The 72,089-nt window shown below is 31.1% G+C and overlaps 3 protein-coding genes and 2 long non-coding RNA genes across 6 annotated transcripts; 2 read left to right on the top strand and 3 right to left on the bottom strand.

Moving 5' to 3' along the window:
* The first annotated feature begins 17,876 nt into the window (after positions 1-17,876).
* LOC127902611 (uncharacterized) lies at positions 17,877-20,845 on the top strand. Its single transcript, XR_008055035.1, has 2 exons — positions 17,877-18,028; positions 20,384-20,845. It is a non-coding gene; the product is annotated as an uncharacterized LOC127902611 (long non-coding RNA).
* A 2,869-nt stretch (positions 20,846-23,714) lies between these two features.
* Positions 23,715-26,236, top strand: LOC127902623 (uncharacterized). The gene is made up of 3 exons (XR_008055052.1): positions 23,715-23,971; positions 24,146-24,210; positions 25,149-26,236. It is a non-coding gene; the product is annotated as an uncharacterized LOC127902623 (long non-coding RNA).
* A 1,807-nt stretch (positions 26,237-28,043) lies between these two features.
* LOC102624383 (copper transport protein ATX1-like) lies at positions 28,044-28,538 on the bottom strand. The gene has a single exon (XM_006491800.4). It carries the CDS (start codon positions 28,460-28,462, stop codon positions 28,196-28,198), a length of 267 nt encoding a protein of 88 aa, XP_006491863.2. The 5' UTR covers positions 28,463-28,538; the 3' UTR covers positions 28,044-28,195.
* Positions 28,539-52,323: 23,785 nt separating this feature from the next.
* LOC102624664 (uncharacterized) lies at positions 52,324-56,258 on the bottom strand. Of its 2 annotated transcripts, none has more exons than XM_006491802.4 (9): positions 56,025-56,258; positions 55,671-55,807; positions 55,471-55,551; positions 55,293-55,381; positions 55,106-55,180; positions 54,522-54,583; positions 54,376-54,423; positions 53,651-53,845; positions 52,324-52,713 (listed from the first exon to the last, which is right to left on the bottom strand). In XM_006491802.4, exons 2-9 carry the CDS (start codon positions 55,791-55,793, stop codon positions 52,628-52,630), a joined length of 759 nt encoding a protein of 252 aa, XP_006491865.2. In that variant the 5' UTR covers positions 55,794-55,807; positions 56,025-56,258; the 3' UTR covers positions 52,324-52,627. The 2 variants fall into 2 exon arrangements, with proteins under 2 accessions (XP_006491865.2, XP_006491864.2); XM_006491801.3 differs by having other exon boundaries at positions 55,671-55,812; positions 56,025-56,257.
* Positions 56,259-64,341: 8,083 nt separating this feature from the next.
* LOC102625126 (uncharacterized) lies at positions 64,342-67,198 on the bottom strand. Its single transcript, XM_006491803.4, has 2 exons — positions 66,340-67,198; positions 64,342-64,886 (listed from the first exon to the last, which is right to left on the bottom strand). The coding sequence occupies exons 1-2, from the start codon at positions 67,078-67,080 to the stop codon at positions 64,800-64,802; spliced, it is 828 nt and encodes a 275-aa protein (XP_006491866.2). The 5' UTR covers positions 67,081-67,198; the 3' UTR covers positions 64,342-64,799.
* Positions 67,199-72,089: the final 4,891 nt, after the last annotated feature.

The following is a 72,089-nucleotide window of genomic DNA, read 5'->3' as shown; positions in this document are numbered from 1 at the left end:
TGGAAATGGATTTTGATTGAATTGATTCACTCACATACTATAAGAATCAAAAGTGATATGGAATTGACAACTGAATTAAAGTTTGAACTTCAATAATATTTGAAATTTTCTTTGAGCTATATAACTTATGCTATCTTTTGAGGCTAGTTTTGTTTTAAAATCTCTTGTTCTTTTTATGCTATGAAAAAAAATGAAATGATGTTTGTGGGTATCATCGCTGAAGCCCTCATGAGATTATAACTCATCCACTAGGGCTGCCTAATGGTTTAAAGCCTTGTTGCATATGCTAAATGCAATCATGATTTCTTACGAAAGTGGACTAATTTAGACTTTCTTTCTATTTTATTTTTCTTCTACGTTTTCTCAAGGATGAGCAAAGGGTAAGTGTGGGGGAATTTGATAAGTGCATATTTTCTTTATATTTTGCTATTAATTTCTCCATCTTTTTTTTTGTTTTGGTCTTAAATATTCTAATTATCTTAGTTAATTTTTAGTTTAGTAAATTATATTTTATTGTGTTAACTTTTATCTTAATTTTTTTTATTTTGTTATTTTAAGTATATTCTGGGATTAAAGAGAAACTAAATCAGAGCATTTAAGAAGAAATCTACTTGAAGGAATTATAAAAGGGAATAACTGAAGATTTTTGGAAGCCAATTAATTAATTGATACACATTGAGAAACATATGGGATTTCATGGAGATTAATAAAGACTTTGGGAACAAGCATGCATAAAATGGAAACTTATTTAATGTGCATGGCTTTATAAGTTGCATGCAAGATTCACATTACCCATTTAAAAAAATTTCATGCATAAGGCTTGCCTGAACTAAATCGCACATGCATGGCATTATTTATGGAAAGCAAATTAAAGAAAAAGGAAATTGTTAAAGTGGACGGCATGTTCGTGGCAATTAAGGGAAACAAATCAATTGATTTAAATTAGAAATAAAATCCAATAGGAATTTGGCCAACCATATGCATTATAAAAAGCCAAACCTTTGGCATTAGACAAGAGGATAGTCAGCAGCCAAGAGGAATTGAAGAGAAGAAAAGAAAAGGAGAAGCCGGAAGGAAGTAAAGCAGAGTCAGCCTTTGAATTATTCTCCATGACTGGTTTTATCAATTCTCTTATTCTCAATTCAATTATGTTAGGCTAGATTTTCTATTTGGTTAAGGGTGAATTCAAAACCCCAAACATGTCATATGATTAATGTTCAATTTCTATAATTCAATTTATTTAATTGAGATTGTTTATGTTCTTATATAATTAATGTTTATAATTTTATTCTTGTCTTATTTGTGTGGCCAATTAGATAGGATATAAATAAATTCTATTGCTAAATTAAAATTCTTGATCCATAATTGTCTTGATATTTTAATCACTAGTGGCAAGTTAGAATTAGTGATTTCAATTGGAGACATAACCTAGGTTAAATAATCCGAGCTTGTGTGTTTATACCTAGATCAACCTAATATCTTTCTCTGCTTAATGCTTCCATTATCTTAAATTTAAAGAGCTTGTTTTAAATTATTTAATGGTTAGAGATTAGGTGAAGAGCTTGTTTTGCCTAACAACACACTAAGGAAAGATTGAGATTCACAGAGCTTATTGTTGTCTACGGTTAACAGTTTCAATAGAAATTGGTGATAGAATTGATATATTATGTGCATGTTTGGTAGTGGCGAATGATCCTTTAACCAAAGTTTTCATCATTATTTTTTTTCTCCTTTAATTATAGCTTTTATTAAATTAGTGTTTTTGTAGTTTTAATTTCTTTATTTCTTGCTATTTATTTAAAAATTTATAAAAACCCCCTTTTTATTTATAATCGGCATTTTCTTTAGTTAGATTAATTTATATCATTACAAATATTATTATTACTACTATTATTTTGTTTTAAATCCTGATTTAGAGTGATAATAAATATAACTAGTATAGTCTTTGTGAGATCGATCCTTACTTACTCTGTATAGTTATTTATACTAGTAGTAAGGTTTTAAATTTAGTGCACCCTAACGATACTAGTAGTAAGGCTTCCAAAGTAATCCCTGACCTTTTTTGCGGCTTGAGTGAGATCAAGTACTAACTTTTATGCACTCGCGTAATGGGTTTTTGCGTCCAGCAGAGTTTTACTTGTGAAGAAAACCGAGTGCTATTATTGCTCCATTTCACAGAGTAAACCTACTCTTACTTGATACCATTAATGCTGCCAAATATATAAATCCTTAGGGATATTATCAATTGTATACCTTTAGTTTACCCCGTTATCAAATTTACTACAACACTTTCAGGGTATATCAGTCATCCATCCTAAGTTGACAAAATATTTATATCGTCCACCAAACCATTAGTTGTTGTTTAAATATGATGACGTCAAAGGGGTCTGGTCTTTTTATATGATGCAAGTGATATTTAAATGTATATAAATGATAATACAAGATTTTAAGGGTATACAAGTGATAATTTTCAAGTGTAAAATCGTCAATTCAATAGAGTTCTATTAGCTTTCAAACGACAGCTAACAGTTTAGTTGTCGGTGGATAACTTTTGTCAATTTGAGGTGGACGATTGATACACCCTTAAAGTGTTGTAGTATTTTTTATAAAAACACAAATTTAAGGTATACAAATGATAATTTTCCAAATCCTTATGGCAAATATATTGTTGATACTTCATTACTACCATAAACCCATAAATTACCTCCATGACAGAACCATTACAAGCAAGGTTGCATTTTAAAATTAAAAGCAATAAAGCCAACCACAAATAATAATAATAATAAGCTTAAGAAAAGACAATTAGGCATAGTTGAGTCACTAAAAGGATGATGGAAACAAACAAGAAGCCAAGCAACAAACGACCCGTATAGAAATTAAGTCTCAATATGAAAGCACAACTGGAAAACAGAGCAAGCCCCACTATTGAAAGAAATGTAAAGTAGAAGTGTTTGGCTGCTAAGAAAATTAGAGAAAGTTCTAGAGAATAGCAATATTGTATTAATCTCAATTTTTCTCTTAGCAAATGTAACTAATTACAACACCATATATATATATATATATATATATACAATTTTAATCATGATTCTGTTGTAACTAATTAACATGAAAATTAACTATTGCTAAAGTTAACTTATTTTAACCACAGCACACAATACTCATGTAAAAAACTTTAACTAATTAAGCTGAGCTCTTACAGTGCCATGATTTCTTCTTTTGCTTCCGTTTTTCATTCCTTTGTTTTTCCTTCTTCTTTTCTACATAATGAGCTACTTTAACAATCCCCCTCAAACTTAAGGGACAAAGATGGACATTGAGTTTGGCTCTCAAGTAATTGAACTTTACAAATGAGAGATGTTTATTCATTATATCAGCAATTTGTTCCTCACCTGGCACATAACAAATGTTGAGTTCTCCAGTAGTTACTTTGTTTCGAATGAAGTGCATATAAATTTCAATGTGCTTTGCTCTTTAATGATAAATGAGATTTCTTACCAATTCAGTGGCACTAACATTGTCGCACCAGATTATTGGTTTCTCGGTGCAACAAATTCCTAATTAAAAGAACAATGATTGTAACCAAGTTAGTTCTGCACTTGCTGATACCAAAGCTCTATACTCACTCTCTGCAGTGGATCTAGTTATCACAGATTGTTGCCTAAGTAAATACAATAAGCTCCAACTAGTTTCATGTTATCTAAGTCACATTCCCAATCTGCATTAGTAAAACTAGCGAGCTTCATGATTTCTTCCTTAATAAACTTTAGACCATAATCTTGAGTAGCTCTTAGATATCGTAGAACTTTCTTACATGCCATTAGATGTTGTACAATAAGTGCAGACACATATTGATTGAGTTTATTTACAGCAAAAGTAATTTTAGGTCTAGTTAGTGTTAAATTTTTCATTCCTCCAACTATACTCCTGTAGTGTGTTGGATCTTTAAGATAATATCCAAGTTCTCTATGAACGACCTTCTATAGCTTTATACCAGTGCTCATACGTGTATCAATCTCTTTACAATCACTCATTTCAACTTTGGCTAACAAGTCCCTGACATATTTTCTTTGTGATAGGTACACACAGTTTGTATCATATAATACTTCAATTCCAAGGAAATAGGATAGTATTCCAAGACCCTTCAAAGCAAATGTTGTGCTGAATTTGGCTATAAAACTCTTCAACTCTGTAGTGCTTGAGCCTATGAACAATATATTATCAACATATATCAGTACTATGATAAGGGATGTTGCATTTCTTTCGATAAATAATGATGTGTCTGAACTAGTGTTGACAAAACCCTACTGTATCAGGCATTATTTAAGCTTGTCATACCAAGCTATAAGTGATTGTTTTAATCTATACATAGATTTGTGGAACTTACACAAAATCAAATTTCTGAACATCAACAAAACCTTATGGTTGATGCATGTAAACTTCCTCCGTCAATTCTCCATTAAGAAAAGGCATTGTTGACATCAACTTGCCTTATTTTCTATTGATTCGTCACTGCAAGACTTAGCACTACTCTAACAATTGCTAGTTTTATCACTAGACTAAAATTTTTAAAATAATTCACCTTAGCTACTTGCTGAAAACCTTGGCAACCAGCCTAGCTTTATACTTTGCCACACTCCCATTAGTGTTGTACTTAATTCTACACACCCATTTGTTACCAATAATTTGATGACCAGCTTGTCTTGGAACTAATGTCCATGTATTATTTCTTATCAAAACATCATATTCTTCCTTTATAGCTTGCAGGCATCTAGGATCACTTAAGGCTTCTTAGACAATATCTGGTTCTTTATAAAGGAGAGCAGCAATGTAAACTTTTGGCTTAAAGATTCATGCCTTGCTCCTGGTTATCATTTAGTGTGTGTTTGGCTGCGAGTGAAAATGGTTGGATGAGTTTATTAAAGATTGATTGGATAAAGAATATTACTGAGGAAGTTGAAGATTATCTATCAGTTCAGTAGGTGGGACATGATTAGTTAAGGAATGATGTTGAGGAAGTAGAAGATTGTGTTGAGGTTCAGTGGTTGGTGTATGTGTGTTTGAGGATAAGGTATTATTGGTAATGACTTGTCTTGATTCTCGGTTAGATTGTGTCTGATTAGAATATTATGAACAACTTGAACTACTGTTTTCAAAGCTTCCAAAAATTGGATTACTAATGCTGCTAGATGAAGATATTGACATGGTAGGCAAAATTGCAAGATGATAAACTTGTTGAGGAGTAAATGAATTTGAAGGATGAGAATTAGATTTTGTGTGACTATGAAGAACAAATTTAGAAGCATATAAAAATGTGAATTCATCAAAGATGACATGTCTGGCTACATAAACCTGTCTTGAAGAATGTAAACACTTGTATCATTTGTGACATGGACTATAACCAATGAATATGCACTTACTAGAATGGTAAGCAAATTTATATTTGTTATAGTCTCTCAAATATGGATAACAAGTGCAACCAAAACACTTGAGCATTTCACAATCTGGTTTGTGTTTAAAAACCTTTTTAAATAGAGTTAAGAATTTAATAACAGGAGATGATAATCTTTTAATGTGATATACTATTGTATGGAAAGCATCCCACCAGAGCTTGAAAGGTAGTTGAGCTTGAGCTAGAAGAGTTAAACCCAATTCAACAATATGTCTATGTTTTTTCTGAACTAACCCATTTTGATGATGTGTATATAGACAAGAATGAAATATGATGCCTGAATGGTTTTAGAATTCAATGAAAGGCCTATATTCTGCCCCTAGTAAGATTGCAACATCTTAATGGTGGTGCTAAACTTATTTTCAACTTGAGTTTAAAGAGTTTAAAAATTTCTAATGCATCTGACTTCATTTTCAAGGGATATATCCAAGTATACCTAGTGAAGTCATCTACAAAGCTGATATATTACTGGTAACCATCTCTGGAAAGAATTTGAGAGGGATCCCATAAGTCTGTATGGATAAGTTCAAGAACTTTAGAGGTTATGGTATCTGTAAAAAGAAAATGCAACTTGTGAATTTTGCCCATTTGACAAGCTTCACAGGTATGATTATGTAATTACTGTAGATGATGTTTAAAAATATGAATTGACTTGTCATTTTTTAGTATTTGCATTAATGCTTGATAGTTAGGATGACCAAACCTTCTATGAAACAAAATTGCTTTATTAACTGATGTATTACAAGAAGACATAGCAACTTGGTAACAAGATTTCAAAGCTGCAACATTATTATTAACATCAATCTGAATACCATAATTGAAAGAACAAAATGACAACATCGACAATGGTTTATGAGATGAAATTTAAAAGGGAAAGCATGAATGAAATGACTGAAAAGGTGAATTAAAGTTTAATGATAGCCTGCATAATCCTTTTTCAGCAAAGCCCTTCAGCAAAACTTGTCCCTTCAGAGTATCCTTTACAAAATAGATATTACCAAGAAATTCAATAGACAAGTTATTATCGGCAATGAGTTTTTAAATATTCAATAAGTTTCTGGTAATTGAAGAAACTAGTAAGATATATTTAAGTGCTATAGGTGGGTGTTTGTGTTTGGTATTTGAACTTTTAAAAGTAAAGAATGCATCGCCAATATGTGTTATGGACCATTACCAATGATGAGTTTTATCTAGTCCATGAAATTGTTCCCTGACATGCATATTAGCCGTGTTGTTAGTTAGGTGATGAGTGGCTCCACTATCAAGATACCATTCCTGATCTGTTGGCCCTTTATAGTTTGCAATATAAGCAGCTTCAGGTGTAGAGAAAGAGCTAGAAGAATTCATATCAGACATAAGATAGCAGGAATAATCCACACTATATGAATTTTCTTAAAGTGCAACAAAATTTGTTTGTGGCTCATAACAAGCCATATATGCTAATCTATGTCCTCTGCCTCTACCAAAATGCCTATGTTAAGGTACATAATTTTCAACATATCTATACCAACAAGCATCAGCAATGTGTCTAGATTTGTGACAAATCTGACATATAGGCACATTTTCACCAGATCCATCTTCAATGGTGAATGATTTCTGACCATAAGTTGGATTGAAATTACTTTTATTGTGTGATGTTGGTCTGTACATTTGCATTGAATTTCCTCGACCAAGTATATGACCATTTGCAAAGTCTCTAAGATATGAATTTATGAAAATTCCTCTACCAGCACTGTGATTTATAGATCCTGTATTGAAAGTTCCTTGAATTCCACCATAGCCACCTCTTTTGTTCTAACCTCTAACTTTTGAGTAGTTGACATTCATCATTTCATAATTTCTATTGAACATAGCTTTTACATTTTGGTTTTGTTCTAGTCTAACTACATGTGTTAATAGCAGTGCATATACATCACCATAAGACATTTTATTTACAGTGATAATTGAAGTAAGATCTATCCAGGTCCTAGGCCATTCAAGATTTGTATCAATAAATCTTTTTCAGAAACTGGACTACCAGCACAAGCAAGCTTATCAACAAGAGCTTTCACTTTTAAGCAATACTCTTCAACAGTCATATTATCCTTTCTAAGTATATTCATTCCATAACGTAGTTGCATGATCTTAACTTCAAACTGAACTCCAAACTGTTTCTCAATTGATTTCCATGCTTCAAATGAATTATCACAATTAAGAATAGAACTCAGAATACCTTCACTGATAGATGATAGAATCCAGTCAAGAAGAGTTTAATCATGTGCTCTCCAGTTAATAAAAGCTGAAGTTTCAATCTTCTCCACTGATCCATCCATTCTTGTTTAAGAAATGTACTGATCTGATATGATTTGTTTACCAGAAATAAAATCTTCAAGACCATTCCCTCTTATTGAAGTGAGCATTTGTTTTCGCCAAAGCATAAAGTTTGATCAATCTAATTTGATTGGATTGCTAAACAAAAATGAGATCTGTGATGACTGATTTGTAACATTTTGATTTAGATTTGAAGTTCTGCTACTCGAGTTAGCTATTTTGGCTCTAATGCCATGAAAGAAATGTAGCGTAGAAGTGTTTGGCTACTAAAAAAAATTAGAGAAAGTTTCAAAGAATATCAATATTGTATTAATCTCAATTTCTCTCTCAGCAAATGTCACTAATTACAACACCATATATATATATATACAATTTTAATCATGATTCTGTTGTAACTAATTAACAATTGCTAAAGTTAACTGATTTTAACCACAGCACACAATACACATATAACAAACTTTAACTAATTAAGCTGAGCTCTTACAGTGCCCTGCTTTCTTCTTTCGCTTCTATTTTTCATTCCTCTACTTTTCCTTCTTCTTTTCTACATAATGAGCTACTTTAACAACTATGAGAATAGGAAGGAAGAAAATGGAAGGAAAACTCATTAATGGAGGACAGCGAAGCGCCAAAACGAGTCAAAAGTAAAAATTTTCAGAGGTTAGGGTTTCAAGCTTAAAAGAAAACTAAAAAAATTTGAGAAACAAGATGAAGGAAGAGAAGAGGGATCAATTTTGTACAAAGAAAACCATACACAAGCAGGGTCAGCCACGTGTAGGGGAGAGATCATCCCTTGCTCAGACAAGTTTCTATCTATCGATAATAAGACAATGACCATGGTAAAGATGGTTAGGAAAGTATGAAGTGGGAAAACAATTTGGTCTGTTAATAAAATCCAAAGATCCATGAGTTCACCGCTTGTCAGCAACTGTTTTGAAGGCAACTAGAAGTGGCAGATGTATACTTAAGGGAAGCAAACCATTAAAAACCAGCTAACTACTCTCCATACTGCATCGCCAAAATAGGAAAGTGGGGGGAGATTTCAATTGCACCGCCTAAAGTCCTTGAAAGTTCTAGGGGTGGGCATGGGTTGGTTTGGGTTGGATTTTAAGTCAACCCAAACCAAACCATAAAAATTTGGATTCAACCCAAATATTTTTAACCCAACCCATTTGGGTTTTGTTTGAATTTTATTATCAAAATAATTTTTATTTTAATAAAATTTAATTATATCAAAATTATAATAATTATTAATTATTAAATTGATATTAAAATATAAAAAAATATAGTGGATACAAATTATAAATTTTACAATAACTTAATCCTTAAATTAAAGAATACTAGAAAAACAAAATAAAGTTTAATCACAAAAATTATTATTTCTCAATAAATAAGAACATACACTTTAATAATAAACTTTCACAAACATGATATTAACAATCTAATAATAAATTTTTCCAATTGTTATTTATTTAATTATGCAATATTTGTTTTTATTTATCTTTTTAGTAGTTTTACGTTTTGTTGTCTACTTATATGCTTAATTTTATTTACATTCTGATATTATATAGTGTGTATGCTTTATGTTCTAATTTCATTATATGGTAAGCAAAGTTTTGTACAGGGCCTAATATGGGTATTACATTCAATTATTGACAAAAAATTAGCCGCCATATAGCATATCGGACCCAGTCCAAGTCGAGTTATTATTGATAACTAGTAGAGTCTCCTACTCTTTCTATGATGATCCTTCCGTATGGGAGGAATTATTTTTGTAAATAAGAAAAAAATTTATGTTATTTACAACAATATTTATTTAATTTAATTTATTTTTACATGTTATTTTTATTTTCTAACTGTTGACAACTGATCATGCCGTAAAAAATTTAATGGTGGCCTTTCACTTATTTTTGTTCATTTATTTTGTTTTCATTTATTTCATTTGAAAAATTTGAGTGTTGGGGTTTTGTCCATAACCTATGGGTAAACCATACCCAACCCATAATGAAATAATTTTCTATATAAAACCCACATCTAACCCATTTTCATGATTTACCCAACCCAAACCATTTAATTTGGTTTGGGTTTGGGTAAACCCATGGGTTGTGGGTTTATGTCCACCCCCACTTGAAACTATAATACTACCCTATTGCAAAATATCAAGAAGCCCCTCCATTACACTTCGTATTCAGAAGCCAAGGGAAGTCCCACCATGCGTCAGCACCATGCAATTTCTCCTGAAAACTTCTTGTGCTTTAAACTTTTCAATACTAAGATACCAGAAGGATCTTGTTTAGGGGGAAATTTACAATGTTGATATGGACTAATAAACTAAAGACACGTGGTGAAAAGAAGTAAATTAAAATGAAGTCAATTTATTTGACCGAATGATATGATAGCTCATAGAAGTCAAAAGATAAGTTCAAAGGAAAAAGGATAGTTTGGATAAAAACGTCAACACCGAAAGATATTATTAGGACTCAGATTTAGTAGTTAGAGTTAAACACGTGAGCAATGCATGCCATCTTTAATGTTGCTGACATAAGAATGGTGACACGACTTAAAATGTGTTTGATTTTCTCCCAAATATAAGAGTGTCTAGTTATAATATATTTCGGTGAGTCCGAGATCGATCTATAGAGAAATAATTTAATTTGTTTATTAAGTTTATCCAAATAAAAATAAAATTTATAAATATGTAATTTATTTATGTAAAAGTATAAGATTGAATTAGTTAAGGTTATAGATCCACTCTTAGTAATAAAGACAATTTAACAAATTCTTTTTATTTTTATTTTATTTCTCAAAAAGATTAATTGTATAAATTAAAATTATTTTCCCATTTATTTTATTGTACATTAAGAATTTAATGTGCCAAAACTTAATTTGTCTACACTAAATCAAAATTCCATTTTTCCATATTTTATACTAAAATATTAAGAATTCATTGTGCCAAATTCCTATTTTTGTCTACAATAAATCAAAATTTCAAAATATAAAATATGGATAAAATTAAATAGAAAACAATTTAATATATAAAATTAAAAGTAGAATATGATTAAACCATATTTTTACTAAGAGTTTCACCTGCCCATAACTACTAATATTTAGCTAAACATATTTAAAATAAAAGGAATTTTCTTTTAAAAAAAAGACATAATTAAAAAATGCTTGAAAATTGAAAATAAAACTAACTTTATTTATTGAAAATATATTACAAGGAGAGATGAGAAGAAGAATTTGGGGGAAAAAGAAGAGAAGAGAAAGTGTGGAGAGGTGTGTTAACCCCCCTCTATTTATACTAATACATGATAAATCTACACCACACAAATAAAAAAATCTAATTACATCTTAACCTTACATTTGTCCCACTAATAAAACATAAACCTAACTTATCCACTCAAACATATCCAACACATTCCACTAACAATTATCATACCTAATATGATAAAAACTTATAATTTTACAATTACCACATTTACCGTGGTAAAAACGTAAAAATTTACGACAAAAATCTTGGATCGTCCTCGACAATGACATAATTTCTCGGACTTCCGGAATTCATATTTGACATCTATACATTTGTTCAGAGCCTCAAATTGCATGAAATTATTATTTTTACCTAATAAACACACAAAAATACACAAAATCAAATATTTAGAAAAAATAATTAGAAATTCACAATATGTTACACAATTACAAATATAAATTACAATAATAAAACAAAATAATATTTTTATCCCTTAATAAATATACAATTTTTAACACTAATCAAATGATAAATCTATAGTAGGTCTCATTATACTCTAAATCAAGATTACCATCATATGAATTTTGAAATATCAAATATCACATGTAGATCGAAAATCACAATCTGACTAAAAGGATTAGGATATCCATTAGACAGAACATCATATCATAATTTGTCCAAAAAGAAGACCATCAAAGAAAAGCATAGTAAAAAGCTTATTGATTATAGCAACCAAGTTACTGATTTTGAGTTGGAACTGTTTTGACTTGTTTTAATTTTTTTAACTTCAATAGAAAGTACATTCTTTTGGTTGACTCCTCCTATATTTGCCAAGCCATTAACCATAATGATGAAGAACATTAATAAAGTAAGTTTGATTGAAACAAAAGTAATATTTCTTTGAATATAATTGCAAATATGGAAAATATATAATTCAGGATCGGGAATTGATGTGGTACACCATACAATTAAAAAAGGGGAGTAGTTGAATTAATTAATTATTTTTCAGCAACAACAAATTGAGATTAAAATATGCCTGCATAGAAGTCTATAAAATTATTTTCACTATTTTAGACAAGGCCAATTCTAGTTCTTTCTTATTAAATCATACTCTCATTTAAAAATGGTATCGAAATTATGCATGTCTAATCTGCATAATTTTTTTCCCCAAAGATTTCAAGTAAAATGAATTTTATAGCTTTCATGATTGTAAAAAAATAATTCATGAAAATAAATTTCGATAATGGATGTTGTTCTTGTCACTAGTTTTGGTACAAGGCCCCAAACCAAGCCTCGGCATCTGCCTTATGCCCTAAGGGTGTGTTTGGAAGACAACATTATATGGTATTAGAAAACTTTTCTCATTAAACTAATGCTATCCTTTGTTTGGTGGAAATTTGCAATGCATTAAGTGACTGTGCTAATGCGGCAGCTGCCGCATTAGATTATAGTCGGGTTTTAGCTAATGCAGCAACTTATGTTTCTTTTTTTTTTTACTTTTACTTTTACTTTATAATAATAATAAATAAATAAATTTAATTTTGTAATTGAATATAATATTAATATTTATTTTTTATTTTACATTATATTTATTAATATAAATTAATAATTTATTTATTTATTACTCAATAATATTATATCATATTTTAATTTATAATAAAATATTATTTTAATTTTTACATTATAATTTATTAATAAATTTATAAAATAATATGACTAATAATAAATACTTAAACATTATATAAAATATAATATAATATCATATTACATTGTTTAATTATACTACAATAATTAATATATAAAAATTAATTTAAATAATTTAATATAAAAATATTTAATATTTAAATACAAAATTTTTTGATAATATTAATTTAAAATTAATAATAATATTAAATATTATTACATATACTACATAACTCTTACTTGGATTATTTAATACAATTCATTTTGTTAGTAAATACATTATAACAATTATATCACTTTATTATTTTGTGATTATTTTATGGTGTATATAAATTTTTATTCTATCATCCTTAGATGACTTTTGAACTAAACTTATAGGTCTTAACTATTTATTTTTTTGTTATATTATTTAGAGGTTATTTGATTAAATTATTTGCTTCGATATTTAATAGGTTATACATTTAGAAAATACTGAAAATAAATGTTATGCTTCTAAAAATTAAAGGATATAAGCTTCGATCTTTACGAAGAATTATAATTTTTTTTAACATTTACAATAAAAAAATTTGTTAAACTTCCATTTTTAGTATTTTTCTAAGCACTAATAAATATTATTTTATGAATATATAATTTCTATTAATAAAAAAATAATACAACACCAATCACAATATAACTAAAAACTAATACAATACGGTGTGGTGCCAAACATTATATAGTATTGTTATAATACAGTGCTTATGCAATAAAATATAATACAATACATCTGCATTAAAATAATACAATATAACATAATACAATATAATGTGTCAAACGTACCCTAAGAGTCTTCATGGCCGAGGGCGGTGACAGTTTCTTTGAATTTCTGATGGCCTGCCTATACGGAAACCAATATTGCCAATCTATGAGAAAGAAGCATTTGATGACATTCAGCATGCATACTGCCTCTCCAGTAAGCTTTTGCACTGTAATCCTCAAAACTCCATTCAGTTTCCAACATCAGCTTTAACATGACCCAAAAATAAAGGATATTTAACTGAATTCTTGCGTATAAATAACTAAATACTTTTATGATTAGATTTAGACTTTAATTGAATTTATGGTTTATATATCACATCACAGGTAACCTCTTACTATTTATATTCATATTTCAATATGTAGTATTTTAATGTTAAACTTCAAATATTTGGCAACAGTGAAATTATTGGAGAATTAAGGATCCCAAGTGCAGAAAAGTGATCATCGCTATCGTTGAAATAGAGTGAAATCAAATCCTAAGGATTTAAAACCTCAAAAAATTTATTTCTTTTCCATACATTCATTGATTTTAAAACTCTTTCTATAGCTTCATTCTTCATTAGATGTTACGAAAAATTAAATATATTAATTGGCACAATTACTAAATATTAATATCTCAAGAACTTACGAAAACAGTAACTTAGGGAGACTCTAAGCGTAACTCATCCAATTACTTATCAATAACCTGCTATTGTTTTTTTTTACAAATCATTACATGTTTGTTCTGAAAACCAAAACAAGGACCTCACTCTGTTACAGCTTATGTTACTTACGCACCCAATGAGAAGGTCACGCGTATGCTGAGGAGAGAGAAAAAGCATGACTAACTGTTGAAGCTAGATATGTAAGTTACAGAATCTGCAACTTAACCAACTCCCCAAAACAAGTAGACCCCACCACCAATAATTTTGCAACAACTCAACCCCACTCTCTTTTTTTTAAGAAGAATAAAATAAAATAACTTCTTTTCTCTTTATTTCACTGTTACTTGATTCCATAAAATGTTTCAAAATAAAAAATATATATATTTTACATTGCTTTTGAAAATAAATGAATTTGGAAATGTCTGAAATTAATCCCATTTCCTGAACAATTACCCCCAAAAAAAAAAGAACATGTGAAGCTTGCTAAATTATTGGTGTTATGTACTGTCTTTTATTTCACTTTACTGTTAGAATCACACATTGTTTATTTTGCTAATTAATTTATTGAATATGTACCTTTTAACAAAAGAGTTGAATTATTGTTCATCCAAAATTTCGTCATGTGTTATTTTGACATGATACCAATATAATACGCTAATGCAAATCGTCATTGTGTTTATAGAACAATATACTGTATTTGTAGTAATAGAAAGAGAGATTAATTTTTTTTAAAATCTTAACTTGCTTTATAAGTAGAATAATTCTAAAGAGAAGGTAGATGCATTTCATTTTCCTCCTCATTCAACAATTTACTTTCTTTATTCAACGTTTGAAGAAAGCAAAATTGTTGATATTCTTAGGGCTAGTTTGGGAATGTTGTACCTTTTAATTGTTGCTAGCTGTGCTATAAAAATAATCAACTGTGAAAAGAATCAATTAAGTGTTTCGAAAATTTTGTCTTCAGAAGTATTGTGAGTTTTGAAAACGGTTTGGTAAATTTTATTGTTAAATTGCTTAGAGAAAATAAATGACTAAAATATACACAATGTAGGATAAAATTTATTTATACATATTAAAACATGCACATATAATATTTTTAATTGTGTATTATAACAATTTTTACTAAAGATAAAATTTATAATATATTGATTTTATTTTTTTATTTTTTTATTTTTTATCTTAAAACAATTGATAATTAAATTTATAATATAGTGAAACAAATTTAATGAAAATTCGACCAACAAAATGATATTAATAAATTTATATTGATGAATTATAATAAAAATTTATTAAAATATTAACTTTGTTTCTAATTTGAATAAGGATAATTTTAGGTTTAGGTAATAATTTTAAGGATATTTATAGAATTATATTAAATGATAAAATTGATTCTCAAAATCATATTTCAAAAGCTAATCCTTCCCTTCTTTTCAAAATCAACTGTAGGAGGGGTTGATTTTAACAAAAATAATTTTGATTTTTTTTTTACCAAACACTAAAATTAACTTTTAAATTTTCAAAATTATTTTCAAGCATCCCAAAAACAATCCCAAATGGGCCCTTAGTGCAAATGAATTGATACTTCAAACTTTTGAAATTGTAGACAAAAATTTGATAAAACGAAGAAATAATGAAATTTTTGTCACTTGTAGTGATTTGACAATGAACAGTAGTGACCGGCGTCGATAATAATGGAGGACAGATCAATGGTGTTGAATATAGAGGCAGTGGATGTCGTCGATACGATGCAATCAATGGCGGATTTTACATGAACTCAAAATTTTCTTAGACAGCCACTAGTACATAAACAAGAATTTTGTTTGATTTCGTCATTTTGTTTAGATAGCCATGATGAGAGAAATTTCATTTTTGATAAGATTTTTGAAATATAATTTTTATGTTTTTGGACTTTTTTATAATTTTAAAAGAAATAATTTCTAAGTTATTAATTTTCAAAAAATAATCTAAAAAAATCATTTAAATGGATAGTTGAGTTATGACATGACAAGTCATAATTTTCAACTTAATAAAGGAGAATGGAAATTAGTATTAGGGCATCAGATATGATTTAATCTTCTTTTAAGTGGATTTTAAGTGCAAGCAAAAGGGGCAAGCCTCATTGAAATAATGAATTTATTTTTTTGAATACAAGGTACTTCACTTAGTCGAAGTGTTTGGGTTGTTTTGGGCTTGAAAAGGGATGGAGCAGAGTGGAAGGATAGTGGTGATGGTGAGAGGTCAAATCTAGGGTGTGAGAACTTGAAAGGATGTTTTAGACCTGCAAACAAGAAAAGAAGATTAGAGGTGGAGCCGGCGGTGGCCGACGGCCACAATCCGACTCTTAAGTCGGCTGTTTGAATTTTTTGTGGTGTTCAGGGCTTGCAAGCTCTCTAAAATAGAGGTTGGAGGTTGAAAAAGACCTTAAGTCTTTTTGTGGAGTCTGTTTGTTTGTTGTGTGTGAGAGAATAAGTAGAACTATAATGCCTTTATATAGAGTACCCTAACTGCCTTACCAGTGGTACCTTTTTAGGGGTAATTTGGCTGTCTTTTTTAAGATTATTTCATCTTTTTACCTTTATCATAAGTTTTGGCCCGTTAGGAGCATGCTTGGGGAGCAAGAATGAAGGTATTTGACGTGGCTTGTTTTCTTGTACACGCGGTGCATGCTGCAGTGTGGTCCAGGACAACTTTGCAAAGGCTGTATAGACAACTTTTGGGCGTGATAGTTGAGGATCATTATCCTTGGAGTGTTGTCTTTTGTTTTTTTGCAGGTGATAGTCTTGTGGTCCCCTCTTTTCTAACAAGATATTCCCTATTTAATCTTGTAAAATTAAATATTCCTTGTGGGCAATGGAGATATTTCACTTGGTTGATATTTTGGAGATTTTTGTTACCACCTTTCTTCTGTCATGCCCTGCATATCAACTAAATTACCAGGTATAGGTGGCATAGGTTGGGTGCCCCACAAGGATCACTTATAATTACAAAGAGCATTAATGTTTGCCCCAGGTCAAATCCCGGGTCAAACCTTGAAAGAGATCTAAAATGACGTCGTTTCATCTATTATTTTGTTTTTGTTTTCTTTCTCAGTAAAACGACACCGTTTTTCAAAAGGCAAAATTCTCACGCTTAAGGCAAAAGCAATGCCAGAAGCCCAGAACCCATAAGCTTTCTCTTCCTCTTCATTTCACCATACTAGAATTTAGAGCTGGAGGAGGTGTCGGTGGTAGTCTTGGTGGTGGAGCTAGAGGAGGAGGTGGAGGCGGAGGTGGTGGTGGAGGTCTAGGTGGAGCGTTAGGCCATGGTGGGGGATTTGGTGCCGATGGAGGTGTAGGAGGTGGTGCCGGTGGAGGCATTGAAGGAGGAGGAGGAACTGGGGGAGGTGGTGGTGGTGGGATAGGAGGTGGGTCAAGTCATGGCGGTGGCTTTGGTGCTGGGCAGTGGCGAATCTAGCTTGGGACCAGTGGGGACTTAAGTCCCCACTGAAAAAAATATATATATATTTTACTAACTAATTTGATTTGCCAAAAATTTCTAATAAATTTTTCCTAAGCCCCTACTAATTTATATTCAAGCCCTTAATACATAATTATACTTAAATTCTCACACTCTAAGTTTTTAAAACAAATTAAAAGAGATGGGCTTTGTAAATTAAAATCAAGCCCATAAATATTAATATTAATCAAATTTTTAAACAGCCCACAAACCCATTAATAATATTTTATTACTCTTTACCTTCTCCAATTCCACTATGTCCTGCACCCATATGCAAATCCCTAAATCATCTTCTTGTTTCGGCATCTCCAAAAGCAAAACAGTAGTGATAGTGGAAAGTGATTTTCATTTATTCCTCCAAATTTCAAACAACCCTTCATCTCTTCATTCAATAAAATTAAGGTACAAGTTAACACTTTATTTGCTTTTTATTTTATTGTTTATAAATCATATATAATTATTTGTTGAATTGATGTTATAGTTGTTTCTCTTCCCCCTTAGTTAGTGTATCATCTGGCTATTGGTATATTTGAAAAATATAATGTGATTGAGTGTAGATTCCATGAAAAAGAACACATATTATTAGATTAAGAAAATAACAATTGCAATTAAGCATTTGCTTGTTTAGCTTTAATGTCTTGTACTGTTTGTTAATTAATTTATAGCATTAATATAATTATATAATAGGGGAATATGCTAAAAGTGCTACTAGCCTAAGTAAAGTACTCAATATTCATAATCTTTATTTATATTTTGAAATAGGTATGGAAAGGTTTTACAAAAGAAAGGAGCCACCACTTTTAGAAAAAAATGATGATGCTTCAAAACAAAAAGACAATAGTGGTTCAAAGAAAAATGATGATTGTGGTAAAAAACAAAAGAATGATGATGCTAGAACTATGAGAGAAAATGATGTGGAGGTGAATTTATTGAATCTTCCTCTGGATCTTGGGTTACGACATCCAATTTCTTACTACAATGTAAATATCCAAGATCAAGCTCGAAGACATTATTTGCAAAATGGCCCTTGTCAACCAAAAACTCACAATTTTCCTCTTAGGCATTTTGGAAAACAATCTCGGAGATTCAATTTAGCTTGGTTTGATAAATATGGAAATTGGTTAGAGTATAGCATTGCAAAGGATGCTACATTTTGTCTTTGTTGTTATCTTTTCAAGCCAGAAATTGGAGAACAAGCCGGTGGTGAATCTTTTACTAAACATGGGTTTACAAATTGGAAAAAACCAGAAAGATTGAGAGTTCATGTTGGTTGCTCTAATAGTGTCCACAATGATGCTTGGCGTTCTTGTCAAGATTTAATAAAGTAAGAGCAACATATTCAGACAATGTATTCTAGACATTCTAATCAAACTAGAAGTGAATATCGAGCTCTCTTAGAAGCATCAGTTGATTGTGTCAGATTTCTTTTACGACAAGGACTTGCATTTCGCGGCCATGATGAATCTGAAGAGTCAAGTAACCGAGGTAACTTTCTAGAACTTCTCAAATTTTTGGCTGATCATAATAAGGATATAAAAGCTGTTACATTAGAAAGTGCCCCATCATTTTTGAAAGTGACATGTCATGATACTCAAAAAGACATTGTTAGTGCTTGTGCAATTGAGACCACTAATGCCATTATAAGAGAGATGGGTGATGCATTTTTTTCTATTTTGGTTGATGAATCTCGCGACGTATCAATAAAAGAGCGAATGGTTATTGTCTTACGACACGTAAACATTAGTGGACAAGTGGTTGAACGTTTTATAGGCATTGAACAAGTTGTTAGTACTACTGCTCAATCACTTAAGGAAGCTATTGATAGACTTTTTTCTAGACATGGGTTGAGTGTGTCTAGGTTGCGAGGGCAAGGTTGTGATTGAGCAAGTAATATGCAGGGAGAATTTAATCGCCTTAACACCATAATTTTGAGAGAGAATGAGTGTGCTTATTACATTCATTGTTTTGCTCATCAACTTCAGTTAGCTCTTATTGTTGTTGCAAAAAATCATATTCAAATTGAATCTTTTTTTGCTATAATTGCCAATGTGGTGAATGTTGTTGGAGCCTCATAGAAACGTTGTGATGCTCTTAGAGAGAAACATGCTGAGGAAGTTGTTAAAACACTTAATCTTGGAGATCTCTCGAGTGGGCAAGGCCTAAACCAAGAGACTACTCTAAAACGTTGTGGTGATACACGCTGGGGTTCACATTGTAATACATTATTGAGCATAATTAACATGTTTTCAGCAGTAATTAGTGTATTGGAAATGATTATTGATGATGGACCAAAATCTGGGCAAAGAGGAGAAGTAAAGAATTTACTAGAGTTGATGTTGTCATTTAATTTTGTGTTCTGTTTACATTTGATGAGGAATATTTTAGGGGCTACAGATGAGTTATCACAAGCATTACAGAGGAAAGATCAAGATATTGTGAATGCTATGAACTTGGTTAGGTTATGTAAACTACAACTTCAAACAATGAGACAAAGTGGATGGAATTCTTTGATTGCTGAAGTTACTTTTTTTGGTGTGAAGCATGATATTGACGTGCCTATTATGGATGATATGTTTGTGGATAGAGGGCGATCACGACGTAAAGCTCAAGAGATCACAAATTTACATCGTTATCGTGTTGAATTGTATTATGTGGTCTTAGATATGCAACTTCAAGAGATTAATTCTCATTTTAATGAGACAAACACTGAGTTGCTTCTTTGCTTAACATGTTTATCTCCAAATGATTTATTTTCAGCTTTCAACAAGCAGAAACTATTACGGCTAGCCCAGTTGTATCCAAATGAGTTCTCTACAATTGATATCATGGTACTTGGGACTCAACTTGATACATATATTTTGGATATGCGCACTAGTGGTGAGTTTTCAAAATTAAAGGATATTGGTGATCATGCAAAGCGGATGGTCGAGACTAAGAGACATAATGTAGATCCATTAGTTTACTTGTTAATAACATTAGCATTGACTTTACCTGTTGCCACTGCGAGTGTAGAGAGAGCATTTTCAGCCATGAACATTTTGAAAAATCGGTTACGAAGCCGAATGGGAGAGTAATGGATGAATGATAGTTTAATTGTTTACATAGAAAAAGACTTATTTAATAATATTGATAATGAAGTTGTAATGCAACGTTATCAATGTATGAAAACTCGTAAAGGATAATTGTAAACATATATTGAAGTATGATAAATCTTTTAAATTTATATATTTATTACTTTTTAATTTTTTTTATCACCGTTGAGTAAGCCCCCAGTCAATCAATATGTTGTCTCCGCCCCTAGTGCTGGGGGCGGTGTAGGAGGTGGGTCAAGTCATGGCGGTGGCTTTAGTGCTGGGGGCGGTGTAGGCGGTGGTTCTGGTGGAGGTCTCAGCAGCCGTGGTGGCCATGGAGGAGGAGTTGGTATTGGAATTGGGATAGACATTGGTGTAGGAGGTGGTTCGGGCAAAGGTGTAGGAACCGGTTCCGGCAATGGAAGTGGTAGTGGTGGCGGCAAATAATGAAAAGCGTTTATGAATTTGAGTTTCAAAATCTAATGTTTTATAGCTTCGAAGTGTTAAAGATCTTTGTTTTAATGCGAGTTCTGATTGTCAGTTTCAAGTGTTTTGAGTTTTTGATGCAGTTTGTTGGCTGTTGCCTGTTGCTATGTATCATCATTACAATATCAATTATTTCCTGATTATTTCTGTATTTCATCTTCCGCAAATGGTTTAATTTGTCAATAAAAAAAATCACGTAGAAACAGTGCCGTTAAGAGAACGAATAAAAGGCAGAAGAAAGGGTTCAGCTGGGTTAAAGAAAGAGGAAGAAGAAGGCTGCCATTTGCAGACCAAAACGACTTCGTTGAAAGTAAATCAGAACAAATAAAAAAAATTAAAGCAGAAACGTCGTCGTTAAATAGTGCTTGAAAAAAAAAATTAAAGCTGAAACAACGTCGTTTGACGCAGTTTTGGAGTTTGACCTGAGATTTGACCCGAGACAAACATCATTTTTCAATTACAAAACCTTCGCATCGACACGGACACTTTATTTTCAATTTTTAATTTCTATTTATTCCTCAAACAATACCCCTTAATTTGTTTATGGCGAAGGTATTTGATGTTAAAGAAACTCATTGAAGAAGTGTGAATGACCCATGGCAGCATTTCGGCTCACTTTTACAGCTGATCGGGAAAAAAGTACACTGCTTTACCCTCTTTTTGCGCTGACCATAGACATTCCGAAGTTAGAAACTGTTGTTTCCTTCACTCCCTCTCTTTTTTTAATTGAAATTTCAAGACATGGCCCCTTTTTTATTTGGTAAATCTCAACCATTTTTTCCATCATTTTTCTATCTATTTTGAATTTTAAATGAGGATAACTATCTGACACATGACTATTGCTTGTACTTTGATCTTCAAAACTAAGCATTCTTTCACTATTCTGACTGGACACTGTTGGGAAAATATGCTCTTTAAAAGCATATGTGTTTATTTAATTGTAATAAATAATTTTTCTGATTAATAAAATAAATGAGGTATTTTATTCAAATATCTTAATTGCATTAATATTTGTATTAAAGTCCATTTAATCATATTATATGTATTTATGTGATCACCATGTGGATTCACAGAAGACATAAATACAAGTTATCTTATGATTAAATAAATTTAGTTCGCAGTTGATAAATAAAGTTGGGCACTTTATTTAGGTATAGACTGTAATAAATTCATTGAATGATTTGTCTTAATCATGTATGAATTTATTGATGTAGTACGACTACATTGAACAGGATCACATATGAGATTTAATTAACTTTGTAATAACTGTCAGACTTATTAAATCTCATAGGCGTTGATTTTACTGTAATCTTAATCTTGAGTTAATTATGATTTCATGATTGCGATTGTTATTTCATTTGAGTTACCAATGGGCACGACACATCCTTGTGGTCAAGATTACCCGGTATCTTGGTGGGAGCAATTATGAGTATTGGAGTTATGGATTAACAATATAGAATTTGTACAACACATCTCTTGATAGGTTTTCGGTACTTGATCATAGAATTCTCTGGCCAGAGTGTGTCAACATATTTAGTATGTTGAAAATGATCATTAGAGAAAACCAGTAAGGATCAAGGAATAAGATGTTATTAAATTGATTGGACAGTTGAGATATCAATTTAATTAACGATGTGGTACAAAGGATTGTGCAGTAAAGAAATCAATGTGGCTTGGGACGAATTATTATTCGAGCATACAATTATGGAAGTCAGTTCCAATCTTTTAGTGGAGTAGATTTGGAATTAAATAATTGGGCTAGTTTAATTACATGCCTAATTATTGTAGCCACTATTGTATGTTCCCAAATGATCCCCGGGTTAGCTCATTTAATTGACTGCACCACTACTGGACTAATAAGCAAGATAACTAGCTATTTGGGTCAAAAGCCTAAATATATCATTTAGTGGGAGGCTCCATTTAATAAGCTTATGTATAAGGGGCCTTATGTTATTTTACATGGTGGGTCCCCTATTAAATGAAAAGTAACGTGAGTTTTATTTTGGGCATTATTTGGAGCCTAGGGTTTTCACTAAAGGGAGATATATAAGGCTTATTTTTCTCAACAGAAAAAAAAACAAGCAGCCACTTTATACAGATCAGAGAATAAGATTTTTCTCTCCATTATTGAGAGAAAAATTTTCTCGTGCTAGTTGCTTTGGTAGTGATAAAGGCGCCCACACGTCAAGTGCAGATCGAACCTGAGTCATAACCTGGAAGATCATTGGTGACAGTTCGTGATCTAGCAAGCGTGGTGGCGACGGATCGTGATCTAACAGGAGTGGTGGTGGCAGATCGTGATCTAGGAGCCTAAATCACTTCAGCGGAAAAAGCCAACTCGGATTTTCAAGGTACGATTTCTAGAATACGAATTCTTATATATTATATGAGAGCGATCTTCAAAAGGTTTTATAAAAATTTTAAAAACCTAATTTTTCCCCAACAGACACATGGTATTCTCTAACGTTCACGCCTTGATATAATGAGACGGGATACTTTCCTAATACTCAACTTTCATTCATCTTTCCATCTCTCCTCCTCTCTCTTTCCTTTATTTTTCTTTGCATTTGAAACCCATAAAAATTTTTAGACTCAATTGTTCAACTGTTTCTCGTCTTCTTTATCTCCTTCATATTTGTCCTCTTTTTCCTTCAGTCTTCCTCCTGTCAAGAAAACCTTGGAAAATCCCCTTTCATCTACCCGTCATGGTGGTGGACTTAGTTTCATGTTCCTGATGCCGTGTTGGTTGCAAATCCATTTTCTCCGTCTGTGTTATCCCTCAGATACGGTAGCTACCACTGTTTTTTGCTTCCCTCTCTCTTCTTTTGCTGGAATCCTTAACATATCCACTTTTTTTTCTTCTCTTTCTTCTTTCTTTTTTTACTAAAATCCCTAACTGATTCATTTTTTTCTTCTTTTTTCTCTCTTTCTCTCTTTATTATTATTATTTTTTCTTTTGCAGTGGGTGGTTTCGGCTTTCCTTTATCACCCCCTTGGCTATTTCCCGCAATCATTAACTGTTGGCAGGTATGTCGGGTGCCCTGCTCTCCTTCCTTTTTTTTTTTGTATATTACACAAATACATATATTTATTTGTTTATCTTAGGGCAAAAAAATAGATTCATCACTCCCTGATCCATTCTCTATTAACTCAGATTTGTTAACATGGTGAATCTTACGTATCCCTTTCTTGTTCTTTTTCTTTTCTCTTAGCGCATGCGTGGTTGCATCAATTTTCAACTTCTCAAAAATCCTTCTTTTTTTACTTTTAATGTTTTTGGCTGTGGCTGGTTAGTGTATATGTGTTGATATGGTGGATATAGGTTGTGGGGTTATGGTGTTTGGCCCTTGATTTGCTAGTATTTTGAAAGAAAGAACGGGTAAAAAAACAATTGGGGTAAAGGGGCGTCATGTAACTAAACGTACCAGTGGGAATAAAACTTTGTTGAACCTCTTACTTATATTTCTATAAGCGAGGATAAATATTCTCCCTCTAATAGTCCCAATAGTGTTAACCATAATTCTAAATCCTCTCCTCCTGGTGGCGTCAGCCGTAGAATTCCTCGCCTTTCTCATACATATTCCACCTGGCAATCCCAAGAAAAAACCAAATCATGCACTCTCGAAACTAGAGTTCATTCTTCGGGTTGAGTTCCTAGGTCCCTTTCTGTTTCCACTTTAAAGTCTAGTAAGTCTCATCCCCTGGGTGTTAGGAGGACTACTTTGGGTGATGTATTGAATGAGAGTAGTTGGAGAAAGGAGGCTAATTGACAAAAGTTTTTTGTCTACTTCTAGTGGCGATACATTTATGGCTTACGGATGTTGTTGGGTCACCCTATTAAGACCCATATATTTGGGGTACCAAATCATCACCATATTTTACTTCTAGTCAAATTTTTCATACTTTTACTTCATTTCTTGTGGTGCTTTTTTGTTTATTAAGCTACTCTTTTTTGTTTGTTATAGTGCGCAGCTATGGAAGCACCAGGTGATGACTTTAATGCCTTCTTCCAAAAGACAAGCGACGGCCCATTTGGTATTCTTAATACTGCTCTACCCGTGGGGAATACTTGGCCTTTTCGAGCTCCTGTGATGAAAACAAGGTCACAGAGTACCTTTTATAGCAGATTAAGGGGAAACCCTCGTGCCCGTAAATGAAAATTTGGGTCTGTTTCCTCTTTCCCGGAAGACCTACTCGAGGGTGAGCTGGACCCAATAGCGAATGAAAAGGTCTCGCACCTGGCCCATTATGTATATTATTTTTCTGAAAACATCATACTTGAGGCTGTAGCTAAAACAGACAGGTTGGAGTTGAGTGAGCCTCATAGCTGTACACTTAAGGCCATTGAAGATTTGAGTGCTTCTAGGGTACTCCGTGTACCTTCAGTTTTTTTTTTAACATTTTGTACTGATCAAATATGGCTTTCCTCCTAATTCATTGTCTTCTAGACATTGAAGCTCTCGCTACTATTCCCTTAAAGGTTGGAAAATTGAGAGAAAAGCTTCAAAGTCAGAGATCCTAAGAGGAAAAGCTTGTTCAGGAGATTAAGATGTTGAAGAGGTGTCTTGATGACCTGTCTGGAGAGAGAACTTGGGTGAATAAGGACTTGGACGAGCTGAGGGCAAAATATGAGGACTTATTATTCTAACAAAAGAAGATACGGAGCGATGCTTTCACCCGCATTATGACTGAAGTGTGGAGTGTAGATTTAGGCGTGGTGGTGCCATGGGCGGATAAGTGGGTTAGCAATAAGGCAGTCGTAAACGCAAGTAAGGATAAGAGGAAGTCTTTTGTGCCTCCGTCTAGTAGTCCTCATAAGTCTTCTGGGGTACTCTATATACCCCAACAAAAGACCTCATTAGATGTCCCTACCTCCAAAGCTTTTTCTTTTAGTATTTCTGTATCGTTGACCCCCTACTTGAAAAAATGGTAGAGATGATGTCCCACCATATAGCTTTAGCTTATATTGTTGCTTGTTCTTTGAGGCTTCCCCAAAGTCTATATTGGAAACTTATTTTATTCTTTTAATTTTTTTATATATCTTATGTTATTAGGGTGCCTGTACCGTTGTAATGTTGTACTATCAAACTTGTTCCTTTTGCAATTGTAGATAGTTACATCCGCATATCTAACTAAGATGATTGGGAGATCTCTTGGGTACCTCATGCTAAATTGGAGGAACACTTCTCTAACATGGAGTACAAAAGGTGTCTAACAGTTTCATCTTATCAAATGGATAATGATTTATTCATATATGTTTGATGCATATCTCCTTAAAAGTTATGGCGAATTTAATAAATAATTCATGACATTTCGATTAAAAATGAATATGTATAATTAAACACAAAAAAATCATTTTTTCTCTCTAGTAGCATTCTTTGTGGGCCTTCTTGGTCTTTCCTTTTTGCAAAATGGTCAAAGTTCTCATGTTTTGCTATTTTCCATTTGCTTTAAGTTATCATTAATTTTTTATTTGCTTATTCTTACTGAAAGGGCTGGAATTTTAGCTTCACACTTATTTGTAGTTTGTGGAGAACTTGTTATGATCATTGACCTCGAACCCGGCAGGGTGAGTACCTGAAAATGGCACCCCAACACCTAAGTTAATGTTTAATTAAGATTAAAGAAAGAAGAAAGATGAAGAAGATGAGTCTCTTTCTTTAAGTATGAACAGTGTTTCTGGAGGCTAAAAACTCTTTTCTCTTAAAGATGGATATCTGTTTATATATAATGAATGATATGGATTTAGGATTTTACTTTAAACCCTTAACCTAAAACACAAGCACTAAAGGAAATAAATAAAGTAAGCAATAGAGGTAAAGGAAATAGATAAAGTAAGCAATAGAGGTTAAGACAATGTCCTCTTGCTAGTAATACTTCTATAGCATTATAATGTTGCAAGGGTGCTTTACAATCATTCCATCTATGTGAAGTAGCTTGTATGTACCAGATCCTAAAGGCATTTGGTAAAAGATTTACCAGATGTACTGATTTGGAAAAAAAAAAGTAAAAGATTTAGAGAAAGAAGTCAAGAAGTTGAAAAAAAATAGTAAGCTTGTGCTTGCAAAGTCAAGCACATAAGCATCATTTCAGAAGGTGTGGGTTGTTTATTTCATTTCATTAATAAATTATGTGAATGGTATGTAGTTTACTTTGAGTTCTCATGAAAAATAATTGGAGACTTGTCGTTGCTCTGTTCGTTGATGAATTATAGATGAGGAAATGATTTCAAGTTATTATGGACAAGCTTATAATATAGGTGGATGAGGGAATAATTATTAGATTTTTTGAAATGGAGACTATGCATCTATATATAGAGTTGTTTTTAATTATACTATTTTTAGTTTATTCTCATTAATCTCAGCATCTTTGTTATATAGTATAACAGTTTCTGTTTTGGTAATATAAAAAATATTTTCAACTATTTTGACGACAAACCCCTCTTACAGTTAATAGTCTCTAAAAATAGATGGATTTATTGTTGTCATGACAAAATTATTTATCTTAATGAAATATAATTGATGCGTCAAAATTATCAGGTATATATTCTATTTTACTTTTTCAATACAGCACTTTTTTTTATATAAAATAATCAGCTATGCCCCTCAGGCATTTTCTAGGAATAGCTTCTGCTTACCTCTGTTTCTCTTGTAATTTTCTTTTTCAATTTTTTTTAATGAAGTTAATTAATAAAAGAAGGGCATGTTTTTCCAAGTTACGCATTATTTGACCACCGTCAATCAAGAAACCAACTAAGTTAATTTCTCTCCATGATTTCCAAAAGCTAGAAAATTTTGTCATTTTATTATTATTTTATTTTTATCACAAGGAAGTTGTATTCAATTTAGACAATACAATAGTACAGCAGCAAAACATCAAAGATCTTATTACAGCTTCAAAGTAAAATATTGCAGTACACAAGACAATCCTTAAGATAGTCATAGTAAATTCACCAAGCTGTAACTCATTAAAAACAGACCTACTCCCACGAAGTGAACAGGCCACTGATATCTTAAGCAGCAGCTACAGCTTCGGTGGGCTTCGAATCTGATTCTGCTGGTGCTGGTTTTTCCTCTTCCCAGAAGGCAGTCTTCTTCCCGGTCTTAGAAACGGTCTGGAGGACAGCGTCGGGCTGCACGTTGCCCTTCACAGTCACCTTTTGCTCCTTCAAATCAATGTCAAATGTTTCCACACCATCCATTTTCCCCAACACTCTCTTCACTGCTCCAACGCAGCCCTCGCATGACATGCCAACCTTAAGGACAACGGTCTGAGACATAGTAGGACTTGAAATAAAAAAAAGAACTAGTAAAATTGAATTTTTTTTTTTTTTTTGGGCTTTTGTTTTCGTTTTTGTTTTCTGATGCTATTAATAACGACTTTGCTTTATATAGAGGAAAAATTGGGCGACGGGCTCTAACGATAAATCAATTTTGTTTGTGGAATGTGGAGCCCATCATTGCGTGCATGCTCGGCTTTCCAGTACGCTTCGGTTGGCCTTCTGGATGGTCATCGGGACTGTTAGAAAATTTTGTTATTTGAAAATAACATCATTAGTTATAGAGTGGATCAAACCGCGTTATTATTTTTCATGAAATTAATGTCTTTTAAGAATCAAACTTTTTCCTTACGCAAATCAATGGACATCAACTTAACTTTCTTATTTTTGTTATTATTATGCTATTTATTTCAGGATAAAATTGTGGTGCAACTGTGGTAACGTGCCACAGTTGCACCCAACTGTTAGATTTCCACTTATTCAAGTGGACCCCACTCATTTAAGTGGATCCAACGATTGGTGCAACTGTGGCACGGTACCACAGTCACACTATAGCCTGTCTCTTTATTTCAATCCCCAATTATTTGAGGATGAAACTATGTTGCAACGGTTGCACTGTACCACTTACTTTTGTCTTTTTCAATTAATTACATTGCACTATCCTATATTCTCTGAAAAAAATATAGACACTAAAAGTTACAAAGTTTTATATATAAGCGCTTTTTTTGGGATAAAATGGCTTTAAAACAATTTTTAACTGTTATTATTAGAATTATTTATTAATGTCATTATTATTATATTAATAATAATATTATTATTATTAAATTTAAATTATTGTTATGTATTAATACTATCATAAATGTCATCATTATTAATATTATTAATAATATTATTATCATTAAAATTTGTTAATTTATTATTTTATTTATTAATTATTATTATTACTCTCATTAATTATTATTATTATGAAAATTTATTAATTTTATTATTTTAATTGTTATGATTACTTTAATTAAGTCATTATTATTATTTATTAATTTTATTATTGTCATTAATATTATTTTTATTACTATTATTAAAATACATTAACTTTATTATTATTAATTATTATTATTTTATTAATATTATTAAAATTTTAATAATTTTATTATTTTAATTATTATGTTATTATTAATGTCGACAACATCATCATCATCATCATCATTATTAAACTTTATAGATTTTTTTGCCTTAATTGAGCATTAAAGATATTTTTATTTTCATTATAATAAATAAAAATATCAAATAAGTTATACTATAATCTTATTTTATTATATCATATTATATTAATATAAAAATAATAATTTAGTATCATTAATAATAAATTTAAATAATGTTAGTTTAATATTAATATAAAATTAATGCAGTATAGTGTAATACCAATTACTAAACATTGTACAATATTATTATAATTTACTGCTAATGTAATATAACATAATACAATATACCTATATTAAATAATGCAATAGAGTATAATATAATACAATATGCCAAATAAACCCTTAATTCTTTGTGTGATGATGGTCTAAAAGGATGTAAAGAAAATAAAAATAATCGTGGCAGAGTCTTTTGCGATGTTGATTAGCCATCATAAAAAATTTTAGACTGATATAATAAAAATTAAGCAACTACCCTACATCTAAAAGAGCATTTAGAAATCAATAAATTTACTATTCAAATATTTTTTTTATCAAGAATAAATAATAAATTATCATTACAACAAGATTCACAAGCTCAAATCTCTTTAAAAATGGGTAATTCTCAAGAAACATAAAAATCAAATGCTTCTGAAATATTCTTAAAGAAAAAATAAACTAACTTCCTTTTATATTATTTTTTGTTTATCTTTCTAGAACTTTGTTGGGCTACATTTAAAATTTTAAAAAATTAAAATGGCTCTCTTAAATTTCAAGAGTAATATTGGTATTTTATAGGTAAATTAACATATTATATGTACAAATAAACTAACATGTCAACTAATGTTAAAAATAAAAATGTAATAAGAAAGTAAAGTTTTGTAATATTAAAACAATAAAATTTTACAACCTAACACTTTTTACATGTTTCTTATTTTGAAATTTCACCTTTTTTATTTTATAATTTTTTGAAGTATTGTATGGTTAATAACCTATATTCTTAATATATATTCAGTTTATTTATTCTATATTAAATATATATTATATAACAAAAAAATATTATTTACATTTATAAATTTTTAATGTGTTTAAAAAAATTTCTGTGATATTACATTATTATCTTTACACCATCTTTTTAATATCAAGTTAGGTGAATAGATCAAACTTTAAAAGATTTAAAACAATAGGAGTTATATAAAAAAAATTAAAAACTTTTAATTTTTATGATATTGTAATAAACAGTAGGGAGTTGTTGCTCCTTTTAATTAAACAAAGTCGCACAATTTCACCTGCTTGGAAGAATTGACATTGGTGAATTAGTTCCCTCTCCGTATATAAAGCCTTCTTAAAAGATAATTTCATTACTTGTTTGCTTTTAAGTTAATTTATATTTCAAAACAAATATGGTTTAAGCTACAAATATTATGGTGAGAGTTTTTTAAAGAAAAATTTCCTTCTTCGAATAATAATGAAAAAGTGATAATTTAAAAATTAGATAAATAGATGTTGATTATATCCTGATTTTCATATGAGTGGACTTGAGTGGAGAGTTTCCAAATTGATTATCAGAACAAAAACTTGACACATTTCAGATTGATCATTAATTAAACGATACAAATTGCTAAAGTGATCATTAATTAAAAACGACTTGAAACTTAATCTCTATCGATTGGTTTACAAATGGACGTAGTTGTGGCTTGTGGTGATAATTGAACCGGAGATGAGAAGCTGTAAAGATTTGGCAGTAGTAAATTGTTATAAAGACATAATGACAAGTTCCCATTATTATTATTCTTTTCAAAAACATTTTTTTACAACACCTTCACTTGGCCGAAAATTTCTGTTTTGTTAACTAACAATAATAGAGGACCTGGCGGTATTCACCTGCTTTTTAAAGTACAAATATAGAAATGGAATTTTCACAAAATACCAAACATGTGGAATTTAATTTTTGTCAATGTAGACCAAAATGCAAATGAAAGAAAAAAGAAAAAAAGAGCTTAAAGACTTCTAAAACATGTGGAAGTTTTTGGACTTTTTTATAATAGTGGGTTTTCCAAAGGGAAAAAAACATAACACTTCTAAGACTTATTTTGATGATCACGTGTATACTCTTTATTTTATAAATGGATATATAAACACTTTTTTTACAAATATGTATTAGTTTTTAACATCATATTTTTATTTATTATAAATATTTAAAGTTAATTTTTAGGTTCATATATAATAATAGGGTATAATTGTATAATCGTTCTCTTACTAAACTCAAATACACAAATGACAAATATTGAAAGAAAGGGAAGAAAATTAATGCATGAAAGACTTACAGAAGACAACCAAGTAAGTCAACTATAAGCTAGCTGGGTGCATAAATGGTTAGATGTGTTATAAGTAAATAGCGAATGACATAAAGCCCTCTTGTGAGCTAGAGAGAGAGAGAGAGAGAGAGAGAGTAGTTAAAGATATATAATGGGTGGTTAAAAAAAAGGTGATAATGTTTGTTCTGTTATTAATAATATAGAAAAAAAAAACATGTATAAACATTATTAAATGTATTCTAAAAAATAAAAGGTAACTTAAATTTATTTTTATTTTGGTCATTATATAATAAAAAAAGGTGATAATGTTTGTTTTGTTATTAATAATATAAAAAAAAACATGTCTAAACATTATTAAATGTATTCTAAAACATAAAAGGTAACTTAAATTTATTTTTATCACAACAACTCAGTTTACTAAACACTCTAATCAGCAACTTATCTCATCCGCACAACAGAAGCAGATTATTTAATTAGCCACTACAATCCCAAACTGGCCCATACTCAAAAATGGATTCTTTGAGTAACTTAGAGGAGTTGGGCATGACCTACAATGAAATTGACATTCTTGTGATGCCTAAACACAATTGTAATATTGAAGAAAATAAAATTTTTTTATTAAGTGTTTAAATCTAAATTTAGACAATCAATTTAGACTTTCTTCAATCCTATTCTAATTATTAAAGAGATTACTTGGTTCTAATAATTTTGCAATGCAAAATAAATAGTTAAATTCATAAATTATTAACTAATTTTCAAATTCATAAATTGTTAACTAGTTTCCAGACATATATAGCTAAAGTTGTAAGTTGTTTAATTTCATCAACTTGGAAGAATTGACATTAATGGAATGGTTCCCTTTCCAAATATAAAGCCTTCAGCTAAAATGATAATTTTACTTGTTGTTTACTTTGAAGTTAAAAAAAAAATTGTTTAAGTTATAATATTACAGTGAGAGTTTTTACAGAGCAATTCCCTTCCTCAAATAATATAAGAAAAAGTGGTAATATAAAATTAATATAAATAGATATTGATTTTATATATATCTTGATTGTCATCTATTATGTGATCAAAGTAAAACTTTTGATTTATTTCTTGTTCAATGTTAATTTTTAAATTATCTTAATTCCAACGATTTAGAATATTTAGTCATGAATTATGCGTTTGTTAATTTTTTTGCCATTGACAATCATATTCTAGACTTGATACTACGTTTCTTGAATAGGGGTAATGAATACTCTTTCTCCTATTATAAGAAATACATTAATTGTTTTACATATTGTTACAGTTAGTAGTCTTTAAAAATGGATAGATTTCTTATTTTCATGACCAAATTATGCATTCCTAAGGCTACAACTATTAATAAACTTATTATTTAATGTATATGTTAACAGATTTAAGTTTTTATGCATTTATTAACTGTTATAAGCTAAAGGATGAATTATTTTTCAGATAAATGCAAGTGGTGCATCTGCAAGGGTTCTTTCTTTCTTTTTCTTCTTTTTTTTTAAATAACCATAATTTGCCTTGGTGCTTGGGAAATAATTAATACGACATCTCCTTTCAGGTTTGATACATTATTTTCCATCAACTTATTGAAAATATCTCCTCATCTCCCCTCATTTATATCATACCAATTGAAGGCCTCATATTTTCAAACTATCACTTCCAAATCTCAATATCACTTGAGCATTCTTGAACCATTCAAAACTCAAGTGTGGAAATAAGATTGAGATCCTCTCCTTATTTGAGCTCTCATGAGTTTTTAAAGATCTTGTGCCATGTGTGTTTAAGTTATAGTGTATGGGTTGGGTTTAACTTCTTTATTTTCTTTATTTATTAACTACCAATAACGCACATGTATTTTTACTCAAGAAGAGATTAGATCGTGACATAATTCTAATCCTTAAAAATAATCAAATATATTCTTTTCCCATTGTTTGCAATCCTATTGCAGCATCATTTCTTCCTTGAAATTTAAACTTCCAATCACCTACAATTATGCACACAATTTAAACACACAAATTATTCTAAAATAACAAAATTTATTGAAACTACACTAAAATTGATACTCATGCAAAATATAACTAAAATGCAATAAAAATATGTCATTTACTCTCTAAATAATAATGATTTAAGTCTAAAAGTGTCATGATAACTCTTATTTCATAGAGTTATCACACCATCAAACTTAAACTATTGTTTGTCCTCAAGTAATGACAACAACATTAACACTTCAATCACATAACTACTCAATAATAACATAGCTCTGCCATTAAGTTTTGTAAGGATTCTTCAACCCCCAGATCACCCTCTTAAATTATGCAAAATCACAATAGTAGTTCAGTTCTAAACTTAGGTCTCATTATGTCTAAAGTGTGTGTGTGCGCCACTTTGATCCAATTCTAGAGATGTTATAGCATTGCACCAATGTTACATACACTTTAGAGGTAAGACAAAAGTACATTCATACATGGGGGGGGGGAATAGAAATCATAAACAAGTTCAAAACAATTCCATAGCAAAACAATTTTTTTAATCATTGTACCATTGATTTTTCATGTGAACTTCTATCACTTGTGGTGATGACACCCAATCACTCACTCAATAAACAAATCAAATGTGCTGCAGTAAATTTCACAACACAGTCTTACCTATAGACATCTTTAACTCGAGGCTGAACATGGGGCTCATGAACAAATCAGGCTACTCAATATCGTAGATAGAAGACCTTGTCATTCTAAATTTTTTTTTTCAATGCTACAGCAAAGCTCATAGCTCTTGTTGTCTTTAGAGTTAGGTCTGCATATGGGGTACATACTTAGCCCTGGTGACTTAGTAATTTAAGCCATTGAAGTTAAATTTATACAAGCACAGTTCAACAAAAAGTTTTCCTTAAAACTTGAAAATTTTCTACCATTTTCAATTGTCCGGTTTTTGCTACAGCATTCTCATAAAACTCAACCAAAGTCTAAGTATTGAGACAGAATTTCAGTTTTCATCTATACACTATCCCTACTTTGGCAATCACAAATATTGAATGACACGTAAATTATTGTCATTAGGTTTCCTTATCCATACACAAATGCTCAATAAACAAGATTTACATAATACTCAACACAAACACATACATTCACAAACACATCACATTATAACACAACCCCTCAAAGTTGAGAGGGGTTGTGTTCTCACAAGCACATAAAACAAAATAAACCAGACATTTATAAGTTGGCACGAAAGAAATGCAACATAACAATTAAAAATAAAAGTTTCAGAAATTAAAAAAATTAAATTGGGCTAGCAGGGGTACTCCCCTGTTGTGATATGAGTTATTGTAGCACAAGCTGAAAGGTTCACTACTTCTTAGTTGAACTCCTCAAGTGGTCCTTGGGTGAACCTTGTAGTGGAACTGTTGGCTGCTTTTTCTTCTTGCTCGGAGCTGGACTAGTTGACAGTGTTCTAGCAGGTGCAGTGGCTGTGGGCTTAGTTAGTCTAGTTCACTTGTGCTATGGCTCTTCTAGTGGTGTAGCATCTCCAGAGGTGGCCTCTTTTCGTTTGCTGGATTTCATAGGCATGATGGCTGGGGACTTGATTAGAGTCTGGTGTGGAGCAACTTGAGCATGTTTTGCTGTAGCAGAGCCGTCAGAAGTGATTTCAGTAATGATTTCTAGCAGCTCTTCTTCTTTGCAACTGTTCGAGTAACCCTTGTAGCTGCTTCTTTAAGTTCTTCATTAATGTCTTATGGATCCTCCCTTGACTCATTATCTTCCGTAACTTTTTTTCTTTACCCTTAATGGAGAAGACCGAGACTGGGGGCTCAGTATCTTGCTCCTCCTCTGACTCGTCATCATCATCTCTGACAATGTGTTTTCTCCTTCATCTAAGAAGCACCATTTGAGTTATCTCCTCTTTCTCCTCCTCTAAGCCTCCATCTTCTTCTTCTTCTTCTTCTTTTAGTGAGCTGTCTGCTTTGAATTTAGCACCCTCTGCTTCTGGTGATGCTGGTTGGTCCTCGTCTCTTGACTCTGATTATTCTTCACCAGTTACTGCTTAAGTGGTTGGAACATCTTCTTCTGTTGGGTGGAAGTTAAATTGTTATAGCAAGGTGTTAGGAAAGTCTTTGTTTTTGCTTTTTATGTAAATGCAAATTTATGCAAGTGGTATTCAAGATGCATCAAGTAGTTCCAAAATCTTTTATTCTCCTCCCGTTGTGCCTCTGCACATTGAGTGATACTATCAATCAACTCTTGCAATCTTCTTTCGACCCCAATAACCCTCCTTCCTCCTACTACAGCAGTGGGCTCTGGTGTTATTGCAGTTGATTAACCAGTAATTCTTTCTATGGTTCGAACAGTGAGAGCTCCTTCATTTTTAATGCATTTATCCTGAGCAATATGGCTCACTCTAAATACAAGAATATGCTGGTGATAAGGGAATAAAACAACAGGCAGTAGTTTTGTAATTTTTTTATAACACATTCTCTAATCTCCCACTCAATAATTGCCCTAACATCAATTGGCAGTCCTTTAACAATGACATATAAGAGACTCAACCTTTCCTATGACACGGTGGTTTTGTGTGTTGTAGGCATCAGTCAAGATTTTAAAATTTTTACCCAAATCTTAGCAATTGGTTTAAAATCGATCCTGTTTATTACTCTACCCTCCTCATTTGCCCATGAACTACCTTCTACTATGAGGGATTTTAGCACATTATTCCATTTCCTAAGCGTCATGCTTCCAATCAGTTTTGAGTACTCACAGTCAACATCAGAAGGCAAATTATAAAAAGCATTAATTACTCACGGGTTCAAAGGGACTAAAGTGTTTCTTACCCATATTGTTCATTGGTCTTACCTCAGCAGGTTGGCATATAATTCCTTGATGAGCGGCAGCACAGTGTCCCTGGGATGGTTGCAAAATTCTAACGAACCCCTTCTTGCTGCAGCAGCATGAATAGTTTGAACTATTCCCGAAGGTTGTGGTTGGAATTGGAACCCCTTTTCTTCTAAAATCTTTCGTGGTTCTATAAATTCCCCATTCTTTTCTTCAGCTTTGTAGCCTTGAAAGTGGATAGATCCTTTAGACGTTTTATTGTCTTCTTGTATCTTATCATTGTTGGAACAGTTTGAGTGGATTTGATGGAGAACAAAGGCTCAAACGCTAAAAAATGAATCATGAATTTTGAGGACTGTTGCCGAGGAAGGAGAAAAGAAAGTAGAGTTAGATTGGAAATGGTACAGTGAAACCCTTATATATAAGTGTTGGTAAAAATAAAAATAAAATGAATATTAATTTAAAGAGATAAAATGAGAAAGAGAATTTTGAATTTAAAAACATATCAAATTTAAATAGGGAAAGGATAATGATTCAAAATTTTAGGAATTATGTAATCATTTATGATCTTTATCTTGATTGCCAAGTCAGCTGTCAAAATTAAAAGAAAGTTTTCCATAATTGAATTACTGTAACAGTAAGCATTGTTGCTGTAGCAACAAATCTTGTGCTACAGCAGTCTACAATGAAGTTTCCTTGTTTGCTAAGAAGTATAGTTCAACTGCCATGTGGATTGTAATGCCCAGATCAATTATACAACCACTGAAAATGAGCTGTTAGCAGTTGTATTTGCCTTTGACAAATTAAGAGCCTATTTGGTATGCACCAGAGTAACAGTTTACACAAACGATGCAGTAATAAAGTACTTGATTCAAAGAAAGATACCAAACCAAGGTTGATAAGGTAGATCCTTTTGCTACAAGAGTTTGACTTGGAGATTAAGGATAGAAAAGGAATCGAGAACCAAGTAGCAGACCATCTGTTAAGGCTTGAAGCATATGCAAGCACTTTGACCAAACGAGACATCATAGAAGCATTCCCTGATGAGCACCAACTAATGATATAGCATACACAAATGCTGAAGCAGTCTGGACTCCTATGGTATCAGATTTTACTAATTACTTGGTGAGTGGACTGTTACCACTTGATTTGAATTATCAGTAAAAGAAGCTATTTTTCCATGATATACTGCATTCATGCCATGCTGCAGCATATGAAGGACATTTTGGAGGCCACAGAACAACCATCAAAGTTGTACAATCAGGTTATTATTAGGCCTCTATTTTTAATGATGCTTATAAGTTTGTTAAATGTTTTGACAAGTGCCAAAAAACAAGGAACATATCTCAAAAGCATGAAATGTCATTAACAAACATTTTGGAGGTTGAACTTTTGATGTATAAGGGATAGACTTCATGGGACCCTTCGCACCATCTTTTGGAAATTTATATATTTTAGATGTGATAGACTATGTGTCCAAATAGGTGGAGGCTACAGCATTACCAACGAATGATGCCAATCTACAAGACACCACTTGGCATCTCTCCATATAGAATTGTATATTGCAATGCTTGCCATTTACCATTAAAGCTAGAGTATAAAGCATATTGGGCATTAAAAAAACTCAACATCGACATGCACGTTGTAGCAGAGAATCAAAAACTCTAACTTTATGAACACGATGAGTTGAGGTAGTTCTCCTATGAAAATGTAAGGATTTACAAGGAGAAAACAAAACAATGGCATGACCAAAGAATTCAGCAAAGAGAACTTGTTCCAGGCAATCAAGTTTTGCTTTACAACTCAAAACTAAAGCTTTTTCCAAAAAAAAATTGAAATCTAGATAGTCAGGACCTTTCAAGCTTGTTAGAATCTATCCTCACGGGGTTATTGACCTCTTAGATAAAAGAACGGGCCAAGAATTCAAGGTTATTAGGCATAGAGTAAAACATTATATGGATACTATAGTGGATCACTCAAAGGAGGACTTGTTCCTGAGGGAACCAACATTGTGAGCAATCAAGGATGGTCAAGCCGAAGAGCCTAAAATCAAGGGCTAATTGAGAGGCAACCAATGATGAGAGGAGTTATTTGATTTTTCTCTTTACATTAAGTTTAATTTTGCATATTTTTCATTTACGCTTTTTGTCATTTTGAATTAATTATTTAAGTTTCTATTCTTTCTTTTACTTTTTAAAAAAATGCTGAGATTAAGAAACTGATACATGTAGCTGCATCATTACAATCCACATGGCAATTGAACTATACTTCTCAATAAACAAGGAAACATCATTACAGATTGTTGTAGCACAAGATCCGTTGCTGCAGCAACAATACTTATCGTTACAATATTCAATTATGAAAAACTTTCTTTCACCATTGGGAATAAATTTTGACAGTTTGCTTCACAAATTAGGTAAAGATCATAAAGGATTACATAATCCCTAAATTTCCAAATCAATATCCTTTCCCTATTTAAATTGGATATGTTTTTTAAATTCAAAATTCTCTTTCCAATTTTATCTCCTTAAATTAATCTTCCTTTATTTTTATTTTTATTTTTACAAACACTTATATATAAGGGTTTCACTGTACCATTTGCAATCTAACTCCACTTTCTTTTCTCCCTCCTCGGCAACAGTCCTTAAAATTCACGGTTCCTTTTTACAGCTTGATCCTTCATTCTCCATCAAATCCGTTCAAAGTGCTCCAGCAATGACGAGATACAAAAAGACAGCAAAGCGTCTAAATCATCCATCCCGCTTCAAAGTCTACAAAGCTGAAGAAAAGTATGAGAAATTTATAGAATCGCAAAAGCTTTTAGAAGAAAAAGGGTTTCAATTCCCACCACAACCTTCAGGAATAATTCAAACTATTCATGTTGTTGCAGTAAGAAATTGTTGGTTAGAATTTTACAACTATCCAAGGGACCCTGTGCTACCGCTTGTCAAGGAATTCTATGCCAACCTGCTGGGGCAAGATCAATGAACACTATGGGTAATAAACACTTTAGTCTCTTTATACTCGCAGGTAATTAATGCTTCTTACAATTTGCCTTTCTGATGTTGACTGTGAGTACTCAAAAATTTACCTAAAAACCCACACAGTAAAGGTAGTTCATGGACAAATAAGGAGGTAAGTAATAAACAGGATCGATTTGAAGCCAATTGCTAAGATTTGGGCTAATACCCACAAGACACATAACTACCATGTCACATGAAATGTTGATTCTCTTATATGTCATCGTTAGAGGATTGCCAATTGATGTTGAGGCAATTATTAAACGAGAGATTAGAGAATGTGCTATGAAAAAGCACAAAATTGTTGCCCTATTATTTCTTTCCCTTATCACCAGCATATGCCTAGTATTTGAAGTGAGTCCCACTACTCAGGATGAATGTATAACGCATTAAGAATAAAGGAGCTCTCACTGCTCGAACCATAGAAATAATTATTGGTGAATCAGTTGCAGCACCATCAAAGTCCACTGTTGTAGCAAGAGCAATGAGGGTCATTGGGGTTGGAAAAAGATTGCAATAGTTGAGTGACAATATCACTCAATGTGTAGAGGCACAGCGGAGAGAGAACAAAAGATTCTAGAACTATTTGATGCACTTTAAAGACCACGTCTACATGAAAAGTAGAAACAAAGACTTTCCTAACACCCTGCTGCAACAATTTAACTTCCACCCAGCAAAAAAAGATGTTCCAACAACTCAAGCAGCAACCAGTGAAAAGGAATGAGAGTTATGAGACGAGGACCAACCAGCGTCACAAGAAGTAGAGGGTGCTAAATCTGAAATAGACAACTCACCATAAAAAGAATAAGAAGAAAGAGGCTTAAAAGAGGAGAAAAAAGAGGTACCTCAAATGATGCCTCCCAAACCTAGGCAAAAACACATCATTAAAGATGATAATGACGAGTCAAAAGAAGAGCAAGATGTTGAGCCCCCAATCCCAGTCCTCTCCAGTAAGGGGAAAGAAAAAGTTGCGAAAGATGATATGTCAGGGGAGGATTTAGAAGATATTAATAAAGAACTTGAAGTATACGCCAGTAAGATTACTCAAACAGTTGTAGAGAAGAAGAGCCTATTAGACATCATTGCTGAAATCACTGCTGAGGGCTCTGCTGCAGCAGACCCTGCTCCAATTGTTCCACACCAGACTCCAATCAAGTCCTTAGACTAAGAAATCTAGCAAACGCAAATAGGCCACCTTTGGAAAAACCAAAGCACAAGCAGACCAAACCAACTAAGCCTACAGCCACTACACCTGTTGGAACACCATCAACCAGTCCAACCCCGAGCAAGAAATTAAAGCAACCAGCTGTTCCACCACAAGGTTGACCAAGGACCCCTTGAAAAGTTCAACCAAAAAGCAGTGAACCTTTCAGCTCGTGCTACAAGAACTTATATCACAACAAGGGAGTACCCCTACCAGCCCAATTTAATTTCTTTTAATTTTTGAAACTTTTATTTTTAATTGTTATTTTGCATTTCTTTCGTGTCAACTTATGCATGTCTGGTTTGTTTTGTTTTATGTGCTTGTGAGAACACAACCCCTCTAAAGTTTGAGGGGTTATGTTATAGTGTGATGTGTTTGTGAATGCATGTGTTTGTGTTTGTTTTGAGTGTTATGTGAAGCTCTGTTATCGAGTATTTGTGTATGGCTCAGGAAACCTAATGATGATAAATTGCGTGTCATTTAGTATTTGTGATGGGCAAGTAGCGATGGACATCTTTGTGTTAAGTGTTTGGTTGAGTTTTATGAGAATGCTATAGCAGAAACTAGAAAATCAAAAACGGTAGAAATTTTTCAAGTTTAGGGAGAAAATTTTTGTTGAACTATGTTTGCATAAATTTAGCTCCAATGGTTTAAATTACTGAGTAACCAAGGCTGAGTATGTACCCCATATGCAGACCTGAGTCCAAAAGCAACAAGAGCTATGAGCTTTGTTGTAGCATCGAAAAAAAATTAGAACTAGAAGGTCCTCTGTCTAGGATATTGAGTAGCCCGATTTATTCATGAGCCCCATGATCAGCCTTGAATTAAAGATGTCTATAGATAAGACTGTATTATGAACATTGTTGCAGCAACTTTGATTTGTGTATTGACTGAGGAATTGGATGTCATCACCACAAGTGATAGACATTCACATGAAAAATCAATGATGTAGTTATTAAAAAAATATGTTGCTATAGCATTGTTTTGAACTTGTTTGTGATTTCGATTCCCCCCATGTATGAATGTACTTGTGTCCTCCCTCTAAAGTGTATGTAACATCAGTGCAATATTGTAGAATCTCTACAATTGAATCAAAGTGGCGCACACACACTTTAGACAGAATGAGGCCTAAGTTTAGAACTAAACTACTATGGTGATTTTGCATAGTTAAAGTGGACGATCTGCCGATTGAAGAATCCTTGCAAAACTTAATGGCAGAGCTATGTTATTAATGAGTAATTGTGTGATTGAAGTGTTAATTTTGTTGTCATTACTTGAGGACAAGTAATAGTTTAAGTTTGGGAGTGTGATAACTCTATGAAATGAGAGTTATTATGACACTTTTAGACTTAAATTATTATTACCTAGAGAGTAAACGATATGTTTTTATTGCATTTTAGTTATATTTTGCATGAGTATCAATTTTAGTTTAGTTTCAATCGATTTTGTTGTTTTAAAATATTTTGTGTGCTTAGATTATGTGCACAATTGTAGGTGATTGAAAGTTTAAATATCAAGGAATCAATGCTACTACAATAGGCTTGCAAAAAATGGAAAAAGAACTTGGTTATAGAAGAATTAAAACAAATCTGAAACAATGTAGTTGTTGTAATTGTTGTTGTAACAATCCTGGAGCATTGACAGAGAAGATTGCGATCTGGAGTTTCTTAATTTGGAAGATACATGCCCTAGACTTCTGTTTACCTTAATTTTCAATTATAAAATAAGCATACATACTAAAGAAAAAAGAGAGGCCGTCAACCAAGGAAAAAAGCCAAAAAGAAATTAGAGAAAAACAGAATCCAAGAACGAAATTAAGAGCTACATCAGAGGAGAATTTGCAAAGACCAATCGAGAAACTCAGTCCTTCTTATTCATCTCTTGTTTTCTTGTTTACTTGTTTACTTTTTAATCATGAGAATATGTTTGATGGCTAAAACTCTTTTATTTATTTTACTTTCGCAAATCATGAATTAATTTAATAGTGAATAAGTGATAGACAATCTTAATGGTTCATTAACTGATTATATATATTGTTGAATGTTTGCTATAGCACCTTATTTTGATAATACTTATTTTTATTCGTCATTTCGGCTAACCACCCATTTAATAATACAAAATAAGAAAGAGTCACAAAATGGCATATCTTAGTGGAACATATCAGAGCAATACTTGATTTTATATTGGGTTTTCTGAGTTGAGTTTTACTTGATTTCAAAAGGGTCATGCTAAATCTAAAATTAGTGATGAACTAAATATATGGATTCCCCTTGTAGGATAATTAGAACCTAAGCGTGTAATGTTATATCTTATATTAGCATAACAATTGATTATTGTTAGATTGTATAAAGATATAAGACATCCAACATGCGACAGCTGATGATACAATAGGATTTTGCCCAGCGCTATCGTAGATGTTGTAGCAACTAAAATTAGAAGAAACAATCAAAACCATTAAGAGAGTTTAATCACTCAACTACTTCATTCTCATTTATTTTATCCTTGTGTTTGCTATGAGAGTTTTCTTTATTCTATTTTATTTATTGCATTTTAGTTATTCGATTAGTTTTATTAGTTATCTTATTTTAATTTGAAACAATCGACACTGTTAAGATTATTGTAACAAGCATGATAACATCAATACCTATAGAGACGATCTTGAATACTTATTATTATATTACTTATTGTGCACACTTACACATTGACACTAATAACACAAGAAAAAGTTAGTAAGATAAGAACTTTTAACTAATTATTTTTACAATTTCGTTTAATTTCTTTCCTTAACTTCTAACTAAAGGTTTTCAATTACTTGATTTGTAGAGAGGTAGCAAATGTGTAGGAGTTATAAGCTCTACTAAACAGATCCATAAATTATAAAATTCCATGAAAATGATATGTATATATTAACTTTTATATTTTTAAATGATATGTACATAAAGATTGATTTGTTTATTAATTTGCTTGATTGCTTGAATGTGGAAAGAAGGAAGTGAAAGCGAAGTGGAAATCTAACAAACAACCAAAACAAAAAAATATTTATGTTGGGTATAAAGGCCACTGACTTAATTTATTTTAAGCGTTTTATATAGTCAATGACTATTTAAAGCCTAATATTGTACTCATTGATAACTCTATCAAAAGCGAGTTATTATGACATTTTTAAACTTAAACCAATATTACTTAGACAGTAAATGATGAAATTTTATTGTATTTTTCACTACATTTCGCTTAATCATCCGTTTAAGTTTATTTTTAATAAATTGATTTTGTTTTAAATCATTTTGTGCTCTAATTATGAGCATAATTGTAGGTGCTTAAAAAGCTCAAGTTTTAGAAATTGAATGCTGCTGCAGCAGCAAACTTGCAGAGATGACAAAGAACTTAACTGCAGATGAACTAAATAAGTCTTCTACTACTACTAAAGAAATCAATAAATTAAAAAAAAAAGGTTAATCACTTAAACTTACGTGTCTAAAGAAATCAATAAATTAAAAAAGAAAAAGGTTAATCACTTAAACTTACATGTCATTGACATAAAAGTAACACAGAAGATGAATCGCGTAAGGCCATTCGTCTTCAAACGCAATAGCCTCTACAGCAACCTGTTAAAGAGAAATTTTAATAATGACAATAAGATAAAGAAATTAATTTTTAAATAAGATTAATTATTAAAAAAAAAAATTAACCTCAAGCATTAGGTCGTCGCAAATATCAGCAATTTTTTCATACGATTTGGACGCTGAAGCGTCTGTTAAAGAAGAGAAGTCCATCCCACACTTCCAATTCTTCCATTACCCAAATTGAGAATGATTTCAATTTGGGAAAGGCAATACCTGATGACGATGAAGAAGGAGAATTCATTAACGACTCTAACTCTGTAAAATTTTTCTTCGCTGTAACTCAAAATATTCATTAGAAGTGACTTATAATAATTCAATTTATTTATTTATTTCGAAACCGTCGGGCTTGCTTCATTAAATAGATGACTAATTAAATGAATCTTATCGATTAAATGAATAGCTTAATTAATAATTAATCTTATTATGGGCACAAGTAAATGAATGGCTCAAGTACTTTTTTAAATAAAGAATCGCCTAATTCCAACAATTGTAGAAGAAAAAGAGACATTTACTTAATAAAGAATCGACTTATTCCAACAATTGTAGAAGAAAAAGAGACATTTACTTATTATTTACAGCTTTCAGGTTTCGATAATCTTATAGGGTTTCGATATTTGACGGAACCATTCATTTACTTTCTTTTTAAAAAATTAAGTGAATGGCTCAATTGAATGAACGGCCCACGCTCGAATTTACTAAGCTACTGGGCTTGCTTGATTATAGGAATGGCTCAAAGAAGAGGTTTTGAGGATAATTTACAACAGAGTCATTATAGTTTCAAACAAATCAAATAATCTATTAACTTACATGACCCTAATTTTAACTTTTTTAACTTGGGTTTCTTGTTCGTCTTTGACTGTTAAGATTGTTGAAGCATATTAATTTGACTATTTCACTCCAATAATGTAAATATTGATGAATGATTGGTCGTTAAATAGCATGCAAAGAGTGATATGGAACAATTTGATCAAATAAAGAGTTTACATTGCTAATTGTGATCACAAAAGATAAATAGAAGTCCATAATTGGAATGCACAAGAACTCTAGAGATTATGTGCAAATTAAAATAATTCTGTGGACACTTGGGTCATTTACTTTACAAGGATAGATTAAGAATAAACGGGTGGGCCAAATTACCTATTGAAACACGTTTACTAAATAAACTCACTATTAATGGTGTGTTTACTTCATAAAGTGGGAATAGAGTAGAATGAGAATGAGTTGGGGATGGGCTGGAATGGAAATGAGATTTCAATATTTACTTGGCAAAAATAAATGAGAATAGCAATGTGCTGAAATATTATTGATGTGTTTACTTGCCAAAATAAATGAGAATGAGAATCAATTTATCAAAATACCCATAGCATTAAATAATGTAATTTTCATTAACTAGATACATGTATATATATTATTAAAAATAATAATATTAATTAAAAAATAAAATTAATAATAATAGTAAATGTTAATAATGATAATATTAATAATAACTAAAATAATAAATTTAATAAAATTTAATAATAATAATAATGACATTTAAAATAATAAAATTAATTATGATTTGACCAAGGATAATTCGAAAAATATGAAAAAATTATAGGGATACAAAAATCAGTTTAGAGAATGGGAATCCTCATTCCCAACCCCCCATGAGAATGTGATTCACATTTCTTATTCCTAAATTATGTGGGACCTACACATTTTATTCTCATTCTCAAATTATATTTTACCAAGTAAACATAAATTTCATTCTCATCTCTTTATTTCTATTCCATAAACCCTCAAGTAAACATACCATAAATTTTAAAAGTTTTACTTAAAGATAGGGATGGCAATAAAATCTGGATCCGGCCTGCATCTACAAGGATCTGGAAGATTCAGATTCGAAAAAATACGGATTCGCATGTTAAAAAATGCAGATCCGGATATAGAAAATTAGAATCCACACGGATCCGGATCCTAATCCAGATGCAAGTGCATCCGAAAAGCTAGATATCTAAATCCATTTAATTTTTATATTAAATTAAAATATATATTAACTTAAAGTAAAAACAAATTTAACTTAAGTCCCTCACCCTAATGTCAATATCGCATTCACACACACGCTCACAATACTTCACTAGCAGCTGCGACCCACAAATCCTTAACACCCAAATCCCCCAATTTCGTAAGGATGTCATCGTCTGTCTCATGGCCTCGCCTAAACCTTGTGTCCAAGCCTCGCCCTGAGTCGGTTGTTGTCGGTACACGCTGCACATCTCGCCGTCATCGAATCCTTGCCATCATCGAAGCCTCGACTAAGCACGCTGCTATCACTGTTGTCCAAGCCTCGCCTAATTGGATATTTCTTTTGTTTCCGTTTTTTTGGTATTATTAATTACATGGCATTTATTTTTTCTAGTTAATGATTTGGTATTTTGATTGATTGGTTGGTTATATTTAATGAGTTTAATCTAATGTAACTTGTTTAAACTTCAAAATTTTACTGGCTCAATTTAATTTTCTTTGCTGATTTGTTTAGTCACTTTAATTAAATGCATTAATTTTTAATATAATGTAAATGTTTAATAGGTTTTGGGATTAGGTTTTAATTTGGTAAATTGTTGAATTTTTAAATTATATTTTTAATTATTAAAATTTAATTTTTGTGGATCCGGATATTCAGGATATCCGCCCGCAATCTAAATTGATATTACCCACATCCAGATCTGCAAAAAAATTTACAGATGTGGATTCGAATCCATATTTGAATTTTACTATCTCTACTCAAAAAAACCCATCTAAATACTCAATATACCCTTACTAAATGTTTTAGTTTATTAAACTAAAAACTAAGATATCATTCATATGCTTTACAACAAACATAAACAATACTTTCAATTATTTATTTTGGAATAAAAACTCATGATGCAAAACTAATTTACCAAACGTATGTTTGAAAAGAAAAATTATTTGTACAAAAATACTTATACGCAATCTAATTAATTTTTAATGAAAAATGTGTGCGTGTATTTTAATAATATTATGATTTGTGTGTCTATTTTAAGGTAGCATTAGAATTATAAAGAATTATAGTTTTTAATTACAAAGTTAATAAAAAAATATATTTAATGAATAAATATTTATTTTATTATATTTTTAAATTTATAATAATTATTAATATTCTTAATTATGTACATCACATTTTTTTTATTAAATTTAATTTTAATTATATAAATTAAAATTATTGATAAGGGCAATATAAATGATACATTTTTACTATTAACATAGTACGAAATTAATACTTTCTTAGAATAAACTATTTATTATTATTAATTATTAATATTAAATAAATATAATACTATTATTTTTAAATAAATATAATAATATTATATTTTCAAAGAAAGATAGGATATAATAATATTATTTTTAAGTAATTTAAACTTGGAATCAAACCAAGTTATTATTTAGTTAAATATAATAATATTATTTAAATAAATATAATATTATTTAAAATATTTATTAAATTTAATTATAGTAAATTTAATAAGAGAAGGGTAAAAAAGAAGGGTAAATATAAAATAAAACATTATTTTATTTTATATAATTATATTAAATAAAATTAATATTATTTGAATTTAATATAATTATATTTAATTTATTATTGTATAAAATAATAATATAATATTATTTAGTACAAAATTAATATTTTCATAGAATAAATTATTTATTATTATTAATTATTACTATTAAATAAATATAGTAATATTTATTAGTTCTCTATTAATATAATAGTATTATTTTTAAGTAATTTTAACTTTTAATCAGTGTAAAATATTATTTAGTTAAATATAATAATATTATTCAAACAAATATAAAATATTCTCACTCCCACCTCTCCCCATGGAAGGCCTACTCCCACTTCTCACTCCAAAAATAAGTGGGGTCCATTGAGTGGGATTTCTAATATTTCCTTAAATTGTTGAAGTATTAAGGTTTCTCAATTTTCTAATCTCAAATCATTCTATCACATGCCAATAGGTCTTTTGTCCAGTGGGAGAATCATTGCATTTACAATGTTGAGAGTAAAGATTCGAACTTTCATAAAAACATTATGGGGGTTAGTTTCAGTTTTCCCTTGATTATCAAATAATTGAGTGGAGTCAGTCTATTCCTCATGAAATGTGAGTGAAGTGGACACTCCTCGAATATTAGGGAGGGTTTAAAAAATCTGGGCCGCGCTTCAGATCCTATATAACAGTATTAAAAAAAATCATTCTATCACATCAATGATACTTGAGGAATCTTTAAGAGGCATTTCTCATTATTTTTTTTTTATTTTTTTTTATTGCTTCGCTTACAGCACATATTGCACTTTGATAATGTTAGTTTGGTATTTTCTATTGATATACATAAATATTACATACAATTTTTTTGCTGGAAAATTTTTAAATACTTTAAAAACACTAATAATCAAAATGTTCAATAGTAATAAATAAGCTATAAATTCATATTTTATTCGGTATTTTATATTCAAACAACTAACATTTTGATTTGACTTTTTGGAATGAACAAAAATTTTGACTTATAAAAATTATTAATAAAAAAGTTCAAATTTATTATTCTATGCATTTTAGCGTCCAAAATTTTAATTTATCTTATGGGTATTTTATAATTAAAATTTTTAAATAAAGATTTGCTGAGTAGTTTGTTGGGTAATAGCCATGCAATTAATTCTTTTATGCAAAACAAATTCGACTATAAAATGTTTCTCTGCATTTTCTATACTCAATACAACGACTACAACAGTTCAAAGTCATATATTCAATTATACGATGGATCAAATATGATAAAAAAATGTGTGGAAAAAATAACGAAAACATTGAATTAAGTTTAATGAGGACAATATGTTAAAGAAAATTTTAATAATGAGAAAGATTATTGCTTAATAGTTTATGGTGAGTGCAAAGAGTCAAGTAAATTTTTTTTTTTTAAATGTCCTTTTTGATCATTTTTATTTTGAAAAAGTATTTTTATGGATTAAAATGACCCTACCCTAATATTATTAAAAAGAATAAATTATTCAAAAAAGAAAGTGTATCAAATCTAAATCGGATCTTTGTGGATTTGGGTCATATAAGAATTCTTTTATCTAGGTTGTCGTGTGTAGTTGAATAATGCATGGTAACATTTTTTCAATTATTTTTTTCTTATCTCAATAAAAATGAAATCATTTGATATCTAAAAGAATTACATATGTGATGTACCCGAGAGAAAAATTACTATAAAAAACTCATTTAGTACTGAAAGAAATAATGAATATTCAGTATTAAAATATTCGAGTTCTATATATCCGGGTAATTTTCAATTTGTCACCTTAACTTCTAATATATCCAACTAATTAAAACCTGAGTCTGGCAACCCTGATGAATGTGTAGCATATCAGTTTGCATATCGCCTTCGAGCTGGATTTGAGCATGGATTGGATAATAATACACCGCTTATTCCATGTTTTAGCATTCCATGTATTCGATTATGTTCACTTATCATTTGTTTCATAACAATCAACCAATATTTGCAGATCGGACAGAAGCAATTGATGGACCGTTCCAATGTGTCATTTATTGGCCACAACTACAATATGAAAATGCAGAATCAGGTTCAAGTTATTAGTGGGGAAGTTGTGCGTCAATTATGTGGTGTCAGGAGACCAATGAAAAGTTTAGTGCGACTGGTAGTAATTCGAGATCTACACTAACAAATTCTCGATTAGGCTGATGTGCTGCACAATCAAGCTCTCCAGGGATGGATAATGGCTGAAGTTAGAGCAAATTACTATCGCATCAATTGGTTATCTTTAGCGCTAACTAATTCACTAACCTTGGTGACTGAAGCACGCCGTTTCAGACAAATATTTTAAGGACAACAAACTTAGACTCTTTCCTAGTGCCAACCAAGGATAGATTAATAGCTAATCGAAACAAACATTTGCGCTCATATCTTGTGCACGTGAAATGGAAGACGAATTTGATCACATGGAGGGGTTAAATTATTGTTTGGGACCGCAGAAGGAAAGTCTCCTCCTTTCACAGTATAAGAATCCCATAAAAATTTATAATATGATCGTTCTCTTGAATTATTGATTAAACAGAAACAGAATTTTTTGCACTTACGCTCACCACCATGTGCGAGACTTTTCCTTTTGTTTTTTTTGTATATCCACTTTTCACTTTATTTTTTCTTTCCAGAATTACCCCTGTAAAAAAAAACTGTTAGTTTTTATTTTATTCTCGCTCCCTCCGCTCCTTCCCTCCCCCTCCACCTCTTCCCCCTCCCTCTCTTCAGCATAATCACCATCACAACCTATCTTCACCCTAACTACTTATCTTCGTCAACAAGAAATTCATCATCATCACCATCATTACTATCACCTCCTCCGCCACACGTCTTCATAACAAAAAGTTTATTACCATCATCACCACCACCTCCACCTCCACCAATATATGAATAAGTTTTAATATTGGGTTCTGTTAAATTTAATGAATAAATGGTGAATTTTGTTGTTATTGATGGTATTAATTTTGGTTTTCATAATAATTTGAGATTTCAATTTCAGATTTGATTAATAATTAATATTTGATTCAAATTGTCAATTAATTAAAAACACTAAGAGAAATGTGAGAAATGAGAAATTAATCTATTAAAAGCCTAAGAGAGAAGAACAAATTTATTTTTAATTATAAAAAGTATTTAGTTTTAATTTTTTATATTTTTTTAAGATTTAAAATAAATAACATCAATTAAAAAATGATACTAACAAGATAAATTAAGAGACTCTTTCTATCATTTTTCTTTTCTGTGCGTAACAAATACCATATTATCTACCTAAGTGATAGCTAACTTCTACCAATGAGTCTTTGGTCCAATAAAAGAAGCCTTGCACTTATAATGTTGAGTGCAATGATTCGAACCTCCATAAGAGTATTATGGAAGTTAGTTTTAGTTAACATCTCGATTATCAACTAATTGAGTGGAGACAATCTCTTCCTTACGAAATATGAGTGGAATAGACATCCCTCGAATATTAGAGAGGGTTTAAAGTATTTGAACAAATACTTCAGTGCATTAATGTATAGCAGTAGTCTCAGTTGTAAATAAAAATATACTGGGAATTGTACTGAAGTGTACTTTTATACATTGTGTTACTCCTGTGCTGTTCATAACAACGTTAATCTAACAGTGCGAAAGAATTTATACATGCTCACTCCTTTGAATTGTTTGAACTTAACAAAAAAATAAAAAACTTCCGCCACTGACAAAACATAATTTCCTCTCCAAGGTAGCTCTTCTATTTTAGATTAGATGAAATTAGATCAGGAACAAATAACTGCCTTTTCATTATTTCGACTGCGTGGATTAACCTTTTAAATTTCAGCATATTTCAAAACACAAAGTTGAATAAATATACAGATGTCTGAAGCTCGAGAAATGAAGCAATAGAATAATCATGATTATGGCATTCCTCTAAAACTTCAGCTATATGTAAATGAATTACTTCATATTTGCCTATTCCTCTGCAGTTAAGAGGATGCTCTCTTAATTGTAGATTGTATTGATCATTACCATGTACAACCAGAGGAAAAGGAAAGATTTTCGGCGATGATTTACAATAGCAAGCTGTGATGAAACAATGAGAAGCAGGCCATAGTGTGAATTCAAATCGAAAGAATGTACTGCTATATTATTTGAAGAAATTCTACAATATTAACTTCATCCACAATTAAGGACTAGTGATAAAACAAATTATCCTATCTATTTCCTACAAAAAATGCTGCCAACAAAAAAATTAGCCAAGTCTCAAGGAAATAAAAATCTAACAGCTCTATGCCTTAATTATAAATAATGTTAAATAATGTTTTAAGTCCATCTCACTTTTGAAGACGAGAGGCTGGACAGGCATCCAATATCTCTTGTCAGCTTGAAACAAAAGCAGTACCTCAAAAGCCTATATCCTTCAGGCAGTTTTTTGGACCAGTGCATCGGATCTGAGACCTTGACCTTGACTACGGCCACGAGGCCTTCCAAATCCACGACCACGGCCTGTAACATTCCATGCAGCAATAGTTCAGTAATATACTTGTCAAAGGCATAGTTTTTGCAGAAAACTTCATCACCCCAAAGAGCACAATAAAAGATAAGTTATAATGACTAAATATTTGCTGTAAACTGGTTGAAAACAATATCTGCAATTACAAAGCCACAAGAAACAGGCTCATTCTGCATCTTGTTGTGGCAATTTAACATCAGAAACAGTTGGGTACTGTGGTCCATGGCTATGATTCCATTGATATAAGCAAACATGAATCACTGCGTCAACATAGTTAATCATCTCGTATGAGAAATTTATAGCAGTGTCTGACAATGTATCTTTAAGAAAAAAGAATAAACAATTAAAGTTGAGAGATGTTTTCAAGAACTAATATCCACTTTTCATAAGATCTTTACAAAATCTTGATAAGAATGACTTATAGTTACAGTAGGTAGACAATTGGAAAGATTAACAAATATAAAATAAGAGGCAAAAAGAGCCATTTTTTAAAGGTTTACATAGAAGCATTTTACGCTTATGTAGATATCTCCACTTTCTCGATAGCTACACAATTTTTGGTTGGTCCTTTTTCTGTTTTTGAACACTGAGACAGACCATTTGACTAAAGTTTTAGACTATTTAGGATCACCAAAATAACAAGATATTCCATAGAAAATATTGAATACCGAAAAGGAAAAATATTAAAAATGGTAAGGATGGAGTAGCAAACTAACCACTGCCAAAATCATTAAGAAAAAAGGCTTCAAGAATTGATTTTTTTTGTGGCAATAGTAAAATTAAAAAAAAAAAAGGGAAATGGCAAATAGACAAAAAGCAAACCACAAAAATAGTAAAATAATAAGAAAACAAATTTGTCAACACCATGTAACTGTTTTGCAAGGATAAAACTTAAACTGTAAGAACAAGAGAAAGCCAAGAGGCAATTACCACGGCCTTGAGGAGGCAAGGCCCCTGATCCACCATAACCATTGTAATATTCTGATTCCTGCTGCATATTTCCATCATATCGCCTTCCATGCCCCCAGAAACTGCGTCCTGCAGCACGACCTCTGCCTCTACCTCCATATCCAGCCCCACCATCCCAATGACCATTATTGTACTCCGGGACTCCATTGTTATTACCTGCATAAAGAACAAAAATTGTAATTCATTTCAGTTTCACTTCATACTTGAGTAAGCTCAGAAGTCAATATCCTATTTAACACAGCCCATTGGCTTTATCCAGCTACGACACAGTTAACCAAAAATATTAACCAATATTATATCACTTATATCTAAAATATTTCAACAATTCATCATTGTAACACCAGGACATTTGTCACCTCTCACCATGGCAAACCGAATGAATTAACAACTATATGTCCTCAATGAGTAATAAGATGTCTCTTGTTTCTACTGCCAAATCTGAGAAGTATTGATACTGTTTTACTGATCACAACTCAAATGGAATTCATAGTTGCATAACAAGTAATGATTCAGCATTATGACCATCTCTATTATGAAAATTTTACAAACTTTGGCATTTCTTTTTGGTGACATTTCCTAAAGGCTTTATGCAGAATTTGTAGCACTACAGGAGACACATATGCTTATAATCTGAACAAGACAACAGATAAGTTCAATATAATCTGAACAATTGGAAATAAAGTTACCTCCATTCCTTGCTTGACGACGTCCCTTGTCTCGCATGCCATGCAAGGCTTCAAAATTTTTACAACATTTAAGTATAAAAATTAATTTAAGCTAAACAATTGGAAGAAGAAAATAGCTCAAGCATTAGTGAAACACAATAGTTCACCTCGTCCATCATCATAATCAGCCAATGGCTTCACTTGATCAGTTGGGACTGGTGGTTGGTATCTGCAATTGAGCAAAACCAGTATATCAAAATCACATGTTATCAAGATTCTACGAGTAATGCATGAAACATTGATGCTCAAAGACATCAAAGCAGCTCAGGTAATTTAAACACAATATCACTTGAACAAGAAGTATCATTGAAAAACTAAATATGATAAAAAGAAATGGCCACAAAAAGGAATTGAGAAAAAGAAAAAATAAATTTAGAAAATTCTCTGTTATTTATATGTTATTATGTCACAAATAAGCATATACTTTCACTGGTTGGCTGTGAGGATTACGATTCACTCAGTTACGCCCTCACTCTTACGCTCTGTAACTATGGCCTGTTCCTGAACTTCAAAAGAGTTTAATAACAAAATACTCAATATGTTGCCACCATGGTTGTTCAAGAATCAATAACTTAGAAGCCAGGAATGAGTTTTATTGAATAATATACATGCCAATATGCCATCCTACATTGATATCAACATATGATAAAGACCAAAACAAATGAATTATAGATTTTAGAAATCCATTTACCCTAAGGAAGATGAATCCAACTCCTTCCTTGACAAAGTAATTGTGATAGCTGAGACATGACGAGTGGTTTCTAGTCTGCAGAAGTAACTCATAAGTTAGTCAAATAATATAATATATTAGCAAATATATACAGTCACATGCATATGCATACAGTAAAATTTCAGGAAAAAAAATTTGGGATTCTTACGGAAGAAGCCCTTCCTCTAGTGGCTCCCACACATCAGTTATATCAATAGATCCTGTCGACGTGTTCTGATGGAGACCAACAACCCTCCTCTACAAACAATTAGATAAACAACATGCAAATTATAGACAAGAATTAGAAGAAAAAAATATCAATAAAACTGCTATTAGTAAAACGGCACCTTTAGTAATTCAGCAATCATCACAGTCTTGTTGATGGCTCTACCAGTAGCTTTGAGGACAACCTCATTGGCGCCTTTCTCCTAATAGGAATAAAATTAATTAAAAATTAACGAAATACAGGCAGCGTACATGCAAGAATAAAGAAAGTACAAACAGGATAAAGCGTTCCAAAAGAATAAATAAATAAATAAATAAAAACCTCAAGTAGAGAAATAGCATAAGAAATGTAATTCCTGAGTCTGCCTTGAGCTGTTATCCTCAATTCATTCTCGCTAATGGCCGTCTCCGTCTTTGGCTTCTCCACCTTCTGGTATCGATCCATCTTGCTCTCGCTCTCTGTGCTTCATTATTTCAAACAAAATTTATAAATAATTAATAATTATCATAATTTTAACAATTTCACAGAAAATCAAATAATTTTTTTTCTCATTAACCAAACAAATATAAAACTGATCTCCTATGAATCTTTCAACAGCAAGCAAAATTTAAAAAAAAAATAAATAAATAAAAGCTTAAATAAACGACAATGTCGAATAATGAGACTGAACTATACCGGTAAAACGGAGTGTCGTTGGTTGGACTCTGCTTGATTGCTCGTTCTCTTTCGCTAGATTGGATTTGAATTTTTTTGTTTTTATATTTTTATTTTTCCGTTTATTTCACAAAAATTCAAATAATTTTTCTTCCTTGCTTCGCTGAATTTGTAAGAGGCCGCCAGTGGCGCGCTCTTTTTTTGGATATTTATCTTGCGCGAGTTAGGGTTTTTGAACGTGGGCCCAACGCTGAAGATCTTCATTACTGATTGGGCATGCCGTTGATATCTTGCCACGCAAAATTGAATTTCAAATTTTTATGATTGCATCATATATTCAGTGTCGTGCGGGGGCGGTGCTTGTTGCGGGGTTTGTTATTATTAAATTTATACCAATAAAAAATTTAAATTATCAAATTTATAATCTACAGTAAATTTTTATTTTTTAAAAAAAATCATCCGATTTGAGTTTTAACAATTATCAAACATAGTTATAATCCACAACTGATTTTTTACAGGTTTGCTAATTTAAAATCACAAATATAAAATAATCTTTTTAACAATGCATAAATACTTAAATTATATAATTCAAATTATAAATTTATAATAATAGCCTAAAAATCTGCAAACAATACTTAATTTTAGATTTATTAATGCAAATAAGAAATTAAAATTCCAACATTAAAAATAAATACACAAAACATATTAATCTAACACAAAATATTTTTATTGTAGACAAATCATCATCACTACTATCAATGTCTTGCTCCATCTTTTATTCAATATACAAGTGTTATCAATAATATTAACAAGTAAATTTTATACAACTATCGTTCAGGCAAAAAACAAATAAAATCAGTCAAAGTAAAATAAAATATCAATAATATTAACTTGAAAATTATAAAATTTCTACTTGTTAAAAGCTTATTTTACATATGTTGAAGTGAGATAGGTTAGGTTTAAAAATTAGAATTTAACTTAGATATATTTATGATTAAATTTTTTTAATGAAAATTTTATGATTAAAATTAAAAATATAAATAATTAAAATAAAGAATGCGGTTAGTGGACAGTCGTTCTAAAATCCTGCAAATTTTTTCTCAATACTAAACCCACCTGCAATCCACAATAGGTTTAAATTTGAACTATCATAGTCGTCTGCAACCCAGAAATTTATCTATAGCGGGTCGATATTTGTGAGCGGATTTACTAGTTGGCGGATAATTTTATCATCCCTAGTGCTACATGGCTTTTTATTAATTTTTTAAAAAGATATAATTGTTAGTTATTAGATAAAAATATCAAATCAATTAAATCTTAATTGTATATTATTATACATATATATTTGATAGAAGATTATGAAGAATTAAAGATACGTGCTGAGTACTGAATCCCAATCTATTACTATTTTTTTAACAAATGAAGGTCAGCTGAAATTTAATTAAGATTAACAGAAAGTGAGGCCATTTTTATTTTATTTTTCTAAGGAAAGTTATATTTTTATTCATTGAATAAAGTGAATATATATAATAATTGCATAGTAGTCCATGGTAGGTTAGATAAACTGATCTACTCCTTGTATTTTTTAAATCTGAAGGACAAAAGTTCCAAATCTACCATAAAATCGTAGCAAAAGAAAATCCATTATAGCAATAAATGGATAGATCATTAAAAAATATTGACGAGAATGAAGATAAATCAGTGCACCCAAGACTATCACAGAGGTATCATCCAAGTGCTAGATTTATTCTTATTATGACTCACATGATAAATTGAATTATTGAACATTTACCAGAGAATAATTTTTGTAATAATTACGCCCACTCCCTCATTTTAAGGACAGTGGTGGAGTTTAATCATTTCTCCTAATAATGAAATTGTTGAAAGTGATTAAATTCATCCCTATTTCTTTTATCGAAGGGAGTAGAGAATTCTAGCTATTAATCTCCTTTTAATTAGAGGGAATTAAAGAAGTTTTTAAGTTACAAAGTTGTAGTATAAAAATGGGACCCCAACCTAATCAAATTATAATACCGTAAAAATTATTTTTTCCATCACAATTTTGGCCAGTGACAAAAATAAGCAAGATCACACCCTTATGGTCTATAGTTAGAGAGCTTCAAATACTTTGAACAATCATTACTAGAGGTATATTTTAATATTTTATACCTATTTAAATTTACACGAAGAGCATTTGTAGTTAGTGCACCCATAAATTTAGAGCTCCAATAGGAATATCCCGAAGCTCTTTGGTGAGATTCTCTACTGCCTGACTTGGCGTCTCCAATTGAGACAATAACTTTGCAGATCTAACATTTGGAAGCAACAAAACTAAGATAAAAAAAAAAGCTTATTATCATAACATAACAGTATATATAAAGACTCCCAACGGACCACATATCCAAGTGGATTGATACTCCGGTGGATATGAATCAATCGAGACAAAACAACTACCATATTTTGGGATGGATAGATAAAAATTTATGGACAGGAAAATATAAAATTAGAGGGAAAAAAAATATGAATATCTTCGCGTTTGAAATAAATTATTATCACATGATTTCATAAGATAAAAATACATTATATATCACATTAGTTAGAATTTAAATTTTGTGTTGTTATATTTCAACATTTTAAGCCCGGCACCATTATTAGATTAAAGTAAACCAATTTACTTTTAAAGAGTAGGAGAACTTCATATTTTATTCGTGAATCGGCGAGAAGAAAAGAGTGTTTCCCTTGTCCTTATTCTTTAATGGGGAAACTCTATATTAAATGACTACTTTTCAACGCCGCTTACATGAGAAAGGGAGGGGAGAAAAATTGATTGTCATCATGCTGTGCTTAAAATAAATTAATTGAAGAAGAATAAACACCAATTATATTATCCAACAATTTATCAATTACAGTTTATTTGTTCCGTTTAGTAATTTTGTTAAAGGATAAAATACTAATATAGTTAAAACAAATTATCAGATAGTTTGGCCCTATTAAACCAAGTCACTTATTAAAAAAAAGGAAAAAAATCTTATTATTTCAGGATATAACATTTAAAGATAATAAGTCAGATGATGTGAAAATTTTTCAAAATTTTTCACCCATACAAATATAATTAGTGCAATAAAGAACATATTTTGCTAGAACATCCATTGCCTGATTACAATTTCTAAGAACAAGATTAATCTTGAAATCTTGCTTTGGTAAAAGTAAGTAGCAGCAATAATTCAAAAAAGACATTTATGAGTATTGCGCTTGTTGGAAAATAATCTTTTTTATGAAAATCATTACCTAAATCTAAGAATATTCATGTTATATTATTAAGAACCAATAATGAAATATATGAAAATGTACCTGAATCTATAATGCGCAATTACTTTATAGAGCCCTAGAGTTTGCCTTCCAAATCAATATGTTTTACTAAAGAAACTTTTAAGTTTCTCTATGCACTCTCTCTGATAATGGAATGTTCAAAAGAAATAAAACGATATGTGTGACTTGAGAACTATAAATACTCATATAGATAATTTTCTTATTATTTTTACATATTCATATTTAGCCCATCATAAAAATAAAAATTATATTTAAGTTTTTACACATTAAAAGCTCGTATCCTATCAAATAAATTAAAGATCATATTATTGAAAATCTTTATAAATCATTTTTAATTAGGGTTAACCTTATATGATAATTTACAACACATAATTGTTCATATAAAAGCCCAATGTTGGATCATGATCCAACAATGCTCAATTAGAATTAATTGAGTAACCAGCAAAGAATTTGACTTAAAATGAAAGGACATAAACCAATCTTTCTCGCAAGCCGTACACTAAAACTCGCCTCAGCAATATGAAAATCATCAGAATAAATCCCCACATCTACACCCACCGCCATAACCAAACCATCATGATTTCTCACTACTGCATCATAACTGATGGTACCTCTATTCACATCAAAAACAGTATCAATACTAAGCTAATATCGTCATTGTGCTGGTGGTTCTCAATCAAGAGTAGTGACAAAATTGCTAAGTACATTCTCAATGAGGATGAAGTGAGGAGGAGAAAAAGTTTATAACTTTTGCAAGTATAAGAGGAGTAAAAGCCACTCCATCATATAATTGCTTTTTTATGATCCAAGTCACTTTTTTTCCCAAAGGAGTTGCAAAATTTACTTTCATACATAGAGGAGATAAGGCTCAAACACCAACTCCCATGAAAGCAAATTCGGAGCCTAGTCATTTTACTAATGATGGTAATGGGGCGGGTTTGGGGTGGGGATCATAATCCCCAAATCCAAATCCAAACCCAAACCCAAACTCGAACCTGAACCCGAACCTGATTTAGAAGCAATCCTCAAACCTGATCCATACAAAAAAAAATAATAATAATAATTGGAGATAGTTTGGGTATGTCCCAGAAAATTTCTAAATTGAGTAAGGATTAAAATGGGACCCAATCCCCATTTAATTCTTTTTTTCAAAAAAATTAATAATCTTTTAATATTCAAACCCTTTTTTTTAAAAAATAAATATACATATTTAAAAATAAAATTAGAAACGATCAAATTTTAAGAACCTCCAAATAAATAAAAACATAATAATTCTAAGCTTTCAACATAATTACAATTATCAACTTTTACAAAGAAAAATCAAAATAATGCTAAGCCTTCAACATAAACTTGTAGTAACTTCTCAGTAACCATCACCACTGATGCACATTCTAAAATTCTTCATAAACCTATAACAACATAAACAAGAAAATAAAAATCATGTTTTAACAATTTCAACTTAATAAATACTTGACAAAATAATTTAAACTAAAACTATAAACCGCCATAGCCTCTACATCTGTTTCAATTTCTGGTTCCTCATCAAGAATCTTGGCATATGACGAACATATAGATGCTACAACTAATTAAAATATTACAAATGAAAAAAAATAAAGTTAATTATTGGTTAAGTTAAATAAATAAAAATATAAAAATTAAAATGTAAACATATATCTTTACAAAAAACATGTATCCAACTTTGATTACACATCAAAGCTTCCAACGTGCTTGGATGAAGACTATTGCGATATAGCCTTACAAATCAACCACCAGTACTGAAAGCTGTTTCAAAAGCAACAATGGTCACTTGAATTACCAAAATATCTATTGCAATTTGAGATAATATAAAATAGTTACTAGCATTCACTTTCCACCAAGTTAAATAAAAAAAGTGTTCATCAACATTAAATGTTAGTAACTTTTCACCTAAATAAGTGTCTAACTCATCCTTTATTTTCTCTTTACCAACATTAACAAAACTAATAAAACCTAAAATCCATTCAATTGAACTTTTATGGGAACTAAGCTCGGCATAGAATGAGAACTACTCAAAAAATTAGAGTTATACCCAATAGAACTCGCAGTTGATGCTCATGTACTCTTTCACTATACTTTGACAATCACATACACTATGTGGACACGAGATAGTGCATGAATAGGAGGAGAAAAGGCCACTCCATCATACAATTGCTTTTTTTTTTTAACCAAGTCACTTTTTTCCCAAAGAGTAGCAAAATTTGCTTTCATAGATAGAGGAGATGATGCTTAAACAGCAAATCTCATAAAAGCAAACTAGGAGTCTAGTCATTTCACTAACCTTTAATGGTCGTGATTTAATGTATGTTAGTTCATTTTAAAAAAAAAATACGCAGAGAATCATATGATTTAACTTAAAATTTTTAACCTAGTTCTAAAATTACGAAAACTAATCTAATTTTAATTAATTGAAATTCCTATAGTTGTTTGTGAAATTATAGATCAAAATAATATATACAACATGTGACATAATCTTCTTTTATTGATAGATTTTAATATTTTATTTCAAAATCCTACGAACATAAATCATCGAATTTAAGGTTTTTCATTTACAAATAGATTAAACTCAATTTGATTGAATTTATAAACTATTTTTAGTGAAAATATTATAAAGAAAAAAACCTTAAATTTTAAAATATTTAGAAGTCATTTCAGATCATTATTTCTACCTTGTGTTTAATACAATATTTGATGACATTGGATTATATATAATTAACTTGACCGCGTATACAACTGCATTGTATATACAACTTTACTATTAGCGAAATTTAATTAATTGAATAATTGTATTGTATATACAATATATGGGTATGTTTCTTAAGGAATAATTTCTCTTCTCAACGTAGTTACAAACTTCTAAGGGTTAGATGATATTTTTGTTTTATCAAATTTAGTCAAATGTTAAAGTTAATGGAACAATCTGTTGACTTACGGGGTCAAGTTTTAATGTTTTTAAATTTCAATTTTAGTGTGGTAAATTAAAGTATGTCATTTTATGAGGGGCAATTAAAAAAATCATATTTAATTATTAATTTTAAATTACTAATACAATTTATTTATAAAAAATATTTTTATTAATAATTCAAATTATTTTTTATTTGTATTAATAATTACATAATTAATTTTTTAATAAGAAGAAGAATAAAAAGTTACATTTATTGTAATTTACCACTAAACTTTTTAGTGTAAAAATAAGTAGAGTTAGATGGCCGGTGGATAAATTTTACCTAAATGTAAGTTATATTAAATATAATAGACCCTACTGATAATAATACATAAAAAAAAAATTATAACGGAGTCCTCATCGGCATGCCCCATGGGATTACTCATCACATGAATAAACTATGGGCCAAAAACAATCTTTGCCCTTAAAAAACGTGTAATTTTGACTTAATTTACATGAATCCTCCCATCAACCAAACATTATTTCTATGTAGGCCATATTGGAATTTTGCATCCAAATGTCATGCTGATGATTCAAGGTGTTCTTTATCAATGGAAATGAAAATTTTGATATGGCTGCAAATTCCTTTTCCCCTACTAAAATACAATAGTAGTTAAATTTGAATGGTAGCACAATTCGAATATTTGAACTCAAAAAAGTCAGAACATATACCAAAATATTTTATAAAATGCATTGACTTGAAGAAAAAAAATTAATAAATGAATTTTATCAAATGTCTAATGTTTTTTTTACTTTTTATTTTTCATCCTTTTATTTTTTTCATGATATCAAGGCAATCATCATGTTCAACATTCACATGAGATCTGGAACAAATTATTTAAGTGGTAGAGATCAATTACAACATTACAACCAAGCAAATCACACATGAGGTTGAAATTTTGCTTTCCCACATAAGAAACAAATAATTAAATAAATAAATTCTCACTTAATTTGAGCTCACTTAAGTTTTGTTAAATAATTTATAACGCCAGTGAACTATTACTAATCACAAACTCATATATCCTTCCTTACCCCTTATCTAAACTCCTCTCTTCACCTAAATTCATATCTATGGAGGCTTTGGCAATTCTTTTGTGTTTTATTATTTTTCTTGTTTAATAGTGGGGTTGTCATAGAGATCTGAAATTTTCCGAGTCTAGATCTAGATAATTTCAAGCTTTCTTAGATCGATTTCAATATATTCATCTGGTGGAGCTTAACATTATTGCACCTGCAGTTTCTTAATCCTCCACTAATGAGATGTAAAATAATTAGAAGTAGGATACTTGATTCGTCTTGAATACTCTAAATTAAGCTTTCAATTTCCACGGAAATTGATTGATTGGACTCGAACGTGTTTATAAAAGATACTCATCAACGCGAACGTTCAAGTCAGTCTAGAGATTTTAAAAGTTAATTTAGATATGGATTCTCTCCTGACAAAATTCTAGAATTGACCAAAAGATCATTCCTATTTATAGACTGTGAGATGACTGGTTGCTGGAAAAATATTTTTCGAATTTAATAATTTTCATTCTCTTAATTTGATTTAGGCTGTTAAGAGCAACCGTTTTTGTATGTATTGGAACTCCTAGCATGTGGTCACTAAAATAACCACGCGCTATCACTTATCAACTTTATTAATTATTATTTGATTTTTTCGAGCTTTATATGTAAATAATCCGACAAATATTAATCTCAAATCCGGGTTTGTCTTCAAGTTTCATGACTTGTTATCCGAGTTTTAATTAGAACTAGGCTATATAGATCTTTAGTCCGCGATCAATATGAAATGCATCTGATGTTTAAATTAACAAGTTTTAAGGGACACGTGCTGCAGTATAAGTGACAGTATTTTCTGGCATTTACGGTAAGCACATCATCTTGTATTTATTACACTATTACAATGTTTTTGTACCGCTAGTTGTTTAATCAAATTTATATTTGGTTAAAAAAAAATTCACAAACTCATATTGTATGTGCATAAAAAAGCTCGAAAGAATCTTAATTCTTAAGATTGAAGTGTGATAAGAAAGGAAGAGAATGAATAGACAATTATGGAAGCGTAGAATAGGATCATACAATGAATCAGTTCCCACATGCAACTTTACACATAGTTAGCAAATTTTCCTTCCAAGTGAAGAAAACCAATATCAAAAAAGGAAATTCTAATAAAAATAAAAATCTCTTGCAAAAATCTTTGGGGCTGGAAGATTGATTACCTACAACAACGAACATTCTCAATTCTTTCCTCTTGCTTTCACCATCTTTGCTTTGCTTTTCCTTTGTCTACTACTGTCTACTCCTACATTACAATCATCCAATGCTCCCCATGTGAGATTGAGAAAGATGAGGGCTTTTGGGTTTTTGCTTTTTCGGCCTTTCTCACCTCTTTTAGATTATAGAGATATGGCCATAGGGGCAAATGAAAACAATTTTTTTTTTATTTTTTTTGGGGTGGTTGGAAATTTGTATAATTGATGTCACTAGACAGTCAAGCCATCAAACCCACACTGCTTATAGGTAAGAGACTGCTTCCTTGGACTTATCACTATTGCACAATCCACGGATACCTGTCCAAGTCATAATTCCAATTATGAATCCAAGAAAAAAAAATTGGTTCTTTTAAAAAAATACAAAATTAATCGGGGGGTTAGCAAAATTCTTGGGGATATGACTCCACTCTTTCTTTTGAGGTCTAGGGAGTGTAAATGCAATGCAATTTAACAAATAATGCATAAATGTTGCATGATAAAAAAAAAGAAAAAGAACAAAGAGAGAAATAGAGAGAAGATTAACAGATGACTTTTCAGTAATCATGCTAAAGAAAGTAAAAGAACAATACAATCAAGCATAGCATGGCCAGGAAATAAGATCAAATGGATTGAAATTCCAATGATACAAATAGCTCATAGAGATCATTGAAACATATTATGCTAGCTAGCAACATTACCTGTCTAGACATTTATATTGCTACATTATACTCAGATCTCAACTACAGTTCAAGTTTTAAAAATGTCTTATCTCGGGGTTCCATTAAGGTACCTATAGACTATTGTACCCAGTAAGGATACATGCTAACCTAGTAGGCATACGGTCAAAAAATCAACAAAAATAAATAAACTCTAATTACTTAACGTTACCACGATATCCTATAACACCTTGATTAAATGATAAAGAAAAAACATTAAAATTCATATAAAAACCAAGCACAAGGCCTTGAAAGGATAAGGAATTGACAAATTGTCCACTTTTTTGGCTCGCACGGGTCCCACGAGTCACCGAAATTGACAATAGTGACTAGCGAAAAACAGAACCAGGACCCTTTTTTCTCCCTAAACATGACCAGACATTTTACCCTTTAATCTCTGGTTGCCAAATCTAACAATCTAAAACTATCAGCATTTTTGGCAATTTGAAAAAAGTCAAGGGGCCATTCAAGCAAAAATAGACAAGCATCAACTAGTAATGATTTTTTTTCGTCAAAACAAATAAATTTAATTAAAAAAATTCGAACTTCCGCTCCACGAAACTGCAAGTCCATTGGTGCATCTATGGATAAAAGGCGCGTAAAAATAAAGCAACTATCAGCAGCACCATTTTTTTAAAAGTAAAACAACAACTTTTATTAATTAATTAATTAATTAATATTATCATTGAAATTTATTTTTAGAAGCTTGAAAAGGAAGATAACAGGCGTACGATAAAACAGGGTTAGTTAAAGGTAACTATATGAAGAAAGGGGGCAAAAGTAGAAAAAATAGAAACAAAAAGGGCAGATGAGCAAATTTGGTAGAACTGAAAAAGGAGAGATCCGAAGGTAAAACATCCTCGTCTGTTAATAATAATAATATAGTAAATAATAATGCGCACATTAGCCAAGAAAAAAAAAAGTAGAAATGGCGGATGAGCATAGTGGGTTTCGCTCAAACAGTGCCGACTCGGCCGGTCAAAACCGCAAAAATAAATAAATAAATTATTTTTTACAGTAATTAACTGAAAATAGAGGGGAAAATGGGGGGTGACCTGAACGCCGGGAGAATCGAAGTTCATGACACGGATCTTAGCGCTAACGTCACCGAGGACTCGCAACTCAACGCGGTCGTTTAACGAGGCGTCTTTGATCAAGCTGGCAGCATCGGCCTGCATAAGATTAGCCCGATCGACGGCGATGGTGGCCTCTACGTTTCTGACACTGTGGGCCCCTTGGTAGAAGCCGGGGACAGAGGCCTTCCCCAAGGGAATCCCGCGGTACATGACGGTGAATTTGGACTCGCCGTACTTGATGCCGACCTTGTTCGGATTGGCGGCGGTGAAGAGAAGGTGGATGGTGAGGGAGAGTGAAGCTGACGTGGCGGCAATGGTGGTGCTGGGGTCCACGGAGGAGGTGGGGTTGGGTGTAGAGATGCCCATGTACTGGACGCCGACTTGTTGGAGATCGAATTGGGGTTTTTTAGGTTTGACGGCGAGGAAGATGATTAAGACGACGGCGAGGATTAGGAGGGCGATGAATGAGAAGAGGAGGAAGAGGCAGCAGCAGCAGCCTCTGAAGGAGGCTGAAGAGGAAGACGACGTCGTTGGGTAGTACTGGTGGTGGTCGTGATGGTGGTGGTATTGTGATTGTGGTTGCAGTGGTGGTGGTGGTGGAGGATGAGGGCGGCGTTGGTGGTGGTGGGTCCCGTTGGGTTGGGTTTGAGGTGGCATTTTGGGTTGTGAAGAAGAAGACGGCGTCGTAGCAGCCATCTCTCTCTCTCGTTCTCTGCTCATTGTGCCACTGTGAGTGAGGGGTGTGTGAATAGCAATACTTCTTTGCCAAAAGGAGACGAGAGAGAGAAATGGAGAGAATGGTGGTGGGTGACTTTGCTTGACAGTGCGGACTTGCAAATTAAATTATGTGTTTTTATTTTCTATTTTATTTATTTTGTTGGTCCTTTATTCTTTTTCGTAATTTTACAATTTTACGGCTATACCGCTAAGCCTATAATGTTATGTAATAATAAAAATAATAATATAGTCTGAGGTGTGTGTTACTTGTGGCCTTGTGGGCCTATGGAATGTGGCTAAGTACAAAAATATGTCGTAATGTCTCTTTTTTTTTTCCCCTCTATTAGGGTTGATAAGCCGTAATAATAATAATAATAATTTATGAAAATTAGCACTGACCACTTACTTTATAAGAGATTATTATCTTTTTTTTTTCTTTAGCATTGTTTGATGGCAATCCTAATTACTCTTTTTTTTTTCCTTATGTAAGCGAATTTGAATATTATATTTTTAATGGAAAATTTAATTAATTAATTAATTAATTAGTACTCACATACAACGATTAATGTGTAACAAATGTAACAGAATAAAAATGTCTCTTTTGCATTGATTTATTTAAGAAGTAAAAATGGTCCCGATTTCACCATTGTACTTTGTGCTTTAATGGAAGTTGTATAAAAAAGTTTGCTCTCAATTTTAAGATAAACGAAGACTAAAGGACGAGACTTATGTTTCTTGAATCTATTTTGATAAGATTAATAATACTTTCTAAAAAGAACGTTAAGTGGTTTTGTATTTTATGTTATTTTAGATATTACACTTCATCATTAAAAAAAAAAAGGGACCAATATTTTCCGGGTGTTAATTGCCTAAAGTATTAAGTGAAAACGTTTTCGTTATTTTAACAAGTGACACTTTTGGTCTGATAATATGATGTTAGATGGGCATATTATAATTTACCCGAAAGATTTCATTTTAAAACTTTTTATATTATCGGTCTAATTTTTTTATTAATATTAAATTAATTTAGAATGAATTTAAATTTTCTCTAGACTTATTTGAGCACGTCAAACATTTTATAATTGTATTTTATCAATTAAACGAGGAAATAGAATCGCGCTTCGCGCGACTTTGAAAAAAGAATTTAGTATTATCATTTTTTTCTTGCTTTGCACTTGATGAAACTAATAAAAAAATATGAATTGATTTTTTTTTAAAGATGAGACAATCTTATAAAACTAATGTTATTTATGAAAATTAACTTTTTTTGTTAACTTAAAAAATATATATTAATGTGTATAGTATGAGTGTACAAACCTCATAGTTTTTATAGTTGTTGATAAGCTCCAAATTAAATTTTATAACTGAAGATCCTTAGCAATGTGTCGAATTATAAAAGAAATAAATAAAATACATATAAAGGCTTTTGTAAGTTACTTTACATTGTTTGTAACTGAGTAGGTGACCTTATACCACTTGACTTTTTTATTTGTGTTTATGAAGAGGTGGGGTGTGAGGAAAAGAAAAAAAATATTTTTCTTAAGAATTAGAACAAATAATTCGGCAATAATTCAAGGAATTGAAGTTGTTCATTCTACATTACAATTTGATTTAGAGTGATTTTCATTAATTTTTCTTTTACATTAATTATTTTAACCGCCAAGTACTGTTGTTTATTCTATTGCATAAGTGAGAAGATGCTTGGGCTATCTAAACATATTTTCTAATTAATTTTTCTTGTGAATATGTTGAATAATCTCTAAGGGCTATACCCTTTTTCATTGTACTTTTAATGGTTTTTCTTCAACAAATATTGGATGTATTTATTGAAAAAGAAAATTAAAAATTAGGTAATAACTAAAAAGATTAGTGAAGTCAAACTGTCGATCTTTATTATGATAAAACAATAACTAAAAAATAAAATATAGTCATAGTTTTCTTGGTTATATTCAATTCACTAATATGTTAGAACTTTTATATCTCTTTTTTTTCCAACCAGCTCCAATGATCTCAATATCACCCACACCACATAAACTTCCGACAACATCTGTAATATCATGGAAAAATAACATAAATATGTTAAAACATAAGCATCAATAATATCTAATATACACTTAAAGATTAACAAACATTAATAATTAAAATAAATACTTGAGAGGATTGTGTTTAGCATTCACATGTAAATCAATCAAATTCGGAGATACGAATTGGAATCCATTAATCTGAATCTTAACAGTTTATTCTTCTAACCTCTTAAACGTAGTTATAACCAATAAAGTAATCTTATACTGATTTGAAAGTGGTTTGTACTCACCAAGAGTTGAAACAACTTTTAAACTATTGACACTGTATAAAGAACCCTCACTCAACATGTGTCTAAACCTTATCACTAAATTTTTCTTGATTCTTGCATGCATTAAATTTTCCTATGAAAAAAAAATGCTACATTAAGTGTAAAATAATTGGGAAAAAAATTAGAAAAAACAATGGGAGAAAGAATTTTTTATACAACATTTCTATCAATAAAAATCATGTCCATACTAATCAATTTTCCATTCTTCTTGGTGTTAACAGACTCTCACATCCTACAAAGTCTAACCCTTATCATCCAACTATCTCCATCATTATTCAATTCATGAAAAAAAGAGTACTTCATGAAGCACAAAATACTAAAAATTCAAATAAGTCAAATAATAAAAACACAAAAATCTTTCTAAAGAGGATATTGGTTAAATAATTTAAAAAAACCAAATATAACAAATCTTAAATACTTAGTGTTTAGAGAGTTTGAAGAAACCAAAAGGCAGTAAACAAGTAACAAAGTCTTGATGAGCTGCATCACGTTATAGAACGATTTAAACCTCAATCTAAAAAATATATTACAAAAATGAGAGATGGGTAAGCAAATAAAAAGTAAGAAAAAACAAAAAGCACCTCTATTTCTTTACCCTAAATACATATGAGCCAAGTGTGTTTGGGATTAGATATCACCAATTTAGCATTCGAATCACTAGCAACTTAGAACAAAATTATTTCTTTTCTTCACTGTGTTTATTATTTTAGCAAACATAAAAAAAAAATTTACTTTCTTAATCTCTTTAATATAATAAGAAAATGTAAACCAAAGAGCGTATATATAATAGCTATTAGCAAATCAAATTGATAAAAGATTACTAATATATATGAAAACCGTTCCTCCCTCTTTGCTAAAGATTATATTGTTATTAGTTTAACACAATCACTTTAGAAGTCATTGTTTCACACAAAACTAAGTTCTATTAATTTGAATCACTAGCAATTGAGCACTAAATCTTTTTGAACCCCCAAAAAGTCCTTTGCAAGATGTGTAACAAATAGACAGAACTTTAGATAAAAGGATTAAATCTGCTCAAAGTGATTTCAGAGGTGATTGTAAATCATTATAGACTTAATTGACTTGAGTCACATGCTTCTTATGCATGACTTTCTATTACATTAATGCTTTCATGTTTCTTTATTAGTCTGCATGATTCTTTATTGAGAACCTTTTAACAAGGTTTTGCTAGAAAATGTATTGGAGAAGTTTGGATTGGTCACTTTTATATTATAATCAAAAATCACCTTTAGTTATTTTTTAAATTTATCATACTTTATAAATATTACAGTGTCTACTAAAACTTTGAATTTATATATTTATAATACAAGCCATAAGTCTACCAAACATAGCTCAGTAATCTTTGCCAACTATAAATGAAAGTTACATTTATGACCACTAATATCTATGAAACTAAATTGTTAAAGTGTGACCTTTAAAACTAGGTTCCAGAGAAAGTGTCGACATGTCGGTTTGTTGAATAAGTGCTTATTGACTTGTCAGGGCTAAACAACATGTCGTTGGAATAAGGATATTGTAACAAATCAGCTAAGCTCCTTTAGTGAAGCATGAGTGTATCACGTGCATATACTTATACAGCTTAGCATGAAACGACGATTGTGAAGGGCGTTTTGATATCACTTATTCACGACACAAAATAGTCAAGTATCTAAGGCTGTTAAAGCTATTAATTAGAGTGGGAAATTTTTGGGTTCAGTTGCAACAGACCCTTGTCACAGCTGGTGTTGAGGAATCTTTCCAGAATCCTCTAAGGGTCATATATAGCTTGTATCTTCTTCATGAGGCTTGTATCTTGAAATTAGTGAATGAATAAAAATCTGCAGCTCTGTTCTTCAGTGGATGTAGGCTGCTCCAGCCAAACCACTTAAACATTTTTGTCCTTTCATTGATTGTTTTTGTGAAGTGTATTCTCTGTGTTTGTGTTGATTTGTTAGTTTCTTTAATTGAGGTTTAGAGAGTTAAGATTGATCTTGGTGTTTCTTAATCGGTATCAGAGTTGGTCTTGGATCAACAAATTGGTATCAGAGTCTAATTTCTGATTTTTTATTCAAGAAATGGCAACATCCAAGTTTGAGGTGGAGAAATTCACTAGCGAAAATGATTTTCATCTTTGGAGGCTCAAGATGAGAGTACTATTGGTTCATTAAGGTTTAGAAGAGACATTGAGAGAGCCAAGAACTGGCAAGAAACCAAGCAAGTTCACTGATGAAAAATTACATGATGCTTCGGATAAGGCTCATAGCACCTTAATCTTAAGCCTTAGAGATAGAGTGCTTAGGGAGTTGGGAGATCAAATAAGTGCCGCAGGCCTCTAGAAGAAGTTATAAGACTTATACACCAAAAAGTCCCTAACCAAGAGATTTTTTACAAAGAAGAGGTTGTATACTCTGCAGATGGAGGAAGGTAGCTCGTTAGCAAATCACATTGATAATTTTAACAGGATTATTCTTGATCTTGAAGACATCAATGTGAAATTGGAAGACGAGGACGAAGCAATCATCATGTTATCATCTTTGCCACCATCCTACGAGCATTTTGTTGACACATTGTTATATGAGAGGCAATCGATAACTATGGCAGATGTAAAAGACTCACTTAGTTCTAAAGAAGTCACAAAGAAGGCAGAAACAAAAGATGG

Source organism: Citrus sinensis, chromosome 5, assembly GCF_022201045.2.
Source record: "Citrus sinensis cultivar Valencia sweet orange chromosome 5, DVS_A1.0, whole genome shotgun sequence".
Classification (NCBI taxonomy): domain Eukaryota; kingdom Viridiplantae; phylum Streptophyta; class Magnoliopsida; order Sapindales; family Rutaceae; genus Citrus; species Citrus sinensis.
Note: the sequence above shows the minus strand (reverse complement) of the source record. Positions and strands in the feature narration are given on the sequence as shown.

Coding starts and splice junctions, on each gene's coding strand:
- LOC102625126 (XM_006491803.4), bottom strand. CDS start 67,080: ATGAGCAGAGAACGAGAGAGAGAGATGGCTGCTACGACGCCGTCTTCT. Junction 64,887..66,339: donor TCGATTCTCCCGGCGTTCAG/GTCACCCCCCAT, acceptor TGACTTGGACAG/GTATCCGTGGATTGTGCAAT.
- LOC102624383 (XM_006491800.4), bottom strand. CDS start 28,462: ATGTCTCAGACCGTTGTCCTTAAGGTTGGCATGTCATGCGAGGGCTGC.
- LOC102624664 (XM_006491802.4), bottom strand. CDS start 55,793: ATGGATCGATACCAGAAGGTGGAGAAGCCAAAGACGGAGACGGCCATT. Junction 55,552..55,670: donor ATGCTATTTCTCTACTTGAG/GTTTTTATTTAT, acceptor TATTCCTATTAG/GAGAAAGGCGCCAATGAGGT. Junction 53,846..54,375: donor TCGTCAAGCAAGGAATGGAG/GTAACTTTATTT, acceptor TTCTTTATGCAG/GTAATAACAATGGAGTCCCG.